Source organism: Geotrypetes seraphini, chromosome 9, assembly GCF_902459505.1.
Source record: "Geotrypetes seraphini chromosome 9, aGeoSer1.1, whole genome shotgun sequence".
NCBI classification, from domain to species: domain Eukaryota; kingdom Metazoa; phylum Chordata; class Amphibia; order Gymnophiona; family Dermophiidae; genus Geotrypetes; species Geotrypetes seraphini.
Window position 1 is genome coordinate 87,432,090 of NC_047092.1, and position 72,089 is coordinate 87,504,178.

Below are 72,089 nucleotides of genomic sequence, written 5' to 3' on the forward strand. Positions count from 1 at the left end.
AATCGCTTTAGTATCTCTACAAAAACCAATTGCGGAGAGTGGGGTAAATTTTCCAAATTTTATATATGTATTGGATCCTCCCTGAGCTCTTGGAACATCAGCCAGACTGGTTATATCTGGAGTGGAAAATCATGTCCCCTATGCGACTTTCTCATATATTAAGTATTAAAATACCTAGTTATGTTAAGGACAATGTAATTTTATTGGACACCTGGAAAACAATTAAATTTATTGATAAATTAACAGATGTTCCTATTATACATAGTAACATAGTAACATAGTAGATGACGGCAGATAAAGACCCGAATGGTCCATCCAGTCTGCCCAACCTGATTCAATTTAAAATTTTTTTTTTTTTTTTTTTTTTCTTCTTAGCTATTTCTGGGCGAGAATCCAAAGCTTTACCCGGTACTGTGCTTGGGTTCCAACTGCCGAAATCTCTGTTAAGACTTACTCCAGCCCATCTACACCCTCCCAGCCATTGAAGCCCTCCCCTGCCCATCCTCCTCCAAACGGCCATACACAGACACAGACCGTACAAGTCTGCCCAGTAACTGGCCTAGTTCAATCTTTAATATTATTTTCTGATTCTAAATCTTCTGTGTTCATCCCACGCTTCTTTGAACTCAGTCACAGTTTTACTCTCCACCACCTCTCCCGGGAGCGCATTCCAGGCATCCACCACCCTCTCCGTAAAGTAGAATTTCCTAACATTGCCCCTGAATCTACCACCCCTCAACCTCAAATTATGTCCTCTGGTTTTACCATTTTCCTTTCTCTGGAAAAGATTTTGTTCTACGTTAATACCCTTTAAGTATTTGAACGTCTGAATCATATCTCCCCTGTCTCTCCTTTCCTCTAGGGTATACATATTCAGGGCTTCCAGTCTACTTTGCAGTCCTTATGGTTAAACTCCAAGATTCAAATAAGCGGTGCTGGGATCGCTTGGAAGAACTGGATGCAGGCAGGAATTCGGACATTAGATGATGTTATATCTAGTGGACATCTGCTTGATTTTTCACAACTGCAACAATCATTTGGAATTTTAAAATCACAACAATACAGGTGGTTACAGTTGAAGCAGGCTATTCAGTGTGGGTTCCCTGAATGGGAAAATTTAAAAACTTATTTTAGTCTGCAGATCCTTTCCTACCAAACTAATCTAGTAGGACATCAGGCTGCCCAGTGGTACAAATTACCCAAAAAACAGTTTTAGAGACATCTGGAGCATCGAGATAAAACAGTATACAGTGGTACCTTGGATTATGAGCATAATCCGTTCCAGGAGCATGCTCGTAATCCAAAATGCTCGTTTATCAAAGCGAGTTTCCCCATAGGAAATAATGGAAACTCGCTTTGATGCATTCCCCCCCCCAAGAACCGGCATTGCTCCCCTCGAAGGCCCCCCTGCAATACGGCACCCCCCCCTGCGATCCGGCACCCCCCCTGACGCGATCTGGCACCCCCCACCACAATCCGGCACCCCCCCCCGATGCAATTGGGCACCCCCCCGCCACGATCCGGCACCCCCCCGCCGCTTCTTACCTTCATCTGGGCACCCCGAAGATCGGCCTCCTCGTCTGCTGGGCCTTGAGCATCTGAGCATGCTCAAGGCCTGCGAGTTCACGTTCTGATTTTCAGGGTGCCCAGATGAGGGTAAGAAGCGGCGGGGGGGGTGCCCAATCGTGTCGGGGGGGTGCCGGATCGTGGCGGGGGGGGGGTGCCGGATCGTGGGGGGGGGAGGGTGCCGGATTGAAGGGGGGTGCTCGTAAATCGAGCCATGCTCAGTTTCTGAGGCACCGATTTTGCAAATATTTTGCTCATCTTGCAAAACACTCGCAAACCGGTGCACTCATAAACCAAGGTACCACTGTATATCTGTGTCTCGTTGGCCACGAATTTGGACTTGGAGATTGAAATGTACAGCGTCAGCATCTATGAGGCAAACATGGTTATTTTTGTTGCATAGGATTTTTTGGACCCCGGTTCGATTAAATAAAATAGATAGCTCTAAGTTTAGTAGATGCTGGCATTGTCATATTGAAATAGGGACTTTGAATCATCTGCTATATTTTTGTCCGTTTATATTAATATTTTGGAAGTCAATTTGGGGACAAATAAATTTAGTTTTGGATTCGAACGTTCCACTATCATATGAGGCTATAATTTGTGGAACGAATAACATGTGAAATAACATGTGAATAACATGTGAAACCCACTATAGATAAATATAAGAGTCGACTATTTATGATTATGACAGGTATAGCTATTCAATTTATAACAAATAATTGGAAGAACCATGATAGAATAAGTTATACTTTTTGGTGGGTGAACGTGTGCACCACTTACAGATATGAAAGAATTAATGCAGAGTGTAGGAGATTTAGTGGTGTATTTAATAAAGTTTGGAGCCCATTGACTAAATTTGTAAAATTATAATAATTTATATTTATCTTAACTTTCCTTTGTTCATTTACCTTTACACATCCATGGGGGGTGGGAGGGAGGGGAATAAATATTGATGGGGACATTTGGGTAACTTAATTCTTCATTTATATTATATAATATGTTATATTAGGTTATTATTATATGAAGGATTACTTAAAATCTTGAAATTTATATATGTTACCTGTACAGATATTAGTGTAATGTATGTACTACCTATTGTTTTGATCATTTGCATGACACTGTTTTAGATTAAAAATCAATAAAGATTAAAAAATAAATAAATAAATCTTTTATATCAGTTTTAACCTGCAGCATATGCTCTGTGGACTCCTGTTTAGATTTCTCAAGGTTTGTAGAATGATTGTCAACTTTAACAGATAGGTTAAGTACCTCTTGAGTCAATTTAGCCAAAGTTCCGTCCAGCCTTTTCAAGACCTGCCAAATACTTTCTAGGGTCACCACCGGAGGAGTTGAAAGCTGCGAAAAACTCGCTGATGCTCCAAAGATTGCTTCTTCGGCGACCATTTTCTCGGAGGTACCTCCCTCCCAGCTTGAACCCAATCCTGCAACTTCCGCCCCTGGGCTCACCACTGGTACAACCCGTGTGACCGCCGGACACGGTGGCACACTGAAGTCCGGAGGGGACAGAGGACTGGACGCTCCATCGTCCAAGCCTATTGCGGGGCCCTCTTCTCTCAGTGAGAAGTTAGAGAATTGGGTCAAGTACCTCTCCAAGGTCTGCTGAACCGGCGTTGAGCTCATAGACTGGAAAGGAACCGGTTTAGGGCTCCTTTCCGCTTAGTATGAGGCTTTTTGTCAAAAGAAAAATTAGAATTTGCCAGCTCGGTGGAGACAGGTAGGAGACGCCAACCTATCACGCCGCCAGCTTGGATTTCCCTCCTACTTAATTTTTAGATACCACAATACTACTTTAGATTATGATGAGTTTCCATGGTATTCTCAAAGAGACTCTTCACAAGAATTGGAAAACGCCCTTGACCTTTACAGTGGCTCCCAGCAAGCTTGATTATAAAATCGTTTCTTCCCTTGGCTTTGATAGACCACAACTTCAACACCAATCACTAGTTGTGGAGTTAACTTTGAAAATATTTTTTCCATCAAGATCTATGCTTCAGTGCCACCAGGATGTGAAGGGTGCACTATGTACAAATTTGGACATCAAGGGCTCCTTTTACTAAGGTACGCACACACTAAAGATTAGTGTGCACAAACCACAGGCTAAACGAAAAATACTAATGCAAGCTCTATGGAGGAGTTAGCGTTTAGCGCATGCGGCATTGTGGCGCGCACTAAACCGCTAGTACTCCTTAATAAAAGAAGCCCTAAATCTATCAAAATTCCATGTTGGCAAACAAGGTTCTTAAATACAATTTCTATATCTCCTGCTATGTAAATCATCCTTGTTAAGAAATTGCCTTCTTTTGATAGATATATTCCTTCACAACATCTTCAGGAATTTCATAATATCTTTCGTACTCTGTCTTTTGCTAGAAGATATATAGCAAGATCTGTTTATGATACTTTTGAGTTATTATTCAGAGCTTCACCTATGTCAGTGGCAATGAGACATTTGGCATGGTTGAGAGTCTCAGATATGGACAATAAATCTTCAAGATAAATTGGCTAATATTCCCTGTTTGGGAGATGAGTTTTTTGATGACTATTGAAAATGCTACATAAAAACTCACTGACCACGAAAAGAGTTGGAACACTTTGGTTAAAGCCAAGATTAAGGCCCCGATTCTATAAACTACGTCTAGTTTTAGGCGTGCTTTAGAAGTCCTCGCGGCACAAGTGCCAATCAGCGTTATTATGGGGTCGGATAGACGTCCGATTTTCGTTTTCAAAAATCCACTTTTTTCTCATATAGACATCAGATAGACATCCCTACGATGTTATATATATAAAAATGTGGTTTTTACTGATTTGTTATCATTATTTCAGGACTGTAAGCTTTAACATAATGAAACCAAAGTATACCATCATTAAAAGGATAATAAAAACACAGCCCTCCCCTCTCGACGGTGCACCGCTGAGCCAGTTGGAAGGCTCAGCGGGATCTCCCCAACAGTTTAAAAGTTTGTTTTTGCCAGTTTCAGTTTCTTTTACCTCTCGACGGACCTCAACACCTCCCCCCACGGACCGGGAGCACTCGGAGCAGAGTAAGGCACACTCTGGCCGTGGGAGCAAACTCCGCCCCCTCCCCTCCCAACGGTGCACCGCTGAGCCAGTTGGAAGGCTCAGCGGGATCTCCCCAACAATTTAAAAGTTTGTTTTAGCCGGTTTCAGTTTCTTTTACCTCTCGACGGACCTCAACACCTCCCCCCACGGACCGGGAGCACTCGGAGCAGAGCGGGAGCAGAGTAAGGCACACTCTGGGCATGGGAGCGAACTCCGCCCCCTCCCCTCCCGACGGTGCACCGCTGAGCCAGTTGGAAGGCTCAGCGGGATCTCCCCAACAGTTTAAAAGTTTGATTTTGCCGGTTTTAGTTTCTTTTACCTTCTCGCCGGTCCTCAACACCTCCCTCCACAACCCACTCTCCTACCCAGAAACTAAACACAGCCAACAACCTAACCACTGGAAACGACACTGCCTCTACCAGCAGCCCCACCTCCATAATGAAGCTAATTCCACAAACAAACACCCAGGTTATCCTATTAATAATCCTTCTCATATCCAGCTATAAGGTAGAAGCAAACAACCTACCCAACATTCCCACTAGCTCAATTGCAATCAAAACCCTTCACCCTAACAGGAGAGTTCCAATAGACAGAAACTCCAACCACCAAACAAGCGTTCAACACCCCATAACACCAGCATGGGGAAGAAGAGCAACACAACCCAAGACCAAACCGCACCATAACCCAAATTCACTCATCTACCCTAAAATGATTCACAACCACCAAACAGAAACCACCACCCTTAACTGTGCCTACTTAAACGTCAGAGCCCTAGGTCCAAAAACAGAACTTATAAAAACCTGGATAAAAAACGAAAACCTAGACTGCCTCTTCCTCACAGAAACCTGGCTAACATCGGACACAGACCCAAGAAGTCTGCCCTCAAGGATACAAAATTACAGTGACCTGCAGAGAGAGAAAAAGAGGAGGTGGATTAGCGATCTTACTCAAAGACTCCCTAACCTTAAAAATATTGGAAAAAACTTCCACCCCTTACATGGACCTTTTAGCATGTCAAATCTCTTCCACCGCACTGAAAAACTCACTAAACTGCACGCTCTGTTATATAACACCGGGAAACTGGGCCATGGTTAGATCCGAATTTGAAAACTTCATATACCAAAACTCACTTACAGCAGCACACAATCTTATCCTAGGAGACCAAAACCTTCATCTTGAAGACCATTCATCCAAGCCAGTAGACAATCTACTTTCTTTCCTCAATGCCCTATCCTTCCAAATTTTAAACCCACAAACTACTCATGAGAAAGGACACCAACTGGACATTGCAGCCTTCATGACCCATCAAACATCTACTTCAGAAATTCAAACGTCTAATGGAACCTGGTCCCCATCCCTCTGGTCAGACCACTACACTTACATCTTCAACATCATCTGGACCAAAAACAAATCCAAACCAATATCCAAAATAGTAACCTACACATCACGCAAACGCATCGAGCCCGCCATTTTCTGGTCAAAAGTAGATGAAACAATCCAAGAAGATAACCCCAAAGCCTTCATTTCACACTGGGGCTATATGAGCAACAACATCCTTGATGAACAAGCCCCACTTCAAACCAAAACCAGAACATGCAGACGATCAGACCAATGGTTCGACGATGAATTACTCCTACTCAAGAGACAATGTAGACGTCTGGAAAGAAAATGGAGAAAAACCAACCAAGATCACATGAAAACCGCCTGGAAAAAAAATTAACAAACAATACAAACTTCTATTAAAAGAAAAGAGAAAAAAAAACATTACACCAACCTAATAGGCACGGAAACCCAAGACACCAAAAAACTATTCCAAATATTAAAAGATTTAACTAACACCATACCCTATTTGACCACTAACAATAACTCCTCCCCTTCAGCCTCCCTCCTAGCTGAACACTTCAAGAATAAAATTACAAACACCAGAGCTACTCTCATTAGTAACCCAACCCACCTACTCGAAGTCACAATACACCCCACAGAAAATGAATCTTGTGCTGCAGACAGATCTTGATCCCAATTCCCTAAGATACATTGGACCGAATTCAACAAACTCTACAATAAGTACAGCCACGCATCATGTGAACTCAACCACTGCCCGCCATATCTCCTGTCATCAGCGAGCACTAAGTTCCATACCTTACTCCTACACTGGATACAAACCATGCTCACAGATGGCATTTTCCCGAATGACCTCAGCGAAATCATCATCACCCCAATCTTAAAAGACCCAAAAGGACCAACAGACCTCTCATCCAACTACAAACCAATAGCCTCAATACCTCTATATATCAAACTAACAGAAGGATTAGTAGCCAAATTCCTCACCAACTATCTCGAGGACCATAACTTACTCCATCCCACGCAATCCAGTTTCAGAACTAACTTCAGCACAGAGACACTACTAGGCTCCCTTATCGACACAGCAAGACAACACCTCAGCATTGGAAAAAAATGCTGCTCATACAGTTGGACCTGATGGCGGCATTTGACCTGGTAGACCATAACATCTTACTGCAAATCTTGGACTCAATAGGCATCTCGGATAAAGTATACTCATGGTTTGAAGGTTTCTTAAAATCCAGAACATACAAAGTAAAATCAAACAAAGAAAAATCCAAACCTTGGTCCAACCCCTGCGGCGTTCCACAAGGGTCCCCACTGTCCCCTACTCTCTTCAACCTATATACGGCCTCTCTTGGCGTTTACCTGAACAAACAAGGCCTATCCTCTTATAGCTATTCTGATGACATCACCATCCTCATTCCTTTCGACCAACCAATGCTCTTAATGTCAGACACACTACACAGAACTCTAGCTACAGTTACGACTTGGATGGAAGACCACAAACTGAAACTCAACCCAGACAAAACTAAATTCATCCTCCTAGAAAATAACAAAATCCCAACCATAACCAACTTAGAAATCAACTCTATCAACTACCCTTTGCAAACCACCCTAAAACTTCTAGGTATGACTATTGACAGAGGCTGCACCATGCAACCACAAATTAACAAAACAATACAGAAATCTTTCGCAGTTATGAGAAACCTTAAACAAGTCCGAAAATTCTTCGAAAAAACACAATTTCAGCTCCTAGTACAATCTCTAATCCTAAGTATCCTAGACTATTGCAACATCCTCTACCTCCCCTGGCCTGCAATAATGATTAAACAACTACAGACAATTCAGAATACAGCTCTGAGACTCGTCTATTCATTGAAAAAACATGATCACATTACTGAGGCATTCATCAATTCTCATTGGCTTCCAATCCAGGAAAGAAAACAATTTAAATTCTACTGTATACTATTTAAAACTATAAATGGAGATAACCCAACCTACCTAATGACCGCCTCATCCAAACCACCTCTACCAGGCATAGAAAAACACCCCCCCCCATTCACTTACCCCCCAATCAAAGAAGTAAAATGGAAAAAACTATACAACGGACTACTAGCCACTCAGGCAGCAAAGATAGACAACCAAGTCTCCAACCTATTGACAACAACCCCAGACTACAAGATGTTCAGAAAGGAAATAAAAACTATACTCTTCAAGAAATCCCTTAATAAAGCTTAATACCATGATAAAGCTTAACCCCCCTCTTACCATCCCCTCCCTAACCCCAGATCCTACTTTTCCCTCTCTTGGAAACCTTCTCTGATCTAATGTTGTAACCTTTCTTCCATAACTCTTTTTGTAATCCGCTTTGAACCGAAAGGTAATGGCGGAATAGAAATCTGTAATGTAATATACCATGTTTAAAAGGATATTTATAATACTAGCTTTATAGCCCGTTACATTAACGGGTGCTAGAATATATATGTGTGTGTCTGTCTTTATTTCTTTCTCTCTCTGTCTCCTTAGCTGCTGTCTGTATTTCTGTCTTTCTTTTTTTCTTTCTGTCTTTCTTTTGGCTGTCCACCACCACCCCTTGCGTGCTCCCCCTGTCCATTCTCCCTTCCTTTTACCTCCCCTGTGTCCACCACCACCCCTTCACTGCTCCCCTTATCCAGAAGCAGCCCTTCTCCCTTTGTTTTACCTCCCCCCTGTCCATCAGCACCTCTTCCTGCTCCCCCTGTCCAGCAGTAGGCCTCCCTTCATTTTTCTGCCCCCCCCTGTCCATCAGCACCTCTTCCTGCTCCCCCTGGCCAGTAGTAGGCCTCCCTTCCTACCTGAGTGCTTTAGCTGTGCTGCCTTGAAGGAGGGCCGCCAGCGCCGCTCTGTGAAGGCCTCCTCCTGGCAGCCGCCGCTCGCGGCCGAAACCGACTCCTCCTGTAAGCCGCTCCTGGCCCTGCGTCTGCCCTCAGCCGACAGCCACCTGTCTCAAAGCCCTCCTCCCGGCAGCCTCCACTCCGTGTTGCAGGAAATCGTGCGAGTTGGCGAGAGGCGGGGACCGCCTCAAGCGCTGTGTTGGGGGGTAGGCAGGCACGGGGACCGGGTTGCACGCTTTCGAAATCGAGTTGCCGCCATTTTGAAGATCGTTCTACCCTGCTCCTTGCCTTAGTATATTTTTAAGTTGAAAGACATGGTGGCGGTGGCTCCTCTCAAGATCCCCGACTGCATTGGACTTCCGACGCAGGTGGGGATCCTGAGAGGAGCTGCTGCCTCGTCTTTCAACTTAAAAATATAGTAAGGCAAGGAGCAGGGCAGACCTAAGAACAGCAGAGTCTGGTGCAGTTCGAGAGAGGAGCCGGTACCATGCAGAGTGAGAGGCAGAGGTGAGGAAGTCCGCTGCAGCTGAGTAACTTTTTTTTTTTTAATTTGAAAGCTGCCCGCCGCAGCTCCTCTCTCAATCCTGGTGCAGTTCGAGAGAGGAGCCGGTACCATGCACAATGAGAGCCGGGGGTGAGGAAGGCCGCCGCAGCTGTTAAATTTTTTTTTTTATTTGAAAGCCGCCGCCGCAGCCGGGGCCACGCATGCGCACTCGTGTTTTTGCAACGGATCAGGAAACACGACTTTTGAGTGCGCATGCGCGGCCTAGCATTTTATTATATTAGATATTAGTTTCAGTGGGAGTTGATCTGGGAACATCAGTGTGCATATTGAAAAAATGTATTAAAAATAGCCCAATGTTGTTTATGACGTTGTCTATGTCATAAACCATCAATCCACAACGGCATATAATAAACTTCAAAGTGCCTACTTTCTAATCCATCTTTTTTTCTTCAGATAATACATTTCTAAGTACCTCTGTGGTCTTCAATTCCAGCCAACCACCAGCCAAATTATTTTAAGGCTTGTTTCTCTTTCTGGCTTTTATTCATCATCAGACCTTAGGTTTTTTTTAAGTGCTTATACTCTATATTCTACGTTTTGTGCAAATCAATATGTTTTTCTTATACAACTTTAATACTTATGTACTTAGCTTTAGCTATTTCTTCATTCTTTTTATGAACCTCGGGAAGGACCTTAAGGTTCAACAAGTTTCGCCCAAAGGCTTTTTCAAGAACGGGTCCCCCCTTTTGTTTTGCTCCACAGCATTCCGACGTGTGTTCTTCTATGCAAAGAACAACACAACGTTTTAAATGATAAGTATAAGATTACTGTTTAACTGAGAGATACTGATTTGGAGTTGAACTGGAAACATCAGCATAGAACGGGGGAAGCTTCACTCCTGTGCTACACAGAAATCTGTATAGCAATGGTATAATTTGCTCCTATAAGAAGTATAAAGCAGAGGACTTTGAGCATCATATAGGCTTTAGATAGACGTGGTTTAAGCTCCAGAAAGGCTTTAGCAGGATACATGCTATTTAGGTCATCCAATCAGCTTTCTCTGGGCATCCCACAGACGTTATATGAGAGAGGTTTTTAGAAGTGATTCCTTGCTCTAAATAACACTCACTTTCTCATGAAACATTGCTACAATCAGCTCATTCTTCAAAGCAAAGAGAAAGCCCATAACTTCAATTGGCCAAGCTTAAAAACAGAATAAAACACAGAACAGACCTGAATGTGGCTTCTAGTTCATTGCAAATGTCCAGTTCTCTTAATTGTAACTTTTGTTCCTGGAAATGTCCAGTTATCTTCTGATGTAATCTGCTTAGAACTGCAAGGTACAGGCAGAATAGAAGTCAGTAATGTAATGTATGCAGCTGCACAATGCTGACCTCATTGTGACATCATCAAAGTGCACCTGCAAGGTAGAATGCCACAAGTAAAAGACGGGCCGGACTCACAACCTCACAACGGACTCACAACCTCTGGAAAATAAGCACAGCGCTTTTACTCATTGAGCTACACTACCTTCCACTCTAGTTGCTTTGACTCCCTGTCATATTATAACTTAGTGATCTGCTAAGGTAAAATCTGCTTAGCTATCATCTCACAGTTAGCTGAGACAAAAGACTGGTAGCTCAATGGCTTAAAGCACTGCTTTCATTGTCCCAAAAGCCAGAATCTCATGTGACATGGAGTCAAATACTGCTGTTTTTATCAGATGCAAACTCAACTTTTGGAATAGATTGTTTCTAGTATTGCTAATGTTATGCTGTTTGAGATAAAAATTAGATGTGATTAGTTTGTAGCTTGTAATTTTTATTAAAATGAGTATTTTGTCAGCTAAAGCACATGAGGGAGTCAAACCCAGACCAGACTCACACCCATTGTAACCTCTGTGCTACACAATAAGCCATAAAATGATAGCAATTCTAGTTTGATTATACAGTTCCGTTCAGACATTGTTTGGGCAGTAGATTCGGCGTGCTTGCAACTCCGTAACGGAATGCCCGAAGCATGCCGAAACGGCTGCATTTCAGCATATCTCAAGCTGTCAGGGTAGGAAACTGACTGAAAGAAGCCACCACGTTAAGGCACCTCATTGCACCTGGTTCATCCTCTCCAGCTCTCATCTAATTTCATTTTCTCAAATATGCTGGTTGCAGGCTGTGAGGCAGGAGACATGCCAGCTACCCTGTTTGCCACTCCCTAAGGGCCTCCCCACTTCTCTCCTTTGGAGCCTGGGCCTCATGGAACACTACATAATACAAAGGTCAATGTGATGAAGTAGCTGAGGTGGTGTTTATTAAGGAAACACTACTGCCCAGATGCTACTCAATATAAATACAAAATATAGCTATAGGTGGTATTCTAAACCACCCTAGATGCCTTGTATCAAATATTCAGTTATCACGTTTCTTCACGGCCCTCAGAGATGCCACCAAGGGTTCACAAGATCATAACCCCTGGCTTTATGCACCTAATCGTCACCGGGTCAGTATTAGTGCAAAACTAGTATAAAGTCTTAGAATGAACTATTTTAATTTGTTCATATATTTATTTAAAATAATAAGTATTGATGAAAGATTGTTAAATCAATACTTAGCTTAACCGGGATGATGGTTGACAAGGGATACGAAAGCCAACATGTTTCACCCGTAGAGGGGGTTTCCTCAGGGCTACTATCCCTTTCTGTTGCTGATTATTCACAACATGACCACCCAATCTAAGTTCTCAAGATGCTTGAGAACTTAGATCGGGTGGTCACGTCTTAGGTCCAAGTTGTTACTGTGGTAGAATTGGTAGGGTCCCATAATCTGCTCCTGGTAGGAGAAGGCAGGCTGAAGAAAAAGGAATATGGATTGAGAAAAATTAGTAGTTTATTGGTGAGTTTTAGGCTTTCTTTTATAAAGGTGCGCTAAATCCATGCATGCGCTAACTGTTAACGCGTCCATAGGATAACATGCATGTAAGCGCGTGGTAAATGTTAACGTGTGCATGTTATCCTATGGATGCGTTAACAGTTAGCACATGCGTGGATTTAGCGCACTTTTGTAATTGACAGCCTTCTGAAGGAAAAAAAGTGTGAAACATGTTAGTATTGTGAAAATGTAGATAATTCACAAGGGCAAAGAAAGGTTGCAGTACATAATTCTCACCTATTCTTTCTGTTTTGGTATTTGAGCTTTGGCCAGGTGCAAGCTGGTGTGCTGAACCCAGTTTGAACAGACCTGCTCTGACCTTTGGAAACACAAGGGGAGTCATTAGCCACTCTGGGAACCTGAAATCAGGAGAAAAGGGGGAATATGATAAGACATCTGTGGCAAAAATAACAAACACAAGTCTTGGGAGAATATGTCACACCACAGTCTCAGAGTAACAGCTAGAATGAACAGAAGCAAAAAAAAAAAACCCCAAAACACAACACTGTTCCTTTTTTATAATAAGGATACCTAACAATTATGACTCTAAAAAGATTTACCTTTAGCTCTATGAGGAAAAGCACTGCTTCCATCTTCCCAACATCATAGGTTCCACATATTCATGTAACTTGCATATCCATTTTGCTGGCACCAAAGTTTCAAACAGCATGGTTTTTTTTCAGCCAACACTCCTGGAACCTATTTTTATCATCACTAATTCTCAGACCTGCTAATTACCCTGTGGAATGGAGAGAGTTGTGGCAGATATCAAGGGGAGAAAAAGTTAATGGAGAATCACCATAAGCAATAACACAGAATGGGAGTCCCAAAGAAGAAATCAGTTCTGCCTGAGCTTTTATCTAATAAAGACACCTAAGTAGCTAGCAATACATCATTCTCACCTAGATTTGTTATCTTAGCTGCTAGCAAGGAGTTCCTGGAAAGATGAAAAAGGTTAGAAAGACATCAAAATTACAAATTACTATAGCTGCTAATGGTCCTGTGAAATGGAGAGAGTTGTGGCAGATATAGGAATAAAAAGGTTAAAAAAATCAAGAAAAGTCTCAGAAATCAGCATAAGCAATAACACAGAATAGGAGTCTTAAAAGAGAAAACACTGCTCTGATGGACCTTCTTATACTAAGCACGCCTAAGTAGCATCTGACATCATAGACACCGTTAGGACTTCCCGCCAGAAAACTTTCAAATCTGATTGGGTGTGCTTTAGGTGTGGTTTGGGCAAACACACCTGTACTGACTTTTAATCAATTCCTTCACTTCTCAAAGCTTTTACTAGAAGCCATTTCTCATCTGCTTAGTCTATAGAGGCTCTGTTACCAAATTCTAAATGAAGTTCCCTCTATAGCTCTATGCCTTAAGGCGCTGCTTTTATTTTCCATATGGCACGGGTTCAAGTCTTAAGTGTGGTTAGCAAATATTTGATATTAATTTTTCTACCAGAAAACCTTCAAACTCTTTGGCCATTCTTTTGCTTAAACATATTTGAGTTGATCTTTAAAATGATCTGCAGCAATTCTCAGGTGTCTAAAGCAGCCTGTTCTCTCTCATCCTAACCCCCCTCCCCCACCCCAACACACACTCAAGCATGAAACCACAACCAGCCAAGCTGAATATACCAACAGGAATGTCTCTAGGGTACACCTCAAAAACATGTACCTTCCTTCAATACCTGTCCAAGCCCTCTGAAGTTTTAAGTAAATTATTATACCCGTTTCCCTGTGCAGATATTGCATAGAAGGAAATCCATTCCTACCACAATGGCTTGTAGCAGAGAGAAGATGAATGTATCTAATGCACCTTGTGGCAGGGAGCCCGGGCAGGGTGATAGAAAGCCTGTGCCAAGCACCCGGCAGGTCCCTATTCCCTCCACAGAACCTAGGTTTAAACCAGAAACATTGCAGTACAGGAAACTACACATACCAAGAGCCTCTAGTTTTCCCTGTGCCAGGAAGAAAGAGCAGGGAGGAACTCTTGTTAGAGAGGGATGGTGTCTTTAAGTTCCCCGTGTCTATTCTTAAGCCTAGAGCAGTGCAGCTGGGGAAGTTGAACAGACTTGTACTGCACCTTTTAATCCTGTCCCTTTAAGAATAAACAGAAAATTACCTTGGCTTCAAGCCAGGAAACCTCTGCTGTGCTCACTGTTAGTAATTAGGGGAAGGGGCCTGACACATGTGAGCCCTTATCCTCCAGAAAAGCTGGGCCAGAGGGGGAGAGCTGGAGGAGAAGAACGGCTGAGAGAGAGCTGAATAGCAACGGCTGGGAGAGTCCAGGGGAGGAGTCCTGGGAAGAGTAAAGATGGAGATTTCCCTGCTGAGGAATTGCCTATGCTAAAAGCCATGCATGGTAGCACAGCGTATAAAGCAGGTCAGAGTTTCAAAGTTATCATTGAGGAAGTTTGCTGCTCTGCTTGCTGACCGTGTGTAATTCTTTCTGGGCTGAAACCTGAGCCCAGGGCACATGAGTAATGCCATTTGAAAAGGACCCAGATGAACAGAATAAGTTAAGCCAGAAGCTTCATTCGTTCTGTGGGACATTAAGAGAAATTTGGGGTTTTTAAAAATGTTTTTTCTTTCAAATAACTGAGCCTGTGTTTATGAGGGCGAGGACTGGAAGTATTGAGAATTTTATTTTTGCCTTTTTATGTTTCTTTCTATGTTTTCTGCTTGGAACTTGTGTGACCCAGGGAAGTGGTTACAAAACCTGAACTGGACCTTCCAAAGTTAAAAGGACTGAGAATTATGCTGGTTTTTCTTTTGTGTATGTTTTAAACTCGAACTGGTTTTCTTCAAGGCTGCTTATTTTGCTGAACTGTTCATAAGAGACTGTAGGAATAAGACCTCCAGGAGTGGGGGGGGGGGGGAAGTTTCTTTATTCAGCATTACGTTTCTTGCTGGGAAACAGCCTGACCCACAGGTCTAGGGCGGGGCTGCTCCCTCAGCACTGCACAGGGAAAAACCCTGGTTTTGAATGTGAAGGGTTTTTTTTTCTTTTTCTGATTTGGTAAAGTTTAGAAGTGCCAAAGCTTGAATGCCGGGTCCTGTTTATGAACCTTGCTTAGCCCGGAGGCACTCCAACTGTTTTGTTATATTTGCTTGATTATGCCATCTGACATGACTGTGAATTGAATTATTCTTTCCAATTAAAGGAAACATTGGCTTTGCTTTTGGAACTCAGTGTGGTTTGGTTCCTTTTGACACAAAGTGAAAAGCTTAGGGGGAGTACACCAGTGGGCCTGGGAGCCACTGGCAGGATCTGGGTCATAAACAAACTCTATTCCTTGTGGCACGGGGCCCCGGGTAGGTCACACCAGCCTAGCCCAAGCGTCCCTGCCACATAAGAAGTGGTATCATTCGTGGGATAATTTTTACTGCCTTCATGTGACCTGCGATTGTGACTCCAAAGATAGTGTAAGGATTAAAAGCTACTCTGCAAGTGGTTTCTGTTGGTGGATTCACCTATGACGTCTGGGAGTCCGGAGCTACAGCGGCGGACACTGGGAGCATTGGCATCTGGAAGGTGGAGTATTCGGGAACGCCCAGAGATCCTGCAGCCAGCAGCCAGAATGGTGACCGGACAGAGAGGTGGACAGGGGACCGAGAGAACAGCGGCAACATAGAAACATAGAAGATGACGGCAGATAAGGGCCATAGCCCATCAGGTCTGCCCACTCTACTGACCTACCCCCAAGTCTACTATCCTAGGGATCCCACTCCTGGTGACAGGTTCCCTTGGCTTAACCCTCTAAGGGATCCCACATGGGCATCCCATTTGCTCTTAAATTCTTGCACGCTGTTTGCCTCGATCACCTGCACCGGGAGCTCGTTCCAAGGATCAACCACTCTCTCGGTGAATAAATATTTCCTGGTGTCGCCATGAAATTTCCCGCCCCTGAGTTTGAGCGGATGCCCTCTTGTGGCTGAGGGTCCTTTGAGAAAGAGAATCTCTTCTTCCATCTCGATACGGCCGGTAATATACTTAAACGTCTCGATCATGCCTCCTCTCTCCCTACGTTCCTCGAGTGAGTACAGCTGCAAATTTTTCAGCCTTTCCTCATACGATAGATCCTTGAACCCCGAGACCATCCTGGTGTCCATCCGTTGCACCAACTCTACTCTCAGCACATCTTATAGGTAGTCTGGCCTCCAGAATTGCACACAGTATTCCAAATGAGGTCTCACCATGGTTCTGTATAATGGCATTATGACTTCAGGCTTCCGGCTGACAAAACTTCTGTGGATGCAACCTAACAACTGTCTTGCCTTAGATGAAGCCTTCTCCACTTGATCAGCAGTTTTCATGTCTGCGCTGATGATCACTCCCAAGTCTCGTTCTGTTGAAGTTCTAGCTAAGGTCTCACCATTCAAGGTGTAAGTTCTGCACGGATTTCTGCTGCCGAGGTGCATGATCTTGCATTTCTTAACGTTGAAGCCCAGCTGCCAGGTCGAGGACCAAAGCTCCAACAAATATAGGTCCTCTGTCATACTATCGGGTGAATTGCTGTCTCTCACTATATTGCATAGTTTGGCGGCGTCAGCGAATAACGTTATCTTACCTTGAAGCCCCTAAGTTAGGTCCCCTATGAATATGTTGAAAAGGAGCGGGCCCAAGACTGAGCCCTGCGGTACTCCACTGGTCACCTCTGATGTTTTAGAGAGGGTACCGTTAACTACCACCCTCTGAAGTCTGCCACTCAGCCAGTCATTGACCCATGTAGTTAGTGTTTCTCCCAGCCCCATTGATTTCATCTTTCAAGTTTCAAGTTTATTAGGATTTTATATACCGCCTATCAAGGTTATCTAAGCGGTTTTTACAATCAGGTACTCAAGCATTTTTCCCTCTCTGTCCCGGTGGGCTCACAATCTATCTAACGTATCTTGATTAAAAGCCTGCGATGCGGGACACTATTGAAAGCTTTGCTGAAGTCTAGGTATATGACGTCCATGGATTCTCCCAAGTCTAGCTGTTTTGTTACCCAGTCAAAGAAGCGACCTGTTAGCATTTAAACCCCAAACACTAAGACTCATCACGTCCAGCGGGTAAGAGTACCTGGGGAGCGTGAGTGAGGATCCCTCGGTAGGAGAGGGCGGGGTAGACAGGGGCCTTACTGTTGAAATGCCACACTTGGTCCATCTCTCTGTTTTGTTTCCTTTTCAGGAGGACGGATGAATCCAGCCCAGCTCATGGCAGTCATGGAAGCCAGACACCAGCAGCTTACCATGGACTTGCACGAGGTCATCAAGACCAACCATGAGTTATGGCGGCAGAGCCAAGAGGCATCACAAAGACAGCATGAAGCACTAGTTCGAGTCGTGGCTACACACAGACTCTGGGAGCAGCTGTAACTACCACGCCAAGAGGTGTAACGCCGGCAGGCAATGTTCCAGGGCCTGACCTTGGTCCAGTAGGCCCAAATGCACTGACACACTTGACTTTATGTAAAATGGCACCATAAGACTCTGTAGATGATTTCCTTAATACATTTGAAAGGATAGCTATTGCAGCCGGGTGGCCTGAAAGTCAGTGGGCTATTAGATTAGCATCTTGTCTGGCTGGCAAAGTTTTGTCAGCCTATCAGACTGTGAGTCCTGACCGAGTTACAAATTATGCAGCTATTAAAGCCCATATTTTGAAGACACTAGGTCTCACTAGGGAGTATTATAGACATCAATTCCGGGGAACTCAGATGGGTGATGGAGAACGTCCCAGGGCCTTGGCTCAGCGCTTGCATAAACTAGCCGAGCGGTGGCTAAGCCCCAGCCTAGATAACCCCCAGTCCTTGTTTTCTGAAATTATTAAGGAACAATTCCTAGAGTCCCTACCAAAGCATATCTAGGTATGAGTGAGGAAGCAAGGGAGTTGGACCCTAGAACAGGCAATCGAAGTTACAGAGAATATTATCGATGCCAGTTCTAATGGGATGGGGGAAGGCCCGAGAGGGGAAAACCCTGACCATAGGTGGGTTTGTATTACCCCAGGGAAAGATGTCAAGAAGGGTTGGGCTGGACAGAGGAGGGTTCCCGGAGGAACGATGCGGGAAAGCCCCTCTGCCAAGCCTAGCCCATGATGTTTAAATTTCAAGTTTTATTAAGATTTGTTGTACACGCAATGTCAAATACTTCAATGCGTAGAACATATTAAAAATAGGGGCAAAACAGAACAGTTTTTACCATTAAATACAAAATATATACGTACTGATAAATAACTGGTACAGAAGGTGAGGTGCTGAAGTACAATCTTTAAAGAAAGAGTAGAAACATTTAGGGAAAAAAACCATATGGTGGGTAACACAAAAGAAAAAAGATATATAAAGGCAGAAAGAAACATAGAAAGAAAGAGGATAAATTTGCGACCTACTCGTAGGTCTAATTAGGATCTAAGGGATTTAATGATTGGTAAGTTATACTATCTATCAGTGGCGTACCAAGGGGGGGCGGTGCGCCCCGGGTACCAGCCCTAAGGGGGTGCTCCCGGCCTTGCCGTTCAGTCCCCCCCCACCCCCGATGGACCGCTCACCCCACTGACCTTCCTGCACCACCTGTGAAGCAGCCCGCAGCAGGATCGCGAAGTCAGCGTCAGCGATCCCTGCGCTGCTTAGGCGCTGCTTCCTGCGCCACGATCCCGCCCCTCCTCTGACGTCAGAGGAGGGGCGGGACCGTGGCGCAGGAAGCAGCGCAGGGATCGCTGACGCTGACTTCGCGATCCTGCTGCGGCTGCTTCATAGGTGGTGCGGGGAGGCCAGGGGGGCGAGCGGTCCTTCGGGGTGGGTTGGCGCATAAGGCCTTCAGGGTGGGGCGAGCGGGCGGGCAGGCAGGCAGGCTTTCAAGGGGGAGGGGGTGACAGGCAGGCCTTCAAGGGGGGACAGGCCTTCGGGGGGGGTGCAGACCTTCAAGGGGTGCAGGCAGGCCTTCAGGGGGGGTGCAGGCCTTCGGGAGGGTGTAGGCCTTTGGGGGGGTGCAGACCTTCAAGGGGGTGCAGGCCTTCAAGGGGGGAAAGGCAGGCAGGCCTTCAAGGGGGGGGACAGGCCTACAAGCGGGGACAGGCCTACAAGGGGGTGGGACAGGCCTTCAAGGGGGGGTGCAGACCTTCAAGGGAGTGCAGGCCTTCAAGGGGGGGTGCAGGCCTTCAAGGGGGGGTGCAGGCCTTCAAGGGGGGGTGCAGGCCTTCAAGGGGGGGAAAGGCAGGCAGGCAGGCCTTCAAGGGGGGACAGGCCTACAAGGGGGGGACAGGCCTACAAGGGGATGGGACAGGCCTTCAAGGGGGGGACAGGCCTTCGGGGGGGTGCAGACCTTCAAGGGAGTGCAGGCCTTCGGGGGAGGGTGCAGGCCTTCAAGGGGGTGCAGGCCTTCAAGGGGGACAGGCCTTCAAGGGGGGGAAAGGCAGGCAGGCAGGCCTTCAAGGGGGGGAAGAAGCTACAAGTGGTGGGACAGGCCTTCAAGTGGGGGACAGGCCTTCGGGGGGGGTGCAGGCCTTCGGGGGTGCAGACCTTCAAGGGGGGACAGGCAGGCAGGCCTTCAAGGGGGGGACAGGCCTACAAGGGGATGGGACAGGCCTTCAAGGGGGGTTCAGGCCTTCAAGGGGGGACAGGCAGACCTTTAAGGGGGGACAGGCCTTTGGGGGGGACCATGATTTAGAAGTACACGGAGGGAAGGGGGTGTTCAAAGAGACGTGCATATGCCAAACTTTGGGGGGGGAAGAAATAATGGGTCTGAAAATAGAGGAGAGGGAGAGAGATGATGGACCATGGGATTTAGGGAGGGAAGGAACAGAAAGGGAGAGAAATTTGACACAAGGGATGGTGTGGAGGAGGGATAGAGATACTGGATAGGAGGGTAATTAGGAAAAGAAAGGGAGAGATGGTGGACTCTGGGGTGGTGGGGAAGGAGGGAGAGATGCCGGATGAAAGGGTATTTAAGAAAAGGTGGATCTGTGGAGGGAGATGAAAAAAAGGAAAGATACCAGACTTCCTGGGAAGGGAAGGTAAATGGAAAGGGAGGACAGAGTTGGCAGATGGATGGTTAGCATGCAGAAAGAAGGAGACCCTAGCAAGCAAGTTATCAGAAGAAAACCAGAGCTTTGGACCAACAAGATTTGAAATATAACCAGACAACAAAAGGTAGAAAAATTAATTTTATTTTCTGTTTTGTGATTATAATATGTCAGATTTGAAATGTGTATCCTGCCAGAGCTGGTGTTGGACTGCAAACGTGAGCTAGGATTTAACAGAGAGAGGAAAAGTCCTTTTTGTTTCTTTATTTTATTTACACCACAGCGCCAGTGTGATTAGGAGAAGCCAAAGGGGGTGAAAAAGCTATAAAACCCACCAGGAGTTTTGAAAAAAATCACCCAACTGGGCAGGAAAATCGAATTGAAAAACCAATTCAATAGGGCTGAATCGAATCAAAAAATTTTTTCCTGTATCTGGCAGCATTAGTTTGCGCTACTGTCTTAGACTTTAGGACCTGGGATTGGGGAGAGATGGCATCCTCAGTACTTTATAATGCAAGTGAAACGAGGATTTGGTCAGACTTTTGAAGGGTCTGCAGAAAAAAAAATATTGTATAGGCCGGGGACATGAGACAGCAGGAAATGGGAACTTTTCTTCCTTCTATTTTTGTGAATGGAAAGGCTGAGGATGTCAGAGAGTTCAGTTAAAATATGTGCTTTATAAGAAAATATAATAATATGTTTTATAAAGTTTATAGCATAGCTGGCCTACCCAGTGAGGTGTTTCTAGTGGTGATGGTGGCAGCGTGTCAATGTGTTGAGAGGAAGAGGTGGTCTGGGAAATTCTGCTGAGCCAACTCCGGGCCCATTTCCACCCCCCAGTTAGTCCACTCCACTCAACTGGTTCACACACTGAGTGGGTCTTTGGGTGTTGTTTTAGGATCTCTTCCAGTGGTTTATCTCCTTCTGGTCCAAGGAAGGAAACTTTGTTATCCTTAGCATTGACCTACAGAATATGTTTGTAACAGCGCTGCTTGTGTGGCATTAGGCTATGTAGTGATCGAAAGAAAAAAACAGACCTTTGCACATTTTTGCACTATATGGTGGGTGTATGAGGAGATTCACATTTCCTGCACAGCTAAGTCCATGTGAAGTTACCTTGTGCTGTATTTGACATCTAGCAAGGTCTCTGTTTGAAAGGAAAGATCTAAACTTAAAAATGAAGTGGCCAGAAGTTATGGTAAAAGCAGATAGTGTAGCTGGTTTTAAGAAAGATTTGGACAAATTCCTGGAGGAAAAGTCCATAATCTGTTATTAAGACATGGGGGAAGTGTCTGCTTGCCCTGGATCAGTAGCATGGAATGTTGCTACTCTTTGGGTTTTGACCAGGTATTAGTGTCCTGGATTGGCTACCATGAGAATGGGCTACTGGGCATAATGGACCATTGGTCTGACCCAGTTAGGCTATTCTTATGTTATGTTCTCATCTGTAGGGGCCTTTGTTTTCACTTCTTATTTTAATGTATTTTTTTTCTGGGAACTTATCAGTGTTTTTTATAATGGGAATAAAAATGGAAGAGAATTAATGTGTGTGGGATGAGGGGGTAACTAATTTCTTCAGCTAAATAATTCAATCCACTTCAAACAGACATAGGAGAACTCACGCACCATTCACACACCCTCCAACCAAAAACGTCAAAAGAAAAAAACTGTTCGACAACCTCCTAGCCATTCGAGCTGCAACACTCGACCCCCAACTCTACAACCAATTGACATCGACCACAGACTGCAAAACCTTCAAAAAGAAATAAAAACCCTTCTATTCAAAAAACACATAAAACCGAACTAACACAATCAGAACTGTCCCAAGCATCACCTGCAACTACTCCATATGTACTTCTGATGTCATGACAATTCAGACATAATTTATGTTATGTTTGGAATATAAGAAAATTTTCACTGCCTGTTTCTATTCTGACCATTTATTCCGTTTCATGGTCATTACAAAAAATATTTTTTTACATGGGAGGGGGGGGTCAAAAAATGATGGGCCCCGGGTGCCACATACCCTAGGTACGCCACTGCTATCTATATCTCAAATGCATCCTTATACAGGAAACTTTTTAAAGAAAGCTTGAAATTTTCTAAAGAGGTGCCTAATTAGCGTCTATGTGGTGCCTAATCCTAACCACACCCATGTTACGCCCACGTTATGCCCACGTCTACAAACTTGGACGCGACTTATCCCAAAACTCGCATCTATTTCGCATCTTAGTTCTGAGAACACTTAACTGACACCTAGCTCCGTCTAAGTCCCAATTAACACTTGTTAAGACCCTTAAATCGCTCATTAACCACTTAAATCAGATGTCTAAAGCACGCCTAAAGTTAGGCACACTTTACAGAATCGGGGCCTAAACCTCCTTCAGCTTCCCAGTCGTTTAAGCCTCCTTCCTCATATCAGAGGTGTTATTCAGCAAAACCCACTGTATCTCGTATACCTCAGCAGAATAAACAAAAGCAACAGAAACCTGCTCAGGCTTTTTGACGGCTGCTGTTTCCCTTTCTCAGCCTCTTCCTCAACCAGAGGTCAACTCCAGTTATATTTTCCACATTGGGAACTGGTAACAACAGATCTCTGAGTTCTAAAAGTAATTTGGGATGGAAACTCTCTTCATTTCATCACTATGCCTCCAGATCATCCTCCAAGAGAGTCCTCTTTCGACCATCAGCAAAACTCCCTTCTTCATCTTCGGGAGATAGAGTATTCTTCTGAATGCAATAGAAAGGATTCCACCTGCTCAGAGGAATCGGGGGTTTTACTCCCGGTACTCTCTCATTCCAAAGAAGACGGAAGGTCTACATCCAATTCTGGACCTCAGCGGCCTGAACAAGTTTCTGGTAAAGAAAAAAAGTTTCACATGTTGTCCTTGGCAACTTTGTATTCCCTCTTAGATCAGAATGATTGGCTATACTCTCTGAATCTAAAAGAAGCTTATATGTACATTTCAATTCATCCTGCCCACAGGAAATTCCTCAGATTTTAAGTAGCCCAGCAAAACTTTCAATACAAGGTATCTGATAGTAGTGGCTGCGGCTCTATGGGCTCAAGGTCTTCAGGTTTTTCCTTATCTCAACGATTGTCTCATAAAGGATGCCACTCCACAAAGGGTGATTGCAGTAACAAGTCAACAATTCTCTTGCTTCAACAGTTGAGGTTCGAAATCAATTTTCACAAATCTCAGCTTCACCTCTCTCAAACTCTGCAATTCATTGGAGCTCTGCTCAACACCATTCATCTCAGAGCGTTCCTTCCTCAGCAAAGACTCGTCAAACTATGCTTGGGGAGCTCATCTAGATGGTCTTCGTACACAGAGCCATTGGTCTGCTCAAGAGCAGCATCTTCACATCAATCTCTTGGAGCTCAGAGCTAAAAGCAATGCTCTCAGGACTTTTCAACACACTGTAGCTGATCATGTCCTCCTAGTTCATATGGACAATCAGGTGACAATGTATTATATAAACAAGCAAGGAGGAACGCACTGGACGATTACTTGCAACATATTTCTCAAAGTGATTTACATTCAAGGAGAAAAGCATTCTCTCGCAGACAAGATCAGCAGATTTCTCCAGTGTAGGGATGGAACACAGCGAACACACACAGGATACGAGTTGGGAAGGAGGCGTTGGCAGTGGCTAGCTCCGAACCCCTTTTATTATGCTTCTATGCTAATGATACAAAGTCACATGCATTTACATCGTGTCACACTCAACTCTGCACGTAGGTAATGCCTGATTAACACGTAGCCAAAACCTGAGTCTCTGCACGTATCCAAGGCCTGTCAGCTGATGTACTTTCCAAATAAGATAAGGGTTAATTTGTGACAGTAAGGGGGAGGGAATGATTCAGCATTCTTTCACAGGGACTAGGAAATCAGTGTGCTGATCTCGCCCTGTTTCAGAATGGCGTCCCTAAACTCCAGCCACACGAGTGGACAATCAACTCAGCAGTCTTGCATCAGATATTCTCTCAATGGAGGATGCCTCAGATATACCTGTTTGTATCTCCTCTCAAAACTGCCTCAGTTTTGCTCCAGATAGTACTCTCCCCAGCGTCTGGAAGCAGATGCTTTCCTCCTGGATTGCACAATTGCAAATGGCTAAGCTCTCAGTTGTCACTTAGAGATTTTCTCAGTCAATTCACATAAAGCTCTAAGTTGATATGCCTTATTACAATTTTACCACCTTCTTTCTTCATTCTCAGTCAATTCACATAAAACTCTAAGTTGATACATTTTATTACAATTTTACCACCTTCTTTCTTCATGAAGAAAGAAGGTGGTAAAATTGTAATAAAACGTATCAACTTATTTTATGTGAATTGACTGAGAATTCCTCCTGGATTGGACACACAAGTTCCTACATGCGTTTCCACCAATTCCTGTCATCCTCAAGACCCTTGTCAAGCTCAAACAAAAGTCAGCCAATGTAATGTAATGTAATTTATTTCTTATATACCGCTAAACTCCGTTGTGCAATCCAACACGATTCTCATAGCTCCTCGGTGGCCCAGACACTGGTTCTCCCTTCTACTTCAGCTCACTGTCAAGGATCCAATACCCCTGCAAATTTTTCCATCTCTTCTCACACAGAGTCAAGGATCTTTTCTGCATCTCAATCTTCAGTCATTGCACCTGACAGCTTGGTACCTCTTAGGATGACATCGGCTAACAGTCATCTTTCTGATCCTGTCCAACTATTCCTGGAAGCGTCAAGAAAATTGTCTATGCAACAGTGCTACCAACAGAAATGGACACAGTTTTCCATGTGGCATAAAAAATTCAGATATATACTCTTCATCAACATGATGCTGCTTCCACCTCTGTACCTTCGGGAACATCTGTGCGCACGCTGGTCACCTTATAGGAGGACACCATGTATGAGCTGACCAAGCATTTTTCAGCATTAATTGATGATAAGTTCACAAAATTCCAGGCCTCGGTGGACGATTTGAAGGACTGTATGGAGCGGCAGGGAGCACAACTTACCCAGTTAAAACAAAGGGTCATAGTAACATAGTAGATGACGGCAGATAAAGACCCGAATAGTCCATCCAGTCTGCCCAACCTGATTCAATTTAAATTTTTAAATTTTTTCTTCTTAGCTATTTCTGGGCAAGAATCCAAAGCTTTACCCTGTACTGTGCTTGGGTTCCAACTGCTGAAATCTCCGTTAGGACTGTCATCTGCCGGGGTCTCTGGAAGCTTGTGGAGGGCCACCGATAGGCGGCAGCACGACCCTGGCGTGGCTCCCAATGAGGAAGACCTTACTGATGTCCCAATACTTTGGGCTTCGCTACAATAAACACCAGCGAGAGCCAAGTCAAATCAAAATGTCCAAGGTTTAATTTGTTACCAAAAAGACAAAAATAGAAAACCAAAATAATACAAGGAAGTACTAGCACTATCTTCCTTTTCTCCCAAAAAAGGTTTCTATTAAACAAAACAGTTCAACGGATGAACAGAAGTTTTTGTAACAGTAAAGTTCATATAAGTCCAAAGTAAGGCTCTACTAGCTTCTTCCAGCACTGAACCCTCAATTCAATAAGGAAAAAAAACTAGTCCCAAAAAGGAAAAGTCCTCAGAATTATCCTTGAGACCTGGACTTTCAATCATACCGTCCTGTTTCTTCACCAGGCTTTTATATACTGTATTTCTAAACAAACTTCAAAAATGAAAAGAAAGGCAATGCATTATTACAGACTCTTGTTATTCCCAGCAATGGCTACTCTCCAGTCCTTCTCACTGTTGGGTAACAGAATTGCCGGTTCCCCTTTATAAATGGCTTTAATAAGCTCCCGCAGAATCCCAACCTTTAGCTGTTCGGGGATCCTACCCCAATTCTGTAAGTCCCTTGGAGTTTAGCAGCTAACAAGGAAAATACTACACAAGCTCAAAGGCAAACTTCCTTCAGCCTTTCCTGGCTTGTGCACAGCTGGGGTGTAGCAACTCAATTAATGCTGCTGCAGCACTGCTCTCAGCCCGGATCCACAGAAGAACCAAAACTTCTTCATCAACAGAGAAAAATAGTCTTTCAGCAAACAGTCCAACAAACATATCCTGATAGAAACGCGTACCTTCAGTCCTTAATGAGAGACTGCCAAGCTCACATCCATGGCTTCCACATTCTCAGCTTCAGGCAGCTCACATTCAGCCGTGTCCATGTTTTCTGGAGCACCCAGCTGCTCTGTTGGCTCTCGAGCTATGGAATCCTCCCACTCCATAAGTTCCTGAGCGAGGTCTGGCCTTTTCCTGGCCCGGAGAACCTTCTCTGCCAGGTCCTCATGCGCAGCTTCCCTTACTGACTTGGAGAGCTGTTTAAGAGTGTTTGTGCCACTCCCTGTTCTAGGTGTCTGTGTTCCTAGCTTTCGTGCTCTTTGGCTCCCCCCCAGGTTGCTGGGCAGAATGCCACTGGGAGCCTGATTAAATCTCCTAAGGGAGCTGAGTTTTTTACTAGGACGTGGAGCTGATCTGTATTCTAGCTCCTGCTCAGGCTCAGATGGCTCAGGATAGGCAGCTCTGCTTTCAGGATCTCCTGCCTGATCACCCTCAGTCGTTCTCTGGTCTTGGTCAAAGGGTTTACTATTGGGTTTCTCTCTGACATGAACGTCTCTGGGAGCGGAAATGTCACAAGACTTACTCCAGCCCATCTATACCCTCCCAGCCATTGAAGCCCTCCCCAGCCCATCTTCCACCAAACGGCCATATACAGACAAAGACCGTGCAAGTCTGCCCAGTACTGGCCTTAGTTCAATATTTAATATTATTTTCTGATTCTAAATCCTCTGTGTTCATCCCACGCTTCTTTGAACTCAGTCACAGTTTTACTCTCCACCACCTCTCTCGGGAGCGCATTCCAGACATCCATTACCCTCTCCGTAAAGTAGAATTTCCTAACATTGCCCCTGAATCTACCACCCCTCAACCTCACATTATGTCCTCTGGTTTTACCATTTTCCTTTCTCTGGAAAAGATTTTGTTCTACGTTAATACCCTTCAAGTATTTGAACGTCTGAATCATATCTCCCCTGTCTCTCCTTTCCTCTAGGGTATACATATTAATGGCTTCCAGTCTCTCCTCATACGTCTTCTGGCGCAAGCCTCCTATCATTTTCGTCGCCTTCCTCTGGACCGCCTCAAGTCTTCTTATGTCCTTCGCCAGATACAGTCTCCAAAACTGAACACAATACTCCAAGTGGGGCCTTACCAATGACCTGTACAGGGGCATCAACAACTTCTTCCTTCTACTGACTACGCCTCTCTTTATACAGCCCAGCATCCTTCTGGCAGCAGCCTCTGCCTTGTCACACTGTTTTTTCACCTTTAGATCTTCGGACACTATCACCCCAAGGTCCCTCTCCCCGTCCGTGCATATCAGCTTCTCTCCTCCCAGCATATACGGTTCCTTCCTATTATTAATCCCCAAATGCATTACTCTGCATTTCTTTGCATTGAATTTTAGTTGCCAGGCATTAGACCATTCCTCTAACTTTTGCAGATCCTTTTTCATATTTTCCACTCCCTCTTCGGTGTCTACTCTGTTAAAAATCTTGGTATCATCTGTAAAAAGGCACACTTTTCCTTCTAACCCTTCAGCAACCCTTCACTCACAAACATATTGAACAGGATTGGCCCCAGGACCGATCCCTGAGGGACTCCACTACTCACCTTTCCTTCCTTTGAGTGATTTCCATTAACCACCACCCCGACAGCTAGTTTCTGACCCAGTTCACCACTTTGGGTCCTAACTTCAGCCCTTCAAGTTTGTTCAACAGCCTCCTATGAGGAACTGTATCAAAGGCTTTGCTGAAATCCAAGTAAATTACATCTAGCATATGTCCTCGATCCAGCTCTCTGGTCACCCAATCAAAAAATTCAATCAGGTTCGTTTGCCACGATTTACCTTTTGTAAAGCCATGTTGCCTCGGATCCTGTAACCCATTAGATTCAAGGAAGTACACAATCCTTTCTTTCAGCAAAACTTCCATTATTTTACCAATAACTGAAGTGAGGTTCACCGGCCTATAGTTTCCTGCTTCATCCCTGTGACCAATTTTATGAATAGGGACCACATCCGCTCTCATCCAATCCCCAGGAATCACTCCCGTCTCCAGAGATTTGTTGAACAAGTCTTTAATAGGACTCGCCAGAACCTCTCTGAGCTCCCTTAGTATACTTGGATGGATCCCGTCTGGTCCCATCGCTTTGTCCACCTTCAGTTTTTCAAGTTGCTCATAAACACCCTCCTCCGTGAATGGCGCAGAATCTACTCCATTTTCTCGTGTAACTTTGCCAGACAATCTCGGTCCTTCTCCAGGATTTTCTTCTGTGAACACAGAACAAAAGTATTTGTTTAGCCACATTTGCTTTCTCCTCATCACTTTCCACATATTGTTTCCCAGCATCTTTTAACCTAGCAATTCCATTTTTCATCTTCCTCCTTTCACTAATATATCTGAAAAAATTTTTGTCTCCCTTTTTTACATTTTTAGCCATTTGTTCTTCCGCCTGTGCTTTCGCCAGATGTTTCTCTCTCTTGGCTTCTTTCAGTTTCACCCTGTAGTCCTTTCTGCTCTCCTCTTCTTGGGTTTTTTAAATATTTCACGAACGCCAACTCTTTTGCCTTTATTTTCTCAGCCTCTTGTATTTATTGATTTTCTTCACATAAAGGTCCGTAGCCATTTTTATCGCTCCTTTCAGCTTAGACCACTGTCTTTCCACTTCTCTTATGTCCTCCCATCCTAACAGCTCTTTCTTCAGGTACTCTCCCATTGCATTAAAGATCGTACGTTTGAAATCTAGGACTTTAAGTATCGTGCGGCCGCTCTCCACTTTAGCCTTTATAGCAAAACAAACCGTTTGATGATCGCTACTTCCCAGGTGAGCACCCACTCGAACATTAGAGATACTCTCTCCATTTGTGAGGACCAGATCCAATATCGCTTTTTCCCTTGTGGGTTCCGTCACCATTTGTCTGAGTAGAGCCTCTTGAAAGGCATCCACAATCTCCCTACTTCTTTCCGATTCCGCAGACTCCACACATGATGACACCGCAGAATGGGTGGTGGCCCTACTTCTTTCTGATTCCGCAGACTCAACGCATGATGACACCGCAGAATGGGTGGTGGCCCACATCCCAGCCCTAGAGACTCGCTACCACACTCTGGAGGCCCGCATAGAGGATCAGCAGAACTGGGGCCGCCGGAACAACTTGTGCATTGTGGGCCTTCCTGAGTTTATCCGGGATGCTGACCTTTGGCCCCTGGTGGTGCAGTGGCTGCACAGTAAGATGGGCCTGGACTTGTCCAGAGCTCCGGTAGTGGTCGAGTGAGTACATCGGGTGGGCCCTCAGTGATGCTAGACGTAGACTGGCCATTGCCCACTACCTCAACGCCACTCTCAAAGATAAGATCCTGGTGCTGTACTGGAGAGTGGGTGCGCTCAAACACAAGGGCTCACGGCTTCTCCTATTTAATGACTACTCACCTGCGGTAGTGACTAGCTGGCCGGCCCTTGCTCCTTATTGTTTGGAGCTTCGAAACCAGGGTCTACGGTTCATGGTGCTCTTCCTTGCACGAGTGTGAGTGCATACCGAAGCCAGACCCCATATCTGTGATAGCCTGGTGCAGCTCAAGAGATTTCTGGCGGGGCACGGAGAGGAACTTGCGCCTTGAGCGGGACCCAAGCTGGAGATCGTGGACATGGTGCTATCGGGCACCGAGGACTGTGTAAGGGGCTTGCCTCCGTGTTTCTGTTGAAGGGGTCCCAATTTTGTTTGAGTTTCCTACGCTGCGTCCCTGTGCTAAGGCTGGTATGAGCCTATTTGTGACCTGTGTGGAGTGGCTCCTCGGAGCAGCTCTGTGTTACTTCGGCAGGCTCAGGCCTTATTACTCTGCCAGTGAGCCTGTTGGTGCATTAAAGACCTTGTCTTATCTGCTGGCTGGCTCCCGAGTTGCCCGGGGGCATTCTGTTGGATGGAGCCTTATGCAATTGCCATTTTTCCTGCCACTGATACTGGATTCTTGGAAGGCTACGTGGACTTACTAGGCCTTGTTCTTTACTGTCAGGAATGAGTGAGGAAGTGGGAGGGGGGAGCCGGGCTTTGGGAATGTTTTTTTACCTGTTTGGTGGTGAGGTGGGTGGTGGGGGGCATGTTGTCTTCCTAGGGTAGAGGGTTGGGATGAGATAGGGTGGCTGAGAGGAGTGCTGGAGGAGGAGGGTCTGGGAGGGTGGATCGGGGGGAAAGTGTGTAAGCTGGAGTATGCTTGAAGCCTGGGAGCAGGTTATGTGTGCGTGTGGTTGGGTGGGTGGGGGTCTTCATCCTGTGGTTCTTGTTGAGGTGGACTTTGGCTTAGTGGGATCTAGCTGGGGGTTCCCACAGAGTCGCTCTTTGGCACTGCACTTTTTGTTTCAATGTTTCTTGTACCACTTAGATATTGGTTGACATAACCTCTCTCACCTGAATGTAGCGGGCATTTACTCTCCAATTAAGAGGTCCAAAATTTTCAGGTAATTTTCCTGCAGGAGATCCACCTCACGGCGGCGGAGCATTGTAAGTTGTGGAGAGGCTGGGTTGGGGGACAATGCCTATGCTTCCTGAAACTCTCGTCAGAGGGGTGGGGTGTAGGGGTGATTCCTTCCTCACACCTGGAGGTTAGTCTCACTGACATCATAAAGCATGAACCATTATCTGCAAGAAATCTTTCCAGCATGAACCATGCAAGAAGAGAAAAAGAAGAAATCATCTTTGCTGCCTGTCAGATGCAATCTGGGTATGTTCACCAGAACTGTGTGTTTCTCTAGTTAAGGACATCTGACTAAGCCTATATGTTCAGCCCGTGTGAAGCACTGGGAGTCATCTGCTTCTATGCTGTTCTTATCTATTAAGGCACCTCTTCCCAAGGCCTGTATAAGACGTTACACAGAAAGGCTATTCATCCAAGTTCTGTTTTTGGATTGGTTCTGAGAGGTCATCTGATGAGAACAAAGGAGAAGGTGCCTAATTAATTGCTATTCTATGCTGAGGTGTATGGAAGCTTGCATCTTAACATTGGATTCTCTGCACCTTCTATAATAATTAAGACCTGAGAAGTTACCTCTTGTGATTATCTCTCTCCTCCATGGAGAGAAGGAATAGGACTTTTATCCAGACCTGGTGTTCATATCACTTAAGGAACTATTGCTGACAGACTTTTACAGCTCACTTCAGTAAATAACGGAAGAAATCCTAACCGGAAGAAATTCCACATTGTGCCACGCCAAGAAAGGACTGATTCTATCTCCCTGGGGCTTGACCTGCAGAATGGTGAGCTAGGAATCATATTTCCTTAGCGGGGCTAGGTAGATCTCTAATTGGTGATAGGAAAGGAGTTGTTAATTACTCTGAGTGATAAACTGTAATAGACTGCTGCTAATCAGGAATTATTATTATAAGGAATTATTTAGTGTGTATGAATTAGTTCTATTTACTCATTTATTTATTAAGTATTGTCTGATATTATATACTGAGTTTCATGTATATCTTTGGACATTGTGTGAACAATAATTAGTTATTATTTACTGCTGGATTATGAATTATATTTTTATATCTATAGTTTCAAGTTTCAAGTTTATTAGGACTATCAAGGTTATCCAAGCAGTTTTTACAATCAGGTACTCAAGCATTTTCCCTATTTTTGTATAAGTTGGCAAAGAGTATAGAACCCTGGGATAAGGTGTTTATGGTTTCCCTAGCAACTGAGAGACACGTGACTTGTTTATGTTACGCTAATACCCATAAATCTACCTGGTGATTTTAGTGCACAAAGCCTTAGCTTTAATAACCCACAAAATAGTACAGGATCCCCAGGGGAGGTATGTGCTCATGGCGGGGGAGCTGCAGGGCAGAAAAGTAGTGCTATGCAACTTCTATACCCCAAATGTGTATTCTCATTCTTTTTTCTCCATCTTGCTGACTTCACTCCTTTCCTTCTCGGGTATCAACTTTTCTTGGCCAGGGACTTCAACATAGTCAGCAGCTCCACTGTAGATTGTAAACCAGCACAACCCCTTCGTGCTGGATCCGCCTCTCAGGGGATCAACTTCCTCATGCAGGAGCTCAACCTTCTGGATGATTGGCGCACTTATCACTCAGGTGAGCTAGATTTTACCTTTCACTTGTAGGTGCACAATAGTCTCTCCTGCATTGACAATCTGCTGGTTCCTTCTTCCTGGGTGGGGCTGATGTCCATCATTGATTCGGATTTTTTCAGATCACTCTGCTGTGGTCGTGCGGGTGTGCAGGCATGCGGAGAGGCCCTCCCGGGTGTGGCGCCTGAACTCCACACTCTACTTGGATGGGGACTTTAAGATCTATTTAGTGGCCACCTGGCAAAAATACACCACATTCAACGATAACGGGGAGGTATCTCATGTTACTTTCTGTCCCCCCAATTCATTCAACCCAATAAAATAGTCATTTGTAAATGTTCACTCAGTGTTCACCCGTATCACCAACTACTTTAGCTTATACTTGATATACAACAATTCATCAAGTCTTCATTGCATCAACAGAGAGATCAATTCAAATTCCATATGTTATGTTGTTCTCCACTTGTTCCATAGCATAAAGAAATTTCACAACATCCACAGTAATCAAGCTCGACACATTGGATATGTCCCTATAATCTTATGGCTTATGTTAAGATGGGCACTTTGCGGTGGAGGGTGCGTTCAGGGTGCAAAATATGGCTTGACTCCCTTCGGAAGGCCTGTACTTGGTGGGGGAGACTTGTTGGGGGCTTGGTGGGCAACTGGGCATGTTCCCCATTCTGAGTAATCCCCCTTTATGCCCGGTGGTTGAGGGGGAGGGGCGGGGGGATCTCTAGTTCAGTCAGGGCTGCTATTTTACAAATGCAAAGGGGGCGGCCTAGCCATCATCTATTACAACAATCTAGTCCATTCTGTAGATCATTCTTCAGGAAATGTCGCCATAGAATTTCTCCAAATTCAGCTTAAGACCAATCCAAAAACAGATATTTTATTACTCTACATTCCACCCCCCATAAATCATAGTAACTCAACTCTCTTACAAAATTTGATCTTTGATTTTTGTTCATCATCAAATTACCCGCTCATCTTAGGTGATTTCAACTTTCATTTTGACGAACCATCAAACACTTATACTAAAGAAATTTTATCTTACACCAACACCTTGATGTTATTGCCCATGATCCAACCCACTCAGCAGGTCATATTTTAGACATGATCCTAACTCCTAAATCACAGTTTTTTACCCTGGATAACCTCCTCAATGTTTCAGTCCCATGGTCAGATCACCATTTTATCTCCTTTAAGTTGCATTCAAGAAATAAAATAAAGTCGGTATTACATCCTAGAAAAATTAGCTATCGCGATTACTCTAAACTCGAGGAAAAAAATATCCAATCAATCATAAACTCAGAAACTTTAAACTTTCTGGCAGGCACCCTTGACGAGCATTTATCAATCTGGAACACATCAATACAATCTTTATTGGACAAGGAAGTCCCAACCATCAGCAAATTCATTCCTATTCAAAAAATACGCAATCCTTGGTTCTCTCATGAACTCTTATTGATAAAACGGCAACTGAGGTGCCTGGAAAGAAGATGGCGGAAAAATTAATCTGACGAAAACCGAAAATCATATAAAGAACTCGCATGCCTTTACAAGACTAAAATCAATTCCACAAAAAAAAAATATTATTCTAAAAAAATCTCGAAAGCAAGAAACCCCTCTATTTTGTATTCAATTCTAAAATCCTTATCACCTAATGCACTAACAGAAGTTAATAAAAACAATTTAACAGCTCAAAATCTCGCCAACCACTTCTGTGAAAAAATCAATATTATACGTAAAAGCTTTGATCAACCTATATCTGACAGTCCAACTGATAACCCAGATAACAGTCTTCTCCCACTTGCAAAATGCTCTGCTTTTAACTTCCCATCCTTAGAGGATATTGAACGCCTTTTCCTCAAAGTCAACTTAAAGGGTTCTAGTTTAGAAATTATCCCTCCACTAATCCTAAAAAAATTTTTTTTCCTGTTTTGGCCCATTCATACATCACTTTGTACTAAACAGCATTAGCACAGGCCTTGTTCCTTCCCCCTGGAAATCTGCAGCAATTTTTCCTATACTAAAAGACCATAAGATAAGCCCAGAGGAAGCCTCAAATTATCGCCCCATCACAAATATCCCTTTCTTGGCAAAACTAATAGAACGAGTAGTTTTTGACCAATTATCTGACTTTATTGAAGCAACCAATGTGTTGCATCCCAATCAGACAGGATTTCGGAAAAATCACAATACAGAATACTCACTGATCGGGCTAACCACAAACATAATCTATCATCTGGACCATCACAATTCAGTTATCTTCTTCTCCTTAGATTTATCAGCCGCTTTGACACCATCGATCACATCTTACTTCTAAATAGGCTAAAATCCATTGGTGTCTGCGACCAAGTTTTACAATGGTTTACTTCCTTTTTGTCAGATCGTAAATATACTGTACACTTTAACAATACTACTTCCAAATATTTCTCTCTAAATTACAGCATCCCTCAGGGTTCCATACTATCCCCATTACTGTTTAATATTTTTCTATCGCCCCTTCTGAGCCTATGTCAATCCATAGGTTTCACAATTTACACATATGCAGACGATATTCAATTGTCTCATCCTATAAATCCAGAAAAATTAGAAGACATACATCAGATTAATCAGAAATTAGAAACAATCAAAAATTGGTTGAATTCCAATAGATTATCATTAAACATTAATAAAACAAAAGCCATGCTCTTTTCACACAAACAAGGAATACATTTGTGCTCTACTTTCAACATCAATAACACTCCTATTAACATTGTTTCATCATTAAAATTATTAGGAGTCATTATTGATGAAAATCTCTCTTATCATGAGCACATAGGTAGCATAGTCAAATCCTGCTTTTATCGCATACGTCAAATCCATTCCATCTCTATGTTCTTGGAACCAAAATCCCTTAATATACTTATACATTCACTTATCATCTCTAAGCTAGACTTTTGTAACTCATTACTACTAAACATTACCCAAAAAGAAAAGAAACGGCTACAGATTATTCAAAATCTTGCCGTTAAATTAATTCATAACGGGAAAAAATATGACCATGTATCCCCCTTTCTGGTTGCCTCACATTGGCTTCCCAACAATCATCGCATCATCTTCAAAATTTTACTTTTGGTATTTAAAACTTTATCCACAAACGAACCGCAATTCATAAACAGGGTACTCATTCCATACAACTCTTCTCGCTCCCTTCGCTCATCAAGCCAAGGTCTTTTGGTAGTCCCTTCTTTGAAAGTGATCGGCACAAGATGATACGATATATTTTCAGTAGTAGCCCCTCAAGCCTGGAATTCTCTCCCCCAATATATTAGAGACGAAAAAGATATTAGCCGTTTCAAAATTAATTAAAAAACCCTTCTGTTTAAAGATGCGTTTACCTCCTATATGGAATAATTGCAGTGCAGCAGTCCTTTATTAAAAAAAATAATAATAATAATAATTAAAAAAAAACAAAAAACACCCTTCCTAATGTTTTTTCCTTTCGTGTTTCTCTCTTTTTAAAATGATTAATGTTGTAACCTGAATCCCTCTTCCCTTCCATCCAGTTGAGTCTGTTGGTCTGTAGGTCAAACCCCCTTTTTTTGGATTTATTATTATTATTATTACCTTGTATCTTAACATATGTTCAAATTTGGATTTTATAGTAATTCGCTTAATATTTTATTTGTTATTATTATTTTGTATTTTAACGTATGTTCAAATTTGGATTTTAAAGTAAATCGCTTAGTATTTTATGTATAAGCGATTCATCAAATTTCGAATAAACTTGAAACTTGATTTGGGACACTGTGCGGAGGGGCAATCACATGCTCAGTTTCCAACTCAGGAGGTACTTCGGTGTGCATGGGGGGTCCCTGGCCAACCTTTTTTCTCGTATTTGCAATTGAGGCATTACATTCCGGAACTTGGAGGCGAGGAGGATGGCAGTTTGAGTGCAGAGCTCCTCTCCCTGGACAATCTGCCTGCATTTAAATATCAGCAGCAGTGGGAGATCAATTGCTTTTACACCTAAGCAGCAACGGGACCAACCCACCAAAAACCCACAGTCCCGGTCCTGCAAAAATATGAGCTCCACCCTCCCTGCAGTTCGCTAGGAAAATCAACTGCTTTTACACCTAAGCAGCAGCAGGACCAGCCACCACTACCAAGAGCCCTTTGCCCCGATCCAGCCAGGCATGTGAGCTCCTCCCTCTGCAGTCCATTGGAGAGATCAATCTACCTGCTTTTAAATATCAGCAACAGTGGGAAATCAACTGCTTTTACACCTCAGCAGCAGCGGAACTATCCGCAACTACCAAGAGCACACAGACCCGATCCAGCCAAGAGTGTGAGCTCCACCTCCCCCTGCAGTCCACTAGGAAGATCAACTGTTTTTTACACCTAAGCAGCAACAGGACCAGCCACCACTACCGAGAGCCCTTTGCCCTAATACAGCCAAACAAGTAAGCTCTTCCCCCAGCATTCCGTTGGAAAAATCAATATGCTTGCTTTTAAATATTATCAGAAGTAGGAGATCAACTGCTTTTACACCTAAGCAGCCTATAATAGGAGCCCTTGCCCCGATCCAACCAGGCATGTGAGCTCCTCCCCCTATATCCCGTTTAAGAGATCAATCTACTTGCTTTAAATATCAGCAGCAGTAGAAAAACAACTGCTTTTACATACAAGCAGCAGCGAGACCTACCGCAACCACCAAGAGCCCACAGACCCGATCCTGCCAGGAGTGTGAACTCCTCCCCCTGCAGTCCATTGGAGAGATCAATCTGCCTGCTTTTAAATATCAGCAGCAGTGGAGATCAACTGCTTTTACACCTAAGCAGCAACGAGACCAGCCACAACCACCGAGAGCACACAGACCCGATCCTACCAAGAGTGTGAACTCTTCCCCCCATGCAATCCACTAAGAAGATCGACTGTCGGCTCCGGGCGGCTTTCCCGCACAGGAGAGAATCCTGCATTCACCATGGGCCTCATCTGGGGCAGCCTCCTTGGAGCGGCTGGGGCACGGGCAGTGTGTCTGGGAGGGAATGCATGGATGGGAGAACATCGCAGGGGAGGAGACATAGGCATCCTGGGACTGTCTGCCAAGTCTCTTCCCTGAAGAAGCCCTTTCTGGAAACGTCAATCGCTCCTCCTAAACTTACTTGCTCCACTTCATCACTGACGCTGAAACCGTGGATTGAAGACAAAGTTTTATTTTATTTTTCTTTCCAGCTTATGATTTATCTTTAATCTTATCTATTGTTTTGCCTTTTGTCTTTGTTTTGTTCTATTTCTATCATTTAAATTTCTCCAGAATTCTACTGTTCAACGGCTCCCCCTTCTGCTTCTATTCCTTTCTCTCCTCTCTTCTACCTTCCAAAGTATTTAGATCAATGCTGTCTTGTTAAAATGTTTATTTTATTTTTATTTTTCCTCTAACTCTACTTTTCACTTCTCTATTACCCTCCAGGTACTTTAGTTAGATTGTGAGCCTTCGGGACAGTAAGGGAATTTTTCAAGTACCTTTCTTATTTCTAATCTTAATGTATATTTTCTGTAAACCGCTTAGAACCTAACGGATGTAGCGGTATATAAGAAATAAATTACATTACATTACATTACATTACTATCATAGTGAACTGGCCAAGTCTCCTTGGGGGGATCTTTCCACAAGCTTGACCATTTCTTCTTGCATCTGCCTGCCTCTGCTAATTCTGTCTCTATTTGCTTTTTTGGCCACCACCACACATTGGGCAGAAAATTTAATTGTATTATCTACAATGATACCCAAATCCTTTTCTTGAGCCATAATTCCCAAGGTGGACCCTAGCATCCAGTAACTGTGATTCAGGTTATTCTTCCCAATGTGCATTTGCATTTGTCCACATTAAATTTCATCTACCATTTGGACACCCAGTCTTCCAATTCCTAAGGTCTGCCTGCAATTTTTCACAATCCGCATGCGTTTTAACAACTTTGAACAGTTTAGTGTCATCTGCAAATTTAATTTATCTCTTTTTCTCTCTGAGAGATCCCAAGTGCCTATCCCAGGCCCTCTTGAATTCAAACAGTCTCTGTCTCCACCACCTCTTCTTGGAGACTGTTCCATGCATATACCACCCCTTCTGTAAAAAAAGTATTTCCTTAGATTACTCCGGAGCCTATGACCTCTTAACTTCATCCTATGCCCTCTCATTGCAGAGTTTCCTTTCAAATTAAAGAGACTCAACTCATGCACATTTACATTATGTAGGTATTTAAACATCTCTATCATATCTCACCTCTCCCGCCTTTCCTCCAAAGTATACAGATTGAGATCTTTAAGTCTGTCCCCATACGCCTTATGATGTAGACCTTCTCAAGAGTAGTCAGGGGGGAAGACACAATGGCTATGCAATAGAAAATGGGGCAGGCTAGTGTGTGATTGAAGCGGGGTGTTTACCAAATGATTGGTCAGCTCAAACTTGTGATTTGTATGCTCTCAATGAAGCTTTGCAGTTGCTAAAAGGGAGGGAGGGAGGAAACAATTTATACTGATTCCACATATGCATTTGGAGAAGTACAGACCTTTGGGAGGATTTGGGAGGAGAGAGGGTTGATTAATGGAAGGAGGAATGAACTGGTACATGGAGAATTGATTAAACAAGTGTTGGAGAATCTTTTACTCCCTGAAAAAATAATAGGGGTGGTGCATGTAAGTGGACATCAGAGGGCACACACACAAGAGGCTATTGAGAATAGACTAGCAGATGAGGCAGCGCTGGAATCTGAAAAGGTGACCATGTGTACCTTGACCCCTAGGGTACCAGATTGCTCCCTCATTCACAAACAAAGAGGAAGAGGAATTAGTCGAACTGGGAGCAATTAAGACAAATGAGGGGAAATAGTTATTGCCTGATGGCAGACAGATGCTAAAACAAGCAACTTATGCGAGAGGTATTGTCTGTGTTACATCAGAGGAGTCATTGGGGAATACAAGCTCTATGTGACTTAGCTTTTAGAACAGTGGTGCCCAATACGCTGATTGTGATCAACCGGTCGATCGCTCAGGCAACCCCACTCGATTGCGAAGCCATGCAGTTTCCCTTCTGTGCTGTCCGGCTTTCTCTCTGGCCTCCCGCGCATCCCTTTACCTAATTTTAGCAGTGAGCAGCCTGCAGAGAGGATCGCCAGTACTTTAGCGATCCTTGCAGGATACCATAGGCCTCAGGAACTGTCTTCCCTCTGCCGCGATCCTGCCTCTGATGTCAGAGGAGGGATGGGACTACGGTAGAGGGACAACAGCTCCTGAGGCCTATGGCAACCTGCAAGGATCGCTAAAGTACTGGCGACCCTCTCTGCAGGCTGCTCCCTGCTAAAATTAGGTAAAGTGATATGCGGGAGGTCAGGGAGGAACACGCAGGCCTTCTGGGGGGTAGTCCTTTGGGGAGACAGACCTTCAGGATTGGTGGTGCAGGCCTTTGGGGGGCTGCAGGTCTTTAGGGGGGATAGGCAGGCCTTCAGGGTGGGGTGCAGACCTTCGGAGGGTAGTGCAGGCCTTCAGGGATGGGGTGCAGGCCTTCAGAGGGGACAGTGCAGGCCTTCAGGGGGGGACAGGCCTTCGGCGGAGGAAGGCCCTGGTGTAGAAGGGAGGGAGGGAGGGAAGGGGGGTTCAAAAAGACGTGCATATGCCGGTCTTTGGGGGGAAGAAATAATGAGTCTAAAAACAGAGGAGTGGGAAAGAGATGGTAGACAATGGGATTTAGGGAGAGAAGGAACAGAAAGGGAGAGAAGTTAGACACAAAGAATGGTGTGGAGGGGGAGATAGAGATACTGGATAGGAGGGTAGTTGGGAAAAGAAAGGGAGAGATGGTGGACCCTGGGGTGGTGGGGAAGGAGGAAGAGATGCTGGATGAAAGAGTAGTTGAGAAAAGGTGGATTTGTGGATGAAGACGAAAAAAAGGAAAGATGCCAGACATCCAGGGGAGAGAAGGGAAACGGAAGGGGAGGACAGAGATAGAAGATGGATGGTTAGCACAGAGAAAGAAGGAGACCCTGGCAAGCAAGTTATCAGAAGACAACCAGAGCCTGGGACCAACAAGATTTGAATAATGACCAGACAACAAAGGTAGGAAAAATGATTTTATTTTCAATTTAGTTATCAAAATGTGGCTGTTTTGAGAATTTATATCTGCTGTCTATTTTGCACTATGGCTCCCTTTTACTAAATTGCAATAGCAATTTTTAGCACAGGGCGCCTATGAGCATCCAGAGCAGCGCAGAGCATTCAGCGCAGCTCCCTGCGCTAAAAATCGCTATCGCGGTTTAGTAAAAAGGGAGGGGGTATTTTTGTCTAGTTTTGTATAGTTGTTACTGAAGTGACATTGCATAAAGTCATCTGCCTTGATCTCTTTGAAAAAAAAACCTCAGAATATAAATGATAATTAACATTTTCTCTGCGTACAGAGTGCTTTGTGTTTTTTAAAATTTTATTGTTGGTAGATCATTTTGACTTGGTCATTTTAAAAGTAGCTCGCAAGCCCAAAAAGTGTGGGCATCCCTGTCTTAGAGTATATGGATGCCCAGAAATTTACATAGTGGCAAAACAGATTTGTGACTGCTATGTAACTTGCAACAAGATAAACAAAAAGGTGTTGCAAAAACAACCTTTGCGAGGCAGGCAACCAGGATTGCGGCCTTTCCAGAGCATTCAGGTAGATTTCATAGAGCTACCTCCAGTGGTAAGGCTCAAGTATTTGTTAGTCTTAGTAGATAATTTGACTGGATGGGTGGAGGCCTATTCTATGACTAAAACCATAGCAGCAGGAGTAGCTAAGGTGGTCTTGGAACAAATCATTCCATGATATGGTATTATGGAAAGTGTAGATTCTGATCAGTGAACACATTTTACATCCCAGGTATCTAATATAATAAAGAGTTAGCCCTGCATGCGCACTCCTATTTGCGTGTTCTGTGCGCTGTAGGTCTGTGGCCGAAGGAGTTCGCATGCGCGCTAATATGTCACCAGCCTATCGTCTCCACAAGCCGGACCGCAGCCAGACGACGATCTCCGTTCCTCCTGCCACCGCCAAAATCCGTTCCTCCTTTGTCGCCCACCCCCTTCTCTTCCCGCGGGCCCGAATGGCGATTCCAGCAGCGTGTGCATCAGTCTTCACACGCTGCTTCGGGCCCTTCTACTGCCCTGATTTGCTCTGCCGCGTCTCTGATGATGTCATCAGGGACGTGTCAGAGTAAATCAGGGCAGTAGAAGGGCCCGAAGCAGCGTGTGGAGACTGATGCAAGCGCTGCTGGAATCACCACCTTTGTAGTCCGGACCACGGGAAGGGAAAGGGGGGGGGTAGAGGAAACGCTAATGCTGCTGCACAGGGAACTGGTGGGGGGGGAGGGAAATGGAGGGGAAGGGAATGCTGCTTTGGACAGACAGACAGAGAGAGGAAGGGAAACACAAAGAAAATAAGAAAGACTCAGGGGCAGGTGCACAGGGAACTGGTGTGGGGGGAGGGAAATGGAGGGGGATGGAATGCTGCTTTGGACAGACAGACAGAGAGAGGAAGGGAAACACAAAGAAAATAAGAAAGACACAGGGGCAGGTGCACAGGGAACTGGTGTGGGGGGAGGGAAATGGAGGGGGATGGAATGCTGCTTTGGACAGACAGACAGAGAGAGGAAGGGAAACACAAAGAAAATAAGAAAGACACAGGGGCAGGTGCACAGGGAACTGGTGTGGGGGGAGGGAAATGGAGGGGGATGGAATGCTGCTTTGGACAGACAGACAGAGGGAGGAAGGGAGACAGAAAGAAAAGAAGAAAGACACAGGGTCAGGGAGATACACAGAAAGACAGACAGGCAAAGGGGGCCAGGGACAGAGACAGACAGAAAGGACAGCGGGAGCCGCGTCAGGAGGGGTGCGGGATGTGGCAGTGGGAACTTTTCCAATGGGTGCAACTGGGCGGCTGTCGGGAACCTCTGATCAGGGGCAGAGCAAGGTAAGAGTATCATAGGGATAAGAAGGAGGAGGGAGGATAAAAAAGGAAGGGATGCCTACTGCTGGACAGGGGGAGAAGGAAAGAGATGCTGATGGACAGGGGAGGTGAAGAAAAAGGAACGGAGGACTAATGTTGGACAGGGGGAGAAGGAAAGAGGTGCTGCTGGACAGGGGGGAGGTAAAACAAAGGGAGAAGGGCTGCTGCTGCATAAGGAGAGCAGTGAAGGGGTGGTGGTGGACACAGTGGAGGTAAAAGGAAAAGAAAATGGACAGGGGGAGCAGGCAAGGGGCGGTGATGGACAACCAAGGAAAAAGAAAGGCAGAAAGAAAGAAAGCGGCTAAGGAGAGAGAGAGAAAGAAAGACAGACACACACACACACACACACATATGTTCTAGCACCCGTTAATGTAACGGGCTTAAAGACTAGTTACAAGATATTATGGCTGGGCTGGGTATTATGTGGGACTTTCATACCCCATGGCACCTACCCGCATCTGGTAAAGTGGAACGATTAATCAGACTATAGAGGCATTTGGCTAAATTGATATTAGAGACTATGTTACCTTGGACAAAATGTTTGCCTTTGGCACTGTTAAGAATCAGATCAACTCCACAAAAAGACATAGGGATGTCTCCTTATGAAATGTTATTTGAGCTGCCATACTTGGGGAGAGTAGGTCTTCCCACATTAGAGATGGGTGACCAGTTTCTCAATAAGTACATACTGGCAACTGTCTTGTTCTTTGCATTCTCTCAGGGTGAAAGGACTTGTGGCTCAGACACCACCTTTTGGAATTTGTGGTCCACAGTTTATAGGCAGGTGATTGGATTTACATCAGATCCTGAAAAGAGTCAAAGTTACAGCCAGAGTGGGAAGGATCATTCCAAATACTACGTACTACAGAAGCTGCTGTGAGTACATGAGAAAAAGGGTGGACACATTACACCAGAGTCAAGAGACCCATGGAAGTGCCTGCCCAGTGGTGTGTACAGCAGTTGGAAGAGGATCTTCTGCACATTTCCATCAGGAGACCAGTGATCACAAAGAAGTAATCCAACAAGATAAAAATATCCTTTTGCATTGAACTTTGAAATTTGTTTTGGACATTTGTTGGACACTGTTTCTTACTGACAGCTCTCATGAGCATTTGGGACTCAAGAAAAAGGGATTGGTTATTATTTATGTCAGTAAGATTGAGGGAATATCTATATTCTACTGGTTTAACACTGAGAGGTTGTGTGGGAAACCAGGGGAAAATGTTAGGTTCAGTATTGAAAATAGTAAAGTTGATTCTGTGGTTTTACATGCTAGAGGGAAGCCGAGCCAAGTATTGCGGCTTCAGTATGGAGGCATAGAGGGAAAAAACACTGAACCTTCTGAACAGGTACAGTTTACTATTACAGTAAAAGACTAACAATCCACAGGTAATACAGTTTGATGCATGTTTCCTAATAGATTGTGGGGATGTATCAAGCCAAAAGAGGTATAGTCCAGAAGAGAAGTATATGTGTCTGGATTTTGTAAAGTGCGCCTAACTTTAGGCATGCTTTAGACCAGTGGTTCCCAACCCTGTCCTGGAGGACCACTAGGCCAATCGGGTTTTCAGGCTAGCCCTAATGAATATGCATGAGAGAGATTTGCATTTAATGGAAGTGACAGATATGCAAATCTGCTCCATGCATATTCATTAGGGCGATCCTGAAAACCCGATTGGCCTGGTGGTCCTCCAGGACAGGGTTGGGAACCGCTGCTTTAGACATCCAATTTAAGTGGTTACTGAGCGATTTAAGGGTCTTAACAAGCGTTAATTGGGACATAGATGGAGTTAGGCGTTCTTAGAATTAAGACGTGAGATATACTCGAGTTTTGGGAAAAGTCGCGACCAAGTTTGTAGACGTGGGCGAAACGTCGGCATGGTTAGAGTTAGGCACCACATAGACGCTAGTTAGGTGGCAGACCGCGTCTAAACATCATGGAAAATGTAGGCGAAGGAAAAGCTGGTCTAAGTGTAGTTTTTGCTTCTTTTCAATGGAGTTTTAGCTTTTGTAGCTAGCGACTTCCTATAGACGCAAATTAGGAGTGCTTTCTGCTTCCGCAATAATATTTTCTATAGTGAGTTTGATTATGGGTTTTTTTTTCTTCTTTCTCCCTCCTAATAGATTTAATAAGCCACCATATCAATAGGGCACATCAATATAAACATATTACAGGGAAAACATAGTATTTTTCTTTTTTTTTTTTTAGTTCAAATATTCTTTATTAAAGAAATTTCTTTAGGAAAAAAACAAACAAACAAATAACAGAACAATCATGATAAACTATAATAGCAGCGCAGTACCTGGATCAGAAAAAAAATGGCTGGAAAAAAAAACCATGAGCAAAAACATTGTGCATACAATAAAAATCAGAAACACAATAGAAAATAAGAAAAATCAAGAAGAGGGTTCATAAAAATACATATTGTTGGAAAGAAGACCATGTACAGGCAACTTTATGTAAACGAAAAGTATATAAAGAACTGTGTAAGTCAAATTTGTGTGTTAGACAAACTAAATTCCACCACATAGACACATAAGAACATAAGAATTGCCACTGCTGAGTCAGACCAGTGGTCCATTATGCCCAGCAGTCCGCTCACGCGGCGGCCCTCTAGTCTAAGACCAGCACCCTAACTGAGACTAGCCTTACCAGCGCACGTTCTTGTTCAGCAGAAACTTGTCTAACTTTGTCTTGAATCCTTGGAGGGTGTTTTCCCCTATAACAGCCTCTGGAAGAGCATTCCAGCTTTCTACAACTCTCTGGGTGAAGAAGAACTTCCTTACGTTTGTACGGAATCTATCCCCTTTCAACTTTAGAGAGTGCCCTCTTGTTCTCCCTACCTTGGAGAGGGTGAACAACCTGTCCTTATCTACTAAGTCTATCCCCTTCATTACCTTGAATGTTTTGATCATGTCCCCTCTCAATCTCCTCTATTCGAGGGAGAAGAGGCCCAGTTTCTCTAATCTTTCACTGTACGGCAGCTCCTCCAGCCCCTTAACCATCTTAGTCGCTCTTCTCTGGACCCTTTCGAGTAGTACCGTGTCCTTCTTCATGTACGGCGACCAGTGCTGGACGCAGTACTCCAGGTGAGGGCATACCATGGCCCGGTACAGCAGCATGATAACCTTCTCTGATCTGTTCGTGATCCCCTTCTTTATCATTCCTAGCATTCTGTTTATCCTTTTTGCTGCCGCCGCACATTGTATGGACGGCTTCATCAACTTGTCGATCAGAACTCCCAAGTCCCTTTCCTGGGAGGTCTCTCCAAGTACCGCCCCAGACATCCTGTATTCGTGCATGAGATTTTTGTTACCGACATGCAGCACTTTACACTTATCCACGTTGAACCTCATCTGCCATGTTGATGCCCATTCCTCGAGCTTGATTATGTCACGTTGCAGATCTTCGCAATCCCCCTGCATCTTTACTACTCTGAATAACTTCGTATCATCCGCAAATTTAATCACCTCGCTCGTCGTACCTATGCTCCAGCCAGTTTTTAATCCATGTGAGTATTTCACCCTCAATTCCATGGCTTGCAATTTTCCGAAGTAGCGGAATGCTTGGCCATCAAAATAGCATGGAAAAGAGTACGGGTATTAGATGCAGAGAAACGAGATGGAATATAACCGGTCCGATCCAGCTGGATAAGGCTATCTAAGACTTGAACAAGTCTAGAGGCAAGAATTTTCACATATAACTTTGCCTCTATATTGACTAGGGAAATAGGACGATAATTTTTCACCTCCATGGGATCACAATCTGGCTTTGGAACAACTATTACTAAAGCTTCCTTAAATGTGGAAGGAGACTGCGGAGACTCCAAAAGAGCTTGGAAAAGATGTAAAAATTTAGGAATAAAAAAGAGAAAATTTACAAAAAAAACTCAACAGAAAAATCATCTCCACCCAGAGATTTTCTAAGTGGCATATGAAAAAGAGCATCTTCCACTTCAGCATAAGAGATAGGAGAAATCAAGAGCTTCTGTTGTTTAGGAGATAATGTCGAGTGCAGAAGAGACTAAAGAAAGTCCTCAATATGCAGAGTAGAACCTGAATGGTCTGTAGAATACAATTGTTCATAAAATCTAACAAAGCAATCAGAAATAAGAGACGGATCCGATAACAGGTCACCCGATGACGATTTAATTCCTGTAATATGTTGCTTTTGTTGTTTGGATTTAAGAAAAGAGGCCAAAAGTCGCCCAGATCTATTCCCTTCAGCATAATATTTAGCAGAGGTCTTAAACACAAAGGCCGCAGATGCTTCAGAACATTTAATAAGAATATTGAAGTTTTAAGATCTCAGTATACAATTCAGGAGCCTGAGAGGCTGCATGTTGCAGTTCAAGGACTTTAAGACGAGTTTCCAATTGGGATCTGATAGCCAAATCTAATTTATTCTTTTTAGCAACATAATGTATAATAAAGCCACAAAGTGCAGCCTTCATGGCATCTCACTGAATTTGTACAGAGGTATCATGCACAGTGTTACAAGGCTATGGTGCGCCCGCATCTGGAATACTGTGTACAGTACTGGTCACCGTACCTCAAAAAGGACATGGCAATGCTTGAGGGAGTCCAGAGAAGAGCAACTAAACTGATTAAGGGTATGGAAAACCTTACATACACTGACAGACTGAAGAAGCTGGGGTTGTTCTCCCTGGAAAAGCGGAGACTCAGAGGAGATATGATAGAGACCTTCAAGATCCTGAGGGGCATCGAAAAGGTTGACAAAGACAGATTTTTCAATTTGAAAGAAACCACAAGAACAAGGGGTCACTCGATGAAATTGAAGGGGGACAGGTTTAAAACAAACGCAAGGAAGTACTTTTTCACACAGAGGGTGGTGGACACATGGAACACCCTTCCGGAGGCCGTGATAGGAAATAGCACAGTACAGGGTTTCAAGGAAGACCTGGATAGGTTCCTGGAAGACAAAGGGATTGAGGGGTACAGATAAGAGCAGTGGAAGGTTTAGAGATAACTGTAGAGGTAGGCAATAAAATTAGTCAGGGACCGCTGACCAGGCAATATGCCTGATGGGCCGCCGCGTGAGCGGACCGCTGGGCTGGATGGACCTCTGGTCTGCCCCGGCGGAGGCGACTACTTATGTACTTATGTACTTATAAGAATAATAATCCTCCAAAAATTGTTAAACCGCAGTAACAAAATAAGGATCCAACAGCAAGGAGGAATTAAACCGCCATTGGGAAGAACGTTGTAAGGACAAATCAGTATGCAAGATTAAACTAACAGCAGCATGATCAGAAACCAAAATTGGATGGATCTTAGTAGAAAACAACTTGGAAACTAAAACTTTAGACAACAACAACAAAAAAAAAATCCGAGAATAAGAGGCATGAGCTGCCGAAAAACAGGTGTAATCCCTGCCAGTTGGATTGAGAAGGCGCCAAGGATCAACTATCCCCAAATCACTCATAAGAGAAACCAAAGTATCTCTAGTGACAGAGTTATAAAACTTCCCGGTATTAGACTTATCCAGATAAGGATCAATATGCATATTAAAGTCTCCACCAATTAACAAGGGGATATCACTAACTAATTCAGGTTAAAGAAACAAGTCTTTAAAGAATTGTGGATCTTCTTTATTAGGAGCATATAGGGAAACCAAATTAAGCCTGTGACCCTGATAGGAAATTTGGGCTACTACCCATCGACTCTGAGGATCGGCTTTGTGGTGGAGAACAGTAAGTGAAGCATTTTTATAAATTAATATAGCAACTCCACCACGCTTCCCTACAGCAGGGGCATAAAGACATTGACCAACCCAATCCCTCTGCAATTTAACAGATTCAGAAGCACTTAAATGAGTTTCTTGAATCATAGCTAGAGTAGGATGAAACGATTTTAAATAACTGAGAATTTTCTTACGCTTGATCACATTGTTGAGACCATTTACATTAAGAGAAACACAGTGAAAATCTTTAGCAACTGACATAGGAAATAGAATAAGTAAACTCACAGAGATTTACAAAAATACACCAGCGGAAAAGAGAAGGAATAAAAAAAATAAAAACAGCACTAAAATGAATATCCAGAAAATAAAAAGAAGCAAAGGAAAAAGTCCAGGTACCACAAACAAGCGGGCTTGCAAACAACAGCCAGCAAACCCCAAAACAGAGAACTTGTGAGGGAAGTAAAGCCGACAAGATCAGGGATCTGGGAAATCCCCACAGAAGCCTAAACACAAAAGTGTCAACTAAAGATATCAAAAAGCATAGACAAGGAAAGAAAATATTATACAGCATTTGTGTCATAATATCCCATAAGAAAGAGAAAAAAAACAAACAAACAACTCACATAACAAAAGCCAATCAACAGCCAAAAATCACTAAGTCCAGAAAGGAGAAAAAAAAAAAAATACCAGCATAGGTAAGAAAATCTTCAGTAGAAGGCAGGGAAGAAATTCACAAAAGCGTCCAAACAGTCATGGTGGAGTCGAGACCTGCATTTTCATATCGGAAAGGCCCTGCTGCTGAAGATATTCCTGTAAATCTGCAGGATAATCAAAATTCTTGGTGACATTATTCAAAGTGACCTGCATACGGGCTGGATAGAAAATGCTTGAGTACCTGATTGTAAAACCGCTTAGATAACCTTGATAGGCAGTATATAAAATCCTAATAAACTTAAAAGCCCATATTGGGCCTTCAGACGTTTGAGTTCCGGTCTCATCAACAAGAATTGTTTATGTCGAAATGCAGTAGATTTAGCCAAATCAGGTAGAATCAAGATGGTATGCTCCTGCCATTTCAAAGGTGCCTTTTCTTTGGCCTTCTTCAAAACAGCCAAGACTTGTTGGTATCGCAGAAGCTTTAAGACCATAGGCCGCAGATATTTAGAATTGTGGAGGTGATTCGACGCGACCCGCTGGGCCCTTTCGATCTCCATCGGCTGATCAAAACAGAGATTAAGGAGTTCAGGTATAAATTTAACACAGAACCTGATCAGGTCATCAGCCTCCGCAGACTCTGGAATCTCCCAAATTCTCAAGTTATTCCTGCGACTACGATTTGCCAAGTCCTCTACCTCCATCTGAAGATGGGAAATCAGTTTCACGTGCGAATCAGTAAGGGCAGCCTTAGTTTCCAACCTCGTGGTGCGAGCATCTAGAGATTCCATTTTCTGGCAGAGCATCTGCATCTGTTCCGTTTGTGATTGAATTTCAGCCTGCAGCTCTTGCAAAGCTTGCCGATTGTCCAGGAGCATTTCCTTAATATCAGCAAATTCCCCCAACATCGTCAGGGTCAGCTGGCACCCGATGTCTCTTTAGAAGAGTGCGATTTCGCCGGAGAAAGTGGGTCTGGTTTCGAATGCTTAACAGTCTGTAAGGCTGCAAAAACAGTCTCTATATGCTGTGTTTTAGATAAAGCCATCCCTGAAGCAGCAATACATGCATGGAAAAAACCAAGCAAAGAACGCAAAAACAGATTTTACTGTAAAAATGATAGTAGACCCGCGGGAGCTCACCCAAACACGTCCATTCACATGCCTAGCTAGACCACGCCCCCCCCCCAACATAGTACTTTTCTGCCCAAACAGTAATATGATTTACTCAGTACACCACCTTTGTCTTTCCTGCTTAAAAAAATAACCCCCTTTTTTCTCAACAAACGGTGCTGCAATCAGCTCTTTCTTGAGAGCAAAGAAAGAACATGAAAAAGATATCATTATTGCACACAGTATTTCATTTCTCAGTGCTTAAAAAGACAAAAATCAGATACAGACCTTAACATGCATTTTCCCTCATTGCAAAATGGAGCTGTGCAGCTTCAGAAAGCTGACCTCATCAAGGTGCCACAATTAAAAGTTGAACTCACAACCTCTGTATGAGCAGCATAGGATTTTAACACATTGAGCTATATCAGCTTCTACTCAGGTGGAGCTCACTGCCCTGTCATATCACAGTTGACTGACCTACCTATGTATTATCTGATTAGCTATCATATCATAGTCATCACAAAGAAAGCATTTGTGACTCACCAAGTTAATGTACTTTGTTGCATCTTGTCCATCTTCTCAAGATCACCAATTCAAATCCCACCTTCTCTAATTTTAACAACTTCCTAACAGCTTCCTATTAGCTGTCATAAGAGGGTCTAGATCAGGGGTGTCAAAGTCCCTCCTCGAGGCCGCAATCCAGTTGAGTTTTCAGGATTTCCCCAATGAATATGCATGAGATCTATTAGCATACAATGAAAGCAGTGCATGCAAATAGATCTCATGCATATTCATTGGGGAAATCCTGAAAATCCGACTGGATCGTGGCCCTTGAGGAGGGACTTTGACACCCTGGTCTAGATGGTGGACTTTGCCGTTTTTATCAGCACATTTCCCTTTCCAGGCAAACTTATTTTCTCCTTCCCATGGCTAGGACATCCTAAGCTGCCATGGGAGGAAACTTCTAGTCTGATAGAAAGATGCCATTTGTGGCTCACCAGGTTAATGCACCTTGTCAATCTTCTGAAGTTCCCCAGTTCAAATCCCACCCTCATCTTCACTCATTTTAACAGCATCCTAACAGCTCTCATAAGTGCTGGACTTTGCTGTTTTTCATCAGCAGTTTGCAGTTTGTAGGCACTGGTACATCAGATACATTCATCTACTCTCTGCTACAAGCCATTATGGTAGGAATGGATTTCCTTCTATGCAATATCCGCACAGGGCAACAGGTATAACAGTTTACTTAAAACTTCAGAGGGCTTGGACAGGTATTGAAGGAAGGTACATGAACCAGAACTGATTTCTTCTTTGGGACTCCCATTCTGTGTTATTGCTTATGATGATTCTCCATTAACTTTTTCTCCCCCTGATATCTGCCACAACTCTCTCCATTCCACAGGGTCATTAGCAGGTCTGAGAATTAATGATGATAAAAATAGGTTCTAGGAGTGTTGGCTGATAAAAAACCATGCTGTTTGAAACTTTGGTGCCAGCAAAATGGATATGCAAGTTACATGAATATGTGGAACCTATGATGTTGGGAAGATGGAAGCAGTGCTTTTCTTTGTAGAACTAAAAGTAAATCTTTTTAGAGTCATAATTGTTAGGTATCGTTATTATAAAAAAAGGACCAGTGGTTGTTTTGGGGTTTGTTTGTTTTTTTGCTTCTGTTCATTCTAGCTGTTATTCTGAGACTGTGGTGTGACATATTCTCCCAAGACTTGTGTTTGTTATTTTTGCCACAGATGTCTTATCATATTCCCCCTTTTCTCCTGATTTCAGGTTCCCAGAGTGGCTAATGACTCCCCTTGTGTTTCCCAGAGGCCAGAGCAGGTCTGTTCAAACTAGGTTCAGCACAACAGCTTGCACCTGGCCAAAGCTCAAATACTAAAACAGAAAGAATAGGTGAGAATGATGAACTGCAACCTTTTTTTTGCCCTTGTGATGAATTATCTACATTTTCACAATACAAAAATGTTTCACACTTGTTTTTCCTTCAGAAGGCTTTTAAAAATGAGCGCTAAATCCACGCATGCGCTAACTACTAACGCATGCATAGGATAACATGCACGCATTAATATTTACCGCACGTTTACGCAGCACCGATTAGGTGGCATTAGCGTGTGCTAAAGATTAACGTGTGCATGTTATCCTATGGATGTGTTAACAGTTAGCGCAAGCGTGGATTTAGCGCACCTTTATAAAAGAAAGCCTAAAACTCACCAGTCAACTCCTAATTTGTCTCAATCCATCTTCCTTTTTCTTCAGCCTGCCTTCTCCTTCCAGGAGCAGATTATGGGACCCTACCAATTCTATCACAATAACAACTTGGACCTAGAAGTGGCTTACTCTGCATACCTGTCATCCATCTCATCGAACTGCAGTTGCCTGATATTACACTTGCATGCTGCTTTCCTGGACTGTGCAATAAAAATATTATACCATTTTTCACCTTGTGCTTATTTATATTGAGTAGAAGCTGGGCAGTAGTGTTTCCTTAATAAGCACAACTTCAGCTACTTCGTCACAATGACCTTTATCTTATCTAGTGTTCCATGAGGCCCAGGCTGCAAAGGAGAGATGTGGGGAGGCCCTTAGGGGTGGCAAACAGGGTAGCTGGCATGTCTCCTACCTCACAGCCTGCAGCCCAGCATAATATTTGAGAAAATGAGATTAGATGAGAGCTGGAGAGGATGAACAAGGTGCCTTAACTTAGTGGCTTCTTTCAGTCAAGGGAGAGGTTTCCTACCCTGACAGATTGAGATATGCTTAACTGCAGCTGTTTCGGCATGCTGCAGGCGCTCCATTAAGGAGCCGCAAGCACACCGAAGCTACTGCCCAAACGACGCCTAAATGGAACAGTATAATCCAACTGGAATTGCTATCATTTTATGGCTTATTGTGTAGCACAGTGATTAGAATGAAGGTTGGGGCATGAGCCTGGGTTTGACTCTCTCATGTGCTTCAGCTGACACAATACTCATTTTAATAAAAATTACAAGCTACAGACCAATCCCATCTAATTTTCATCTCAAACAGCACAACATTAGCAATACTAGAAACAATCTATTCCAAAAGTTGAGTTTGCATTTGATAAAAAGAGCAGTATTTGACTCCATGTCACATTTATTAAACCCTACTTGAGATTCTGGCTTTTTGGACAATGAAAGCAGTGCTTTAAGCCATTGAGCTACCAGTCTTTTGTCTCAGCTAACTGTGAGATGATAGCTAAGCAGATTTTATCTTAGCAGATCACGAAGCTATAGTATGACAGGGGAGTCAGAGAAACTGGAGTGGAAGGAGGTGTAGCTCAATGAGTAAAAGCACTGTGCTGATCTTCCAGAGGTTGTGAATTCAACTCCTGGCCCTTCTTTTACTTGTGGCATTCTACCTTGCAGGTGCACTTTGATGATGTCACAATGAGGTCAACATTGTGCAGCTGCATACCTCCATTTGTAATGAACTAGAAGCCACATTCAGGTCTGTTCTGTGTTTTATTCTGTTTTTAAGCTTGGCCAATTGAAGTTATGGGCTTTCTCTTTGCTTTGAAGAATGAGCAGATTGTAGCAATGTTTCATGAGAAAGTGAGTGTTATTTAGAGCAAGGAATCGCTTCTAAAAACCTCTCTCAAATAACATCTGTGGGATGCCCAGAGAAAGCTGATTGGATGACCTAGGCTGCCTAAATAGCATGTATCCTGCTAAAGCTTTTCTGGAGCTTAAACCACGTCTATCTAAAGCCTATACGATGCTCAAAGTCCTCTGCTTTACACTTCTTATAGGAGCAAATTCAGTGGCGTAACTAGCATATGTGACACCCGGGGCCCATCATTTTTGGCACCCCCCCATCTGTACGAAAAACATGATTTTTAGTAACAATCCACACGTCACACATGAGTACCTAGGAAAAGGCAGCATCTTACATATGCAGTGAGCAGTACAACATCAATACACCCATTGTAAAACTAAACAAACCAGACTAGTACAGATCAATCCTACATCATCAATCCTAACAGAAAACCATGTCTTTCGAACACACAGAACACAGAAAACACCTTCGCCTAGTATGTAATATGTAATCACAAACTAACCCCTCCCCCTTTTACAAAATTGTAGTGTGGATTTTAGCCACAGTGGTAACAGCTCTGACGCTCATAGAATTCTGGGCATCAGAGCTGCTACCACCACGGCTGGCACTAAAAAATGCTCTACAGTTTTGTAAAAGGGGGGATAAAATAGAAATACATAGACAAAGGTTAAATTGAACCAGAAAGAAGCTGGACTCTGCATACAATGCAACACCACAGAAACAGTGACACATCTCCTAAAGTAATAAATAAATAGAAAATTTTTTCTACCTTTGTCTTCTCTGGTTTCTGCATTCCTCATCTTCTTGTTACTCTCTTCCTTCCATCCATTGAAGATTTGTTCAACATACCGGAACCTGAACAAATCTTCAATGGAAATCAAGCACAAAAGTTAACATCCATGGAAGTGAGCCTTGATGATGTGCGCAGGCAGATAGAAAAACTAAAAACTGACAAATCGCTGGGTCTGGATGGAATCCATCCAAGGGTTCTGAAGGAACTAAAGGAGGAAATAGCGGAACTACTACAGCAAATTTGCAACCTATCTCTGAAAACAGGTGTGATTCCGGAGGATTGGAAGATAGCCAACGTTACACCCATCTTTAAAAAGGGATCAAGAGGTGACCCGGGAAATTACAGACCGGTGAGTCTGACCTCGGTTCCGGGGAAAATGGCGGAAGCACTGATAAAAGAAAACATCGATGAACATTTTGAAAGAAACGAACTTCTGATAACCAGCCAACATGGTTTCTGCAAGGGGAGATTGTGCCTGACTAACTTATTGCACTTCTTCGAAGGAATTAACAAACAGATGGACAGAGGAGACCCCATAGACATCATATACCTAGATTTCCAGAAAGCCTTTGACAAGGTGCCTCATGAACATCTACTCCGGAAACTGAGGAACCATGGGGTGGACGGAGACGTGCATAGATGGATCAGAAACTGGTTAGAGGGTAGGAAACAGAGGGTAAGGGTGAAGGGCCACTACTCAGACTGGAGAAAGATCATGAGTGGTGTTCCGCTGGGCTCGGTGCTCGGGCCGGTGCTTTTTAACATATTCATAAATGATCTAGAAACAGGGACGAAGTGTGAGATAATAAAATTTGGGGACGACACCAAACTATTTAGTGGAGCTCGGACAAAGGAGGACTGCGAAGAATTGCAAAGAGACTTGGACAAACTAGGGGAATGGGCAGAGAGATGGAAGATGAAATTCAATGTTGAGAAGTGTAAAGTATTGCATGTGGGAAGCAAAAACCCGAGGTATAATTATACGATGGGAGGGATGTTATTGACTGAGAGTACCCAAGAAAGGGACTTGGGGGTAATGGTGGACATGACAATGAAGCAAACGGCACAGTGCGCAGCTGCCGCTAAGAGAACGAATAGAATGCTAGGTATAATCAAGAAGTGTATTACAACCAGAACGAAAGAAGTTATCCTGCCGCTGTATCGGGCAATGGTGCATCCACATCTTGAGTACTGCGTCCAGTATTGGATAAGAAGGATATGGCGTTACTCGAGAGAGTTCAGAGGAGAGCGACACGACTGATTAAGGAGATGGAAAGCCTTTCATACGCTGAGAGATTGGAAAAACTGGGACTCTTTTTCCTAGAAAAGAGAAGATTAAGAGGGGATATGATAGAGACTTACAAGATCATGAAGGGCATAGAGAGAGTAGAGAGGGACAGATTCTTCAAACTTTCAGAAAATAAAAAAACAAGAGGGCATTCGGAAAAGTTGAAAGGGGACAAATTCAAAACAAATGCTAGGAAGTTCTTCTTTACACAACGTGTGGTGGACACCTGGAATGCAATTCCAGAGGACGTTATGGGGTTTAAGTACTGGGGTTTAAGTACTGGGGTTTAAGAAAGGATTGGACAGATTCCTGCTGGAAAAGGGGATAGAGGGGTATAGATAAAAATTTACTGCACAGGTCCTGGACCTGTTGGAATGTTGCGTGAGCGGACTGCTGGGCGCGATGGACCTCAGGTCTAACCCAGCGGAGGCATTTCTTATGTTCACTGGCTGCCATCTCTCTGCCCCTATATGGCATCTTCTCTCCTTCAATGCCCCTTCCAGAAACTGTATACCTCCCCCTTCCATCTCTCCTTTCACCCCATTGGTCTGGCATCTCTCTCCTCTCCTTCCCTCTCCCACACCTCTCTTCTGCAATCCCTTTCTTCCCTCATTTTCCTTTTCAATTTATTTTCTGCATCCATCTAGATTACGTTCTTACTACACTCTCATCAATTTCCTTTTTACTGTCTACCTACAGCTCGCCACCTCTTTCCCTCACCCCCTCCAGTATTTCCCTAACTCAATCCTTTTCCCCATCATGTGCCCTCCTTTTATTTATCCCCTTCTTCCATCATCTGCCCTCTTCTCTCTCCCCAGTTCCATCATCTGCCCCTTCTCCCCACTTCCATCATCTGCCCCTTCTCTCTCTTCCCCCCACTTCCATCAGCATTTCCCCCTTTTGCTCCCTACAACCCAATTCCATGCAGTATCGTTCCCCCTTATGTCTCTTTCCCTGCAATTCCTTTAGCATCTGCCCCTTTCTCTCCCTCCACCACACATCCATAGCACCCTGACCCCTTTTGTCACCCTTCAGCATGATTCCATAGCACCCTGACCCCCCTTTGTCACCCTTCACCATGTTTCCATAGCACCTTGACCCCCCTTTGTCACCCTTTACCATGTTTCCATAGCACCCTGACCCCCCTTTGTCACCCTTTACCATGTTTCCATAGCACCCTGACCCCCCTTTGTCACCCTTTACCATGTTTCCATAGCACCCTGACCCCCCTTTGTCACCCTTTACCGTGTTTCCATAGCACCCTGACCCCCCTTTATCACCCTTTACCGTGTTTCCATAGCACCCTGACCCCCCTTTGTCATCCTTTACCGTGTTTCCATAGCACCCTGACCCCCCTTTGTCATCCTTTACCGTGTTTCCATAGCACCCTGACCCCCCTTTGTCACCCTTCACCATGTTTGCATAGCACCCTGACCCCCCTTTGTCACCCTTCACCATATTTCCATAGCACCCTGACCCCCCTTTGTCACCCTTTACCGTGTTTCCATAGCACCCTGACCCCCCTTTGTCACCCTTTACCGTGTTTCCATAGCATCCTGACCCCCCTTTGTCACCCTTTACTGTGTTTCCATAGCACCCTGACCCCCCTTTGTCACCCTTTACCGTGTTTCCATAGCACCCTGATCCCCCTTTGTCACCCTTCACCATGTTTGCATAGCACCCTGACCCCCCTTTGTCACCCTCCACACCCTTTCATGCCACCCTGACCTCCTTTCTTTCTCCATCCCAAAGGTCCTGCGATGACTGCTTCTGCTCAGATGGAAGAGGTAAGTGACGTCGGAGGGGGCTGGGCCGGCTGATGCAGTTAGTTGCGGCAAGATCCCGCGATGACTATGACTGCGGCTGCCAGTTCCCCCCTCCCCCTGACATCACTGACCTCTTCCCAGTCATCGCAGGACCTTCTTCACTTCAGCGCGGCTGCCGACTCTGCTCTAAGTAGGGCAGCCACGCTGAAGTGCGGTTTGAAGCAGCACGGGAGGTTCCGGATCCGGCTGGCTGTGCACCCTTTTGGAGCGTGCACCCGGGGCGGACCGCACACACCCCCGCCCCCCTTTGGTACACCACTGAGCAAATTACACCATTGCTATACAGGTTTCTGTGTAGCACAGGAGTGAAGCTTCCCCCCTTCTATGTTTCCAGTTCAATTCCCAATCAGTACCTCTCAGTTAAACAGTAATCTTATACTTATCCTTTTAAACATGGCATACTTTGTTACTTTTTTATTTTATACTGCTGAAGTATACAATTCTGAAATAATTAAGAAAAAGGATATAACACGGCAGTGAGATCTACCTTGTTCTGTCTCCTAGCAGAATTAACTGCCATTCACTACCTATAAGGAGCAGTATAATCCAATCAGAATTGCTATTATTGTATGGCTCATTGTCTAGCACAGCAGATTAGAGTGAAGGTTAGCATGTAAGCATGTCACATTTTTTCAATATGCACACTGATGTTCCCAGATCAACTCCCACTGAAACTAATATATTATAAATATCCTTTTAAACATGGTATACTGTGTTTTTATTATCCTTTTAATGATGGTATACTTTGGTTTTATTATGTTAAAGTTTACAGTCCTGAAATAATAACAAATCAATAAAAAACACATTTTTATATATAACATCGTAGGGACATCTATCTGACTTCTATATGAGGAAAAAGTGGATTTTTGAAAACGAATATCGGACGTCTATCCGATGCCTAAGTAACGCTGATTGGCACTTGCGCCACGCGGGCGTCAAAAGCATACATAAAACTAGATGTAGTTTATAGAATCGGGACCTTCATGTCCCAATTGGGGGCAGGTATGGTGGACAGCTCAAACACATTCTAGGGCAAAGGATATAATTTCCATTGTAAATGGAAATCCAAATCCTAAATGTAAAACTAGACAGTGCAACACTATTTACATGACTATCAAGCAGACCTCATGGCAGGAACAAACTGAGGGACGGAATCAGGTGCAAAGTATAAACACTTTATTTAGAATGGGGATTTTGGTTAGGGTTACATGATGTCTGGATTTACCCAGACATATCTTGTTTTTTGAGGGCATATCCGGGCGTCTGGACAACTTTTCAAAACCCAGCATTTTGTCTGGATTTTGAAAAGCAGATTGCATCAGGAGGGGACATCTGAGCATGCACGGATGCCCTCCTGACCAATGAGAACAGGCTGAGGGGGCGAGACTGGGGCATGGTGTGGGCATAACGAGGCATGGATGGGTGGAACTGGGCGGACCTGGGGGCAAGTCTATGGGTCCTGATTTTACGTAAGTAAAATCTGGTAACCCTAATTTTGGTTACAGGGAGAGATCCTGTAGCATGTTGTTTTAAAATTAAGATAGAAAAGAGTAAGGTAGTCAGACATGTTGAGAAACAAGAAACAATTTCCTGACCTCAAGCACATAACTTTACAGCCTCCCAAAGATCCACAGGTAGTTAAAGTTGTAGAGGTAAGAGATTTGAAGCAGATCACAGAGACAGAGACAGGCTAAGGAGACCCAAATGCTTGGGTTGAATGGGTTAAATTTATTGTGAAGAGCTTCCACAAGAATAATTGCTATGCTTGTACCTCTGGGCAGCCAGAGGCTCAAATAGTGCCCTTCCCTTTGGGATGGAAAGAGAAGAACCATGGAAAGCAGTGTATGATGACACTGTCAAGACACTAACGCCGGAGGAAAGAAAGAATGCTAGGTGCTTTCCCAGATGTTTCCTGCATTGCACCTAAATTATAGAAAGGTGCCATGATAATTGGAAACCACACCACCTGCCTCTCACAGCAGGGGGAAGAGTTCACACAGGACCTGGGTGAACTGACAACTTGCACTAATACTTTTCATGTTACAGGAAAAGAAGAACTAATCAGCTCTTGTGCCCAGATTTCATCTGTGGTGGTATTGCAGAAGGAAGATTCTGAGATCAATACTTCCCCCAAAATGGAAGGGTACTTGTGCACTCATACAATTGGTTATACCATTTACACTAGCATTTGAGAAAAATCAGAGTGGGACACACATTAGTGTTAAACAAAATATATTAAGTATTTAATTTTATGATTGTATATATGTATGTATGTATGTATTGTGGCAGGGACGCTTGGGCTAGGCCGGTGTGACCTACCCGGGGCCCCGTGCCACAAGGAATAGAGTTTGTTTGTGACCCGGATCCTGCCAGTGGCTCCCAGGCCCACTGGTGTACTCCTACTAAGCTTTTCACTTCATGCCAAAAGGAACCAAACCACACAGAGTTTCAAAAGCAAAGCCAATGTTTCCTTTAATTGGAAATAATAATTCAATTCACAGTCATGCAGATGGCATAATTGAGCGAATATAACAAAACAGTTGGTGCCCCGGGCTAAGCATAGTCCATAACAAGACCGGTATTTAAGCCTTGGCACTTCTTATAAACTTTATCAAATCAAAAAAAAGGAAAAAAAACCCTCACATTCAAAACCAGGGTTTTTCCCTGTGCAGTACTGAGGGAGCAGCCCCACCCTAGACCTGTGGGTCAGGCTGTTTTCCAGCAAGAAACGTAATGCTGAATAAAGAAACTTTCCCCCACTCCTGAAGGTCTTATTGCTACAGTCTCTTATGAACAGTCCAGCAAAATAAGCAGCCTTGAAGAAAACCAGTTCGGGTTTAAAACATACCCAAAAGAAAAGCCAGCATAATTCTCACAGTCTTTTTACTTTGAAAGAGGAGGTTATTACGGAATCGACCGTCCTAGGTTTCAAAAGCAAACTAGATGAACATCTCCTACGAGAAGCATAGAAGGACATGGGTGACTAAAAATTACCACAAAGAATCCTCTCTAGAAATCACACTCTAAATTAATTCTAACATTATGTTAATGTAATGAGATAAAACAATATCAATACATAATATCATTTATAAATATATTTGAAATTTTATTGCTAACATCATAAATTCATTAAGAAACATACACACACACAAAATTCAACAAACAATATACTTAAAAATTATATATGTATAGAAATAGGCAAAGGAGTTCACTCTGTTCATGAAATAATTGCATAGTTCATAAAGTACTTAGCTTGAATTGATTCAAACTTCAGCTTGAATGACATCTGTAACCAAGCCATGACGACAGGTGAAAATCCTAAGCCATCCAGCAAAGCAAAAGATACGCCCGAGGGATAGTGTAAAGTGCAAAAAGTTCATGTGCATGTTAGTCCAAAAATCATCAAAGTCGATAAAGTGCAAGTGCAAATTCAAAATGTAACCCACCAGTGCTCAGAAGCATAAAAGCATAGACTGACAATACAACCAGTTTTCTCACTCCTCCTCAACACAGGCCGTGTTTCGATAACTTTCTTTGTCAAGAGGAAGAACTAAGCTGAAACAAGATGAATAAAATGCAAAAACACCAACATAACTAAAATAAACCAACATATCAACTAACATAAGAAAACAAAATAAACATAAGTAAGGGCAGTCATACCGGGCATGAAGTAGAAGCAAACGAAACCAGGAGCAAAGCTCGCAGTCGCCACGCAAACGTCATGACGACAGGGAGAGGGAGGTGCATTAAATAAGAACCAACGTAGGCATTTCTTCTCCAATCTGCCCTAAGTGTACACTGGGTTGCAACTCCTTTTTTCATGCATTTTGGGGATGCCCTCGAGTGAAAGTCTTTTGGAGAGCCATACTCCGCTTTTTGGAGCGGCTGGTTGGTCACGCTATTCCGATGTCTCCGGTAGGCTTGCTTTTGGATAGATATGAATCTTTGCGAGTGCCTGCTCGGAGACATCGGTTGCTGATCCGGAAGGGTGCTGTTATAGGAAAGAAGATCATTCTTAGCGTTTGGACGCAAGACATAGCGCCTGCTTACTGGGCTTGGAGGAATCGTTTTCATAATTTGATGCTCTTGGAGCAGCGCCATGCTCGATTATCTGTCCGGCGGTCGAAGATTTTCCTGCAGACCTGGGACCCCTACATTTCCTCGCTTTCCCCTAGGGCCAGAAGTCTGGTCTTGAATTCACTCTGTTGTTGATACCTTATGCTCTCAGCTGTTTTCCCCGGGTTGGTGGGTGGATGTTTGGGAGAATGTGAATGGTGGGTATGAGTGGTTGGACGTATGTGGAGTTCAGGGGGTAGGGTGGGATTACACATTGTGGGTGGGAGGATGGGAATTGGTTCTCTTGTTTTGTTTGATCTGTGCTGAGCGGCATAAGCAAACAGCTTGCTCAGCATAATCCTTTCTTGCTGGGGGGTTTTTGGGTATGGATTGGGTCTCATGGTGTGGGTTTGGGTTGGGGTGGGGGTTTGGGATTTGGAGTGGGTGGGGATTGGGGGGATTCTTTGGTTGGGGTGAAAATGTGTTTGATGGTACATTTGATGTTCGCGACCTTGTTGTATGGTCGTGTTGTATTGTGTATTTACTGATGATGTGCCAATAAAACATGATTTATACTAAATAAGAACCAACGTAGTATAATCAAAATACTGTTTGTTAAATTTTATGTGTGTGTATGTTTCTTAATGAATTTTCTGATGTTAGCAATAAAATTTCAAATATATTTATAAATGATATTATGTATTGATATTGTTTTATCTCATTACATTAACATAATGTTAGAATTAATTTAGAGTGTGATTTCTAGAGAGGATTCTTTGTGGGTTATATGCATTTATATGTGAATTCTCTTTTTGTTTTTGAATTTATTTTCTCTCAGCTTCTTTGGTTGTTTGTAGCAATTAAGCAATTAAGAGAATATGGCTTCTATTGGATGGGAGTCGAAGCTTGGTTTGTCAAGAAAGAAAATTTCCCAATTGATGAGTGGTAACAGATTATTTTCTTCTGGACAAGAATATGTTAACAAGGAGGCAGATTGGTTATCTATTGCTAAATTGCACAAGACTTTAATCAGAGAACAGCTTCACGCTGCTACATTGTTAGAGAATTGCCATCTTCAGAGAATTCCACGTGGTTTACGTTTAAATAAAGAGCCACATTTGTTAGATAATTCTGAATATGTGCAAAAGTGGAATCTAGTCCTTTCTCAGTGCTCACTGGATTTAATGCTTTTGACGATTGATCAGCTGAACTCTATTATTGCTGATATTGATGCAGAGTTAGTGTTGCTTCTTGAGCAACTTAAAACATCTGACAATAACCCCGAATTTGATGCTCAGTATTGTGAGCATATGAAACAAATGGAGCTATATCAACAGGCTATCCGTAAGCAGAAGATTACAAAATTTAAGTGAGATGAGGCTGATTACACCCGTGGTTATATTTATCCATGGATGGATAAGGGTAGAAAATCGAGACGCAATCGCCCTAATTCTAAGAAACGGATAGCTTTTATTAATACATCTAGTGACTCGTCGATTGATAGTTCTAGTAATATGTCTGCATCTGGGTCCTCTTATTCTAAAATCACAGATGTTAATTTACCCTCTTCTTTTTTACGTCTACCATCGCCAGTTGGAACCATTGTCAATCAAATGGCAATTTCCAACAAAACCAGGACTCACAAAGCAGTGAAGAGTTAGGACTTTCTGTCTTTAATCTTTCTGCTAGACATCTTTCTTCCACTGAATTATCTGTTCTTCAATTAGGTATTGTCACAACCCTAGCCCTGAAGCCCGGCTTGTGCTAGGGAAGGCTGCGCCTATCCCTAAGCTTACCTTAAAAAGGGCTAACCAGAGTGACAGGCTGAGCTCAGACAAGCAATTAAAACCTGAGTTCCCATTAAACCATCAGTTTACAGGACCCTGGGGAGGGGAAGATGAGAGTGGGAATAGCCCGGTGCAGCAGGAGGTACCTTTGAAAAAAGAACAGCCTAAGAGGCAGGCTCACAGCACAGCCAAGGCACAACTGCTGGACCCAATTAGGGCTAATCAGAAAGCCCAGCAGAAGCTACAGATTGTTCCTCCCCCTTGCAGGTTAGGGCGTGTCCAGCTCAGGGCTTTAGAGGCTCAGCTCAGGAGAAACAAGTCAGTCTACCCTGGGTCAGCCCAGGAAGGAGGCTCAAGGGACTGGGCTCCTGTTCCCTCACAGAATCTGGATGTGGAGATGGCAGATGTTACCTCTGTCCCTGAGACCAACCAGCCAGCCAGCCAGGATACCATTGAATTCATGGATACTTCCCTGGAACCTGAAGATAGCTCTATGGATCAAAGCTAAGTTTGATAAGCTGTGGGGTTTTTGGTGGCTGTTAAATGTGGTCTTCTTTTACGGCTGTCTAGGAGCGCAAGGCAAGGGCAGGCAGTGTGAGCAGTGTTAGGTTCACAGCTGCAGCTGTGCCTTATTACCTATGACAGTGAAGAAAGAGGTTTTTTTCCTTGTTTGAACTTTTGGTTTTGTCTCTCTGTTTGAATGGGACTTTGTGGCTGCCCGGAAGAAAGGGGTAGTAGTGGGGAAGAATCCACACAAGATCCTCAGGACGAGATTGTGGGGCCAGTTTTTGGCAAGCTATAAATTAGTGGATTCAGCTACTCCCCTCCCCCACCAACTATCTGTTAAGTTGGCTGGGAAAGGCCGGCTAAAACCCAGGCCTAGGCAGTACAAGCTAACTGTGTTTAAAAACCCATTGTGAAGCTCCAGTATAAAGACTATATAATTTTGGTGGCTTTAGCTTGCCCTTTGTGGACTGTGAATCTAACAGGGCAAGGCTACCATAGAGTCATTGTTGAGCTTACCTGCAAGAAAGGTGTGGGCTGGAATTTTTGTAAGCCCAGATTTTTGTTTATATTTGAGTGCAAAGCCTGCACTATAGCTGTTCGCTATCACAGCAATAAAGTTGAACTCAAATACGTTTGTAAACCTTTATTGGACCTGACATTTATTTTGTTTTATATTGATGAGAACCAGCAGGATCTTCAATTTCTTGTGAGGACACGTCTAAGTCGGTCATTACTGAACCCTGGTCGGTGGACATCCGGAAAACCCGGCACCGGCAGGTTCACAGTATGTCATTTGTCCCCTTTGTGCCCACTGACGCTTATGACACATATGCTTATCTTCACCATTTTTTCAGAAATCTTAAATTGAAATTATTTTTTGGTTGGAATCAAGTACCAAGCACTAACTCCTCGTTTATGGATAGTCATCGCATACCTTCCACTTGGATGCCTCCGGGTGACCCTGATGCGTTTATTTCTGTTTTTGAGAAGCTGGTCCTTAGGGATGTTGATCAGCTTCAGTCCAAGAAAATGAAGTTGCCTTATAATCTAACTTGCGCTCAGAACTTGGCGGTTAAATCTTTGGCCTGGGGCACTACTATTGCTATCACTAAAGCTGATAAAGGCAGTGGTGTAGTAATTCTTGACTCTATGATGTATTTGACTGAAGCTACTCTCCAATTGTCTGACACTAATATTTATGTTTGTCTTACTGATGATCCCATGGGTAGGTTTCAGAAAGAAGTGTATGATATGTTATTTCAAGCTACATAGAAACATAGAAATAGACGGCAGATAAGGGCCCACGGCCCATCTAGTCTGCCCACCTTAATGTCCCTCCCCTACCTTTGCCCTGTGAATAGATCCCATGTGCCGATCCCATTTGGCCTTAAAATCAGGCACGCTGCTGGCCTCAATCACCTGTAGTGGAAAACTATTCCAGCGATCAACCACTCTTTCAGTGAAAAAGAATTTCCTGGTGTCACCTCATAGTTTCCCTGATTTTCAACAGATGCCCTCTTGTTGTCGTGGGACCCTTGAAAAAGAAGATATCTTCCTCCGCCTCAATGCGGCCCGTAAGATACTTGAACGTCTCGATCATGTCTCCCCTCTCTCTGCGCTCCTCGAGCGAGTATAGCTGTAATTTGTCAAGCCGTTTTTCGTATGGTAGATCCTTGAGTCCCGAGACCATCCGGGTGGCCATTCTTTGCACCGACTCCAGTCTCAGCACATCCTTGCGATAATGTGGCCTCCAGAATTGCACACAGTATTCCAGGTGGGGCCTCACCATGGATCTATACAATGGCATAATGACTTCCGCCTTACGACTGACGAAACCCCTTTGTATGCAGCCCATGATTTGTCTTGCCTTGGACGAAGCCTGCTCCACTTGATTGGCAGACTTCATGTCCTCACTGACGATTACCCCCAAGTCTCGTTCTGCTACCGTTTTTGCTAGGAGTTTAAATATTTGTATTGTCAGTATCCTGTTATTCCTATTATCTACTTCCTCCCCAAAATTCACAAATCTTTAGTTAATCCCCCGGGTCGCCCTATTGTATCTTGTAGAAAGTCTTTGTTTGAACCGTTGTCTCAATTTATTGATTTTTTTCTTCAACCCTCTGTGTGTAAGATTTCTTCCTATGTACATGACTCTATGGATTTTATCACACAGTTATCTAAATTGGATATACCTTCGGACAAAAGGGACTCCATCCTTCTAGTCACCATGGACATTACGTCCTTATATACTAGCATTCCTCAATCGGATGCTATGTATATCCTTAGAAAGGTGTTTTCAGAATCTGTTGAGGTTGGTAATTAGAGTTAATTCTTTCTAAGGCTGACTTTGTCATCAATAAAAACTATTTCAGATTCAATGAACTCTTTTATGTCCAGAAGAAGGGTGTTGCTATGGGGGCCACTGCGGCCCCCTCGATTGCATGTCTTTTTATGGCTATGTTTGAAGAGTCATTTGTTTATTCATCTGTATTTTTTTCTCACGTACTTTATTGGAAAAGGTACATCGATGATATTTTTATCATCTGGTGGGGATCTCAGTTTGAATTAGACAGATTTTTGATGTATCTTAATGTATCTTAATCGATGTGATCATAATATCCAATTTACGATGACCTATCACTCCACTTTTATCAACTTTTTGGACATTCAGATATATTATCATAAAAACATAAGAAATGCCTCTGCTGGGTCAGACCCGAGGTCCATCGTGCCCAGCAGTCCGCTCACGCGGTGGCCCAGCAGGTCCAGGACCTGTGCAGTAATCTTCTATCTATACCCCTCTATCCTCTTTTCCAGCAGGAAATTGTCCAATCCTTTCTTGAACCCCAGTACCGTACTCTGCCCAATCACGTCCTCTGGAAGCGCATTCCAGGTGTCCACCACACGTTGGGTAAAAAAGAACTTCCTAGTATTTGTTTTGAATCTGTCTCCTATCAACTTTTCCGAGTGCCCTCTTGTTCTTTTATTATTCGAAAGTTTGAAGAATCTGTCCCTCTCTACTCTCTCTATGCCCTTCATGATCTTATAAGTCTCTATCATATCCCCTCTAAGTCTCCTCTTCTCCAGGGAAAAGAGACCCAGCTTCTCCAATCTCTCAGCATATGACAGGTTTTCCATACCTTTTATCAGACACGTCGCTCTCTTCTGAACCCTCTCAACTAACGCCATATCCTTCTTAAGATACGGCGACCACTATTGGATGCAGTACTCCAAATGCGGGCGCACCATTGCCCGATACAACGGCAAGATAACCTCTTTCGTTCTGGCTGTAATACCCTTTTTGATTATACCAAGCATTCTATTCGCTCTCTTAGCGGCCGCTGCACACTGTGCTGTCGGCTTCATTGTCATGTCCACCAATACCCCCAAGTCCCTTTCCTGGGTACTCTTATTCAATAATATCCCTCCCATTGTATAGTTGTACCTCGAGTTTCTGCTCCCCACATGTAATACCTTACATTTCTCAACGTTGAACTTCATCTGCCATCTCGTCGCCCAATCTTCTAGTTTGTTCAAGTCCCTTTGCAATTCTTCGCATTCCTCTGTAGTCCGAGCTCCATTAAATAGTTTAGTGTCATCCGCAAATTTTATTATCTCGCACTTCGTCCCTGTTTCTAGATCATTTATGAAGATATTAAATAGTAGCGGCCCGAGCACCGAGCCCTGCGGGACACCACTCGTGACCCTCCTCCAGTCAGAGTAGTGGCCCTTCACTCCTACCCTTTGTTTTCTACCCTCCAACCAGTTTCTGATCCATCTATGTACGTCTACTTCCACCCCATGGTTCTTCAGTTTCCGGAGTAGACGTTCATGGGGCACCTTGTCAAAGGCTTTTTGGAAATCTAGATATATGATGTCAATGTGGTCTCCTTTGTCCTTCTGTTTGTTAATCCCTTCGAAGAAGTGCAATAAGTTTGTTTGGCACGATCTTCCCTTGCAGAAACCATGCTGGCTGGCTATCAGAAGTTCGTGTTTTTCAAAATGTTGATCAATGCTTTCTTTTATCAGTGCTTCTGCCATTTTCCCAGGAACTGAAGTCAGGCTCACTGGCCTGTAGTTTCCCGGATCACCTCTTGATCCCTTTTTAAAGATGGGCGTAACGTTGGCTATCTTCCAATCCTCCGGGATCTCGCTTGTTTTCAGGGATAAGTTGCAAATTTGCTGCAGTAGTTCCGCTATCTCCTCCTTTAATTCCTTCAGAACCCTTGGATGTATGCCATCCGGACCCAGGGATTTGTCAGTTTTTAGTTTTTCTATCTGCCTGTGAACGTCCTCAATGCTCACTTCTATGAATGTTAATTTTTCTGCTTGACTTCCGTTGAAGAATTGCTCAGGTTCCGGCATGTTGGACGTGTTTTCGTTAGTAAATACAGACGAGAAGAACATGTTAAGCCTTTCTGCCACTACCTTCTCCTCCTTCACCACTCCCTTCCTGTCTCCGTTGTCTAGCGGTCCCACTTCCTCTCTAGCTGGCTGCTTCCCTTTAACATATCTGAAGAACGGTTTGAAATTTCTTGCTTCCCTGGCTAGCCTTTCTTCTTACTCTCTTTTAGCTTTCCGAACCTCACGGTGACATTCTTTTTGATACTTCTTGTGCTCTTTCCAGTTCCCCTCAGATTTGTCCTTTTTCCATTTCTTGAATGAATTTTTCTTATTGCCTATCGCTTCCTTCACTATTTTGGTTATCCACGCCGGGTCTTTTGTTTGATTCTTTTTGCACCCCTTCCTGAATCTGGGGATATACAGATTTTGCACCTCGTTCACCATGTCCCTGAAGAAGGACCAGGCATGATTTACCATTAGCCATGTTTTGGAAGTGTTCCTAAGTTTCTTCCTTACCAATTCCCTCATTGCTTCGTAGTTTCCTTTCTTGAAGTTAAAGGTTGTCGCTATAGATCTCTTGCCTTTTGATACTCCTACCTCAACCTTGAACTTGATCATATTATGATCGCTGTTTCCCAACGTCCCCACTACTTCAACGTCCTTTGCAGGTCCTCTTAACCCATTTAGGATTAGATCCAGAGTGGCATTTCCTCTCGTCGGTTCTCTAACAAGCTGCTCCATGAAGCAATCTTGTGTGGCTTCCAGGAATTTTGTCTCCCTAGCGCATTTCGAGCTTCCAAGCCTCCAGTCTATCCCGGGGTAGTTGAAGTCTCCCATAATAACCGTGTTGCCACTTTTGCATTCTCGTTTCATCTCGGCTTCCATTTCCTCATCGATATCTCCGGTTTGCCCGGGTGGGCGATAATATAGGCCCATCTTTATTTCAGGCCCTTTCCTTCCCGGTATTTTAACCCATATTGATTCCAGCTTGTTGGTCGTCTCTGCTGTGTCCATTCTTGTGGATTGTATGCTTTCTTTTATGTACAGGGCTATTCCACCTCCTTTTTGTCCTGACCTGTCCTGGCGATAGAGCTTGTATCCAGGCAGTGCTGTATCCCATTTGCTTTCCTCATTCCACAATGTTTCAGAGATTCCAATGATGTCGATGTCTTCTGCATCGACCACGGCTTCTAGTTCCCCCATTTTGTTTCTTAGGCTCCTTGCATTAGCATATGTTATGCCCCAGCATATTACTGATAATTTTGTTTACTAATATGTAATGTAATGTAATGTAATTTATTTCTTATATACCGCTACATCCGTTAGGTTCTATGTATTCTCAAGTCTGCTGACCTGAACTCCTGACCCCCAAAGAAAAGTAATACCAGATGGTCTCTACAATAACCTTGCTTATTTGAGATCCTGACCTCTTTGATCTGACTTCCTTGACCACAACAGATGGCCTCTGTAACACCTTCTTGATAGCATCAAAGAGACAGTGCAACACCTATCCTGACTTCCTTTATTTGAGTGACAACTGGATAGCATCAAAGAGACAATAAACTGCAACACCTCCTTGCTTATTTGAGATCCTGACCTCTTTGACCTTCTTGCCGCTCAAATAACATCAGTAAAGACAGATGGGAAACTACATCAAAAAGAAAGGGACGGTGACAAGTATTTGCTATCTTGACCTTTTTGACCTAGGAATTGCCCAAACAGCCTCAAAGGAACAGTGAACATCCTAACCTCCTTGATCTTCAAAGGGACAGTGAAACCAGTCTCATGGGAAAACAATTTCTGCAAACACCTCCTTCTGACATCCTGACCTGGGTGTTGTCAAAACACAGAACAAAAGAGCAGGACTAATTGTAACAGCAGGACCAGCTGTTTATGCTTTTACTATGAACTCCACAGTGTGCATCCTATATAAGACCGGGATTCTGACCCTGACGGTAGAATCCATGATGTCTGTAGGGAGAAGCCACGACGTCTAAAGGGTCAGTCTCCCGTGTCCACTCACCTATCAATTGTATGGATTCTCCAATTGTGAAGGGAGTGTTTGCTTGGGATACGGTGAAGGTATTTAATTCTTATCATATATATATATATAATAAAGTGTTATTGTTTATGCTTTATATTGTCTGGGTGCTTTTCTGAGTGTTACTGATCATCCCACCTGTCAGAAATTAGTGGCGGAACAAATTGTCACCAGAAGTGGGGTTGATCTAATGTCAGGAAAGCTAACTAGGCAACAAGGGGTTGAGGAGCAGGCTCCCAATCCCTCCATTCCAAATGGGAATGAAATTATGGGAAAATTAATGGCCACTGAGTGGTCTGTAGAAGCAGGATTGTGTGAATCCTGTACTTTTGGAAGTGGGGATCCACATGAATTGTGTGCCTCCTTACAAAAGGTGAAAATCTCAAAAGGAGAAGAGCAAGAAGTGATTTTTAGACAAGGAAGGATGATTTTGTCAGACTGGAGGAATTTGCATGAAGCTAAACATGAATTACAATTGAAATCAGGAGAGCTGGAAAAGAATAGGTGTAATCAACTGCATGCCTTTGGAATGCTGCAATGTCAGAATAAGTTGTTAATGGATAAGGTAGAAACCTATCAAAATGTAATAGAACAGTCAGCTATGCAATATGCACGATATAAATACAAGAAACGGAGGTGGAAAGTGAGTTACAGAAAAGTTAAAATCTTAATTTATCATCTGCCGAATGATTGGAATCCAAACAAACGGGATGGGAATATTTGGGATTCAAATTCTAATAACAGTGAGGAGGATATATGTGTTAAAGGAAAACAGGCAGAAAGTTTAGAAGCAGAGCCTGTGAGGAGACAAAGATTACAGGGAAATCTGCAAACAGGAGAAAATCTAACTAGAGATAATGTTAGGGAGGATGTTACTCCACATGAAATCATGGATATGATGGCACGCTTTACACAGCAGCCTGGGGAACCACTAATACAGTGGGTAGTTCGGGTGCAGGAGCTGGGCACAGCAGGGATTATGTTAGATGCCACGGATGCCCCTAAATTTGTTCAAATTAGTCAAGAAGTAGCAGTGCAACATGCGTTGCGGGAGGATCCTTATCCTGCAAAAAATGCCCAATGGTCTTTATTAGAGATAATTAGTAGGGGTGTCACAAGGCGATATCCACTTGAATCTGATTGGCCCTCAAATGATAAGATTTGGTATACATTAAAAGATGCTCAAATGAGAATTAAGGAGGAGTCTATGAAGGCAGCCTTAGTAATAGGTCACGCTGACACATATATGTCATTACCTTTTACTGAGTCCATGAGAAATAAAATTATTAAGTATGCTGCACCGGCATACAAACAGGTAATGATAACTTTGTTGATCAATCAAATAGACAGGACTATTTTGGAAGCCTTAGAAGCGGTCCGACAGTTAGGAGATCGGGGGGACTGGGGACCTCAGAATACTTTTGATAAAAAGAGAACAGGACAATCCAATTCAAACAGGGCTAAGCGGGTGTCTCGGAGGAATATGTTTTTGGCATTAATAAAAGATGGTGTAAAGAGGGAAGAAATAGATGGAAAAGATACAAGGACAATATGGGGAATGTACAAAAGTAGAGGACTGGGAAAGAAATCTAGGCCTCAAGCACAAGTGAACAAAGGAGAGAGGGTGCCAACGGCTCCCCCTGAGGAAACTGCTTCCATTCTTTATCCTGATTTAAAAGGGTGGAAGTGTTGGGAGGATCAATAATGTGAATGCCAAGCCTCAGTGTGTGCCTGGACCAAATTAGAACAGCGTCCGCAGGTAGAGATAAATATTTAGTAGAAACCCGGGGAGCAACAAGTACAAGCTGTAGTGGACGCTGGGGTGTAGGAATATAAATATCAGGATTGGGGGGAAAATTATACAAGCAGGAAGAAAAAATTTTACAAATTTTAAAATTGGACAATTACCAATTTGGGATTAATCTATGGG

General features: G+C 43.7%; 1 long non-coding RNA gene across 1 annotated transcript; it reads left to right on the forward strand.

Annotated features, from left to right (window-relative positions):
• Window positions 1–14,466: 14,466 nt before the first annotated feature.
• Window positions 14,467–52,350, forward strand: LOC117366478. Its single transcript, XR_004540585.1, has 4 exons — window positions 14,467–14,681; window positions 17,472–17,674; window positions 51,712–51,834; window positions 52,198–52,350. It is a non-coding gene; the product is annotated as an uncharacterized LOC117366478 (long non-coding RNA).
• The last annotated feature ends 19,739 nt before the right edge of the window (window positions 52,351–72,089 follow it).